Genomic DNA, 72,089 nt, shown 5'->3' on the forward strand with positions numbered 1-72,089 from the left:
AAAAAAAAAAGAGGCCTTCAAAGAAAAGAACACGGTCCCTACAGTCAAACATGGTGGAGGTTCCCTGATGTTTTGGGGTTGCTTTGCTGCCTCTGGCACTGGACTGCTTGACCGTGTGCATGGCATTATGAAGTCTGAAGACTACCAACAAATTTTGCAGCATAATGTAGGGCCCAGTGTGAGAAAGCTGGGTCTCCCTCAGAGGTCATGGCTCTTCCAGCAGGACAATGACCCAAAACACACTTCAAAAAGCACTAGAAAATGGTTTTAGAGAAAGCACTGGAGACTTCTAAAGTGGTCAGCAATGAGTCCAGACCTGAATCCCATAGAACACCTGTGGAGAGATCTCTTGGTGTCAGTTTGGAGAAGGCCCCCTTCACATCTCAGGGACCTGGAGCAGTTTGCTAAAGAAGAATGGTCTAAGATTCCAGCAGAGCCTTGTAAGAAACTCATTGCTGGTTACCGGAAGCGGTTGTGCGCAGTTATTGTGTATAAAGGTTGTCCTACCAAGTATTAGGCTGAGGGGGCCAATACTTTTGTCCGGCCCATTTTTGGAGTTTTGTGTAAAATGATCAATGATCTTACTTTTTTTCATTCTCTTTTGTGTTTTTTCATTGCAAGCAAAATAAATGACGATATTAATACCAAAGAGTTTGTGCTTGCAATCATTTTCTGGAAGAACACGAGTATTATCTGACAGAATTGCAGGGGTGCCAATACTTTTGGCCAACACTGTATATATATAGGATGTACTATAAAGAAGGGAATGAAGGTGTGTATATTGTTTTATAAGTTCTTAACCATTGTAACATACAACTAAGGAAACATTAACTGTATAAGAAAGGCATCTGTGATTATATCTATCTCTGTGTATACAGTGATCTAGTCATGTGGGCGGTCCTATCAGTGATGGCAGCTATCTTTATATGTACAGTCATCTAGTCACGGGAAGGTCCTATCAATCATTGGCAGCCCATCATATGTAGACTGTACATAGAGGGATAGCTGTCAGTCACTGATAGGACCGCCCCCATGACTAGTTGGCTGTTTCTAAGCATATATAAAACAACTATATAAATGGATCAATGACAAGTTATCCTGAATCTTTTCCCATATACTTATATATCCATCTGCTCGGCTCTTCCTGCTCTGTAACATACTATCTGCATACTAAAATACATTTTCCATGTGACAGGCTCCCTTTAAATTACAGGACAGAGTTGTATAAAGCAATAGTAGACTTGTAACGTACACTAGGATATTGGTAATATGATGGCCTCATACATGAGTTGTCTTGGGAGCGATCATGTATATGTGTATATTAATGTGTTTTATATCTTTAATAAACCTGTGGAAAAGCTGTACACGCGACTCTAGAGACGTGTAATCCATAAGCATCTGGAATGAGCGCTGAGGTCATGGCAAGAGTGAGGCGCACCAGGGTCCTCCGTGTGTAAACTGCAGCCATGGTGATTCTGTGCGACCCTCCTGGATAAAACAGCAGCACCATGGCTGTAACACTAGACGGAGGCAGAAATCAAAGTAATATATCTGTAAGTACAGTCAGATAGTAATGGAAACCACCAGCAAGTAGCCCAGCTGCAGCGGTCAGATGGTCCAGGTTCGGTCCAGGTTCTCCTACATAGAATTAAGATTGTGAATCCTATTTGTATGTGGCCAGATTAGCAATGGAACTGGTTTATAATGGATTTGTTTTTGCAAAAATTTCGAGTTCTACCAAACCCGGAAATTTTGGGGTTCATCATACACAAGGCCGATCTTCCTGTCTCTCTCAGTTTCTTCTGTGATGTCATGGTGTTCGGTGTCCGTTGTGGCCCAATCACAGTCCTCAGTGGTGACCCCGAGCGTGTGATGTCACCAGGAAAGCGATGGATGCCATAAGGAGGCTGAAAACATGTGAGGAGTATTAATGTTTTTTATTTTTTACATGTTCCCTGGGCATCCACTTGTTATAATCTGGGCTGAGAAGACACACCATAGTATAATAATAAATGATGGTTCGTGGTAAGAGTGGCCAAGATCTTATATTAGGGCCCATGCTTTACGGTAAGTGCAGCTTCAATTGACCCAAATATGGTGTTGTACAGTAGAATATGCTGGAATCAGTTGGACACTATTGAGATGGAGGTTCATCTTCATCATACTAGCTACTTGTAGATGTACATATGTTTCAGCTTGTACGTTCCTATTGTGTAGTTTGAGGCTGTGTAGACATATATGTTCAGGCCCTCTGCTGGGGGCCTCATCATGACAGGAAAAATGTAATTGCCACATTGACAGAAACCCTTACAAACCCCATTATAAGGAGTGTTAGTGACCACTTAGACTTATTGTGGGTTTGTGGTTATCCACAGATGTACAGATTACATTAGTGTGAACATAGCCATAGAGAGGACAGTCACCACTAGATATATAGAATATTCCCGCAAGTCGCCCTCCTCCTTATAGACAGAATACAGAAGTCTGGCCATGGTCTCTACGGTAATATTTTCACAGCTGAAAACACTGGTCTCCCCCCTTGTCCTCAGCTGGGTCCCTATGTTTAATTTGGACAATAAGTCACATTCTTGCAGAGAATGAACCAAACCACTGACAGGGCATTTCCTGTGCTACATGTCAAAGGCCATACATTTCAGTCACTTAAGATTTTGGGAAGAGTCCTCACCATGAGTTACCATAAATGTTCTGTTTGTCCGGTTTGTTTACTCCTAAAACTTTTTAGCGCAGCTGCTCCGTAGATTGTGCCGTGTGTGATAAAAGCTGTGAGATCAGACTATGGAGGATGCTATAGATACACATGTATCCCCCATCAGTGGAAGACTGGGACTAAAAACTAAAAAACAAACATTGTGTATAGGACTGTCAGGGCTCCTATGAATCTATCTATAAAACAGTGTAGAACACTGTCAGGGCTCCTAGGAACCTATCTATAAAACATAGTGTAGAATACTGTCAGGGCTCCTAGGAACCTATCTATAAACATAGTGTAGAATACTGTCAGGGCTCCTAAGATCCAATCTAAAAAAACATAATGTGGAATACTGTCAGGGCTCCCAAGAACCTATCTATAAAACATAGTGTAGAATACTGTCAGGGCTCCTAGGAACCTATCTATAAAACATAGTGTATAACACTCTCAGGGCTCCTATGAACCTATCTATAAAACATAGTGTAGAATACTGTCAGGGCTCCTATGAACCTATCTATAAAACATAAAATATGACCCTGTCAGAGATCCTAGGAACCTACCTATAAAACATAGTGTAGAACACTGTCAGGGCTCGTAGGAACCTATCTATAAAACAGTGTAGAATCCTCTTAGGGCTCCTAGGAACCTATCTATTCAATTCCAAGCTCTCTAAAGCAAACATAGTCAAAGTTATGTCAAAGTGAAAGTGACATTATTATAGTCTGGGGTCTCTTCACACCCCAATGCCCCAAAGTATAATAGGTCCCAAGGAGGTGTAGAAAAAATCCATACTCACCTTCTCTAACCTTTTTTGGGCACATGATGTCACCAGGAGTCTGCCATTAGGAGTCCTGAAGGTCTGAAGTGACCTCAGAGTATATTTCAGTGGCCATTTTAGTTTTCCCAAAACAAATCCCAAATTTCATAAAAAATGGAACAATTTTGAATATTCAGATCAGTTTTCGCATCTCTAGTCAGAACAAAGTTATTAGGGCTCAGTAACCGTTTTAAATCTCACTATTGGGTAACCAAGGTCCTGGAGCCTGAGGAATCTTACGAGATCTCTATGCCTTATATAAGACCTATACTCAGGGGCGTAACTACCGGGGAAGGAGCGGGCACAGAACCCAGCGGCAGCCGCTAGCGCTGCAGATTTTTCGTTTTGTTTTTAATAGGCCATGACCTGCTGGAGTAACTCCAGCAAATAACGGGCCCTATTTAGCATGAGCAGGAGTCGGGATCGGTAAGATTCTGGCTCCTGCTCATGGCCGCCAGCACTTCTCCTTCTGTGAGCAGGAGCCGGGATCAGTAAGTGAACCCGCAAACCTCACAAACATTATCATTATACTCGGGGGATCTTTTCAGACCCTGGAGTATAATGCCCAGGGGAAGTGAGGGAACATAAAAAACACTGTTACTTACCTCTCCTGGCTCCGGAAGGCTTCAAGCCTACTTATGTGACATCCCAGACGTCTTGTGAGCCAAACTTGTGTCCTTATGCGTCGCGACACAAGCCTCGGCTCAAGTGATGTCTCTTCCATCATTGAAGATGGCCGACATCAGTGGGGAAGGGAAGGGGGCTTGGTGTTGGAGCCCAGGAGAGGTAAGTAACAGTATTTTTTTTGTTTGTATCCTCAACTGCACTGCAATAGTCGCGACGGAATGTGTACATGCAGAGTTCATTTAACTGTGTCAACTAGCCTTAAAGGGTATATGGATGCATTTATTAACCCATTAGTAGCACTAACAGACATTAAAAAAAAACAAAAAAAAAACAACATTTTTTGCCCGGAATATCCCTTTAACACTAGTGTTTCCTACGCCAGTCTGTATCTGGTGGTCTAGGGCAATGAAGGGGTCAATAATAAATTTACGTTGCTTTTGATCTCAAGGGGAAGGACTGGGCAAGGGCAGAGTTTTCCACCATTAAAACCACCCCTGTAAAATAGTGGAGATATGCTTTAGTACGTTACTTAGATGCAACTTGCCAACTTTTGTTGTTATCTCCCAGGAGAACAGCAAATGGAAACATTCAGGTGAGGCCACGTGCCCCTATGGGTGAGCTCATGCCCAAGTTCATAGTGCAGTACACCCCCTTTTGTGTAGTTGGTAAGATAAGTGGTGGTCACAGCCCCTTTTTTGGGATGTGATCGACATAGCATGTGCAAAATGTATATCCACCTCCAAAAAGCTGCTTTGTGCTGCTACCATTATTGTCACTTGGTGACCCAGCAAAATAAACCATCTCAGCAGGGACTTTGTATGTGTAAGGAGTGAAGTCATCGGAGGAAGCGTGGGAGTCTGGGTTGTCAGAGGAATGGTGCCTGCCAGACTTTCTTATGTTTGATTTGTACTTGACAGTCGACAGGGTGCGGATGGTAGTCCTCTTCAGACCTGAGGCCCCATCAAGGAGAGCAGGACAGTATAGTGATAGATGGAAGTTCCTTAGTCCAACAGTAAGCCCCATCCAGTCCCCAACATTGGGGGTCTCTCACAGTCACTCACTGTAAAAGGAAAAGGCTTCATCCAAGAATCTGAGAAGAATGGAAATCGCGTCTTTCACAGTATTATGTTCTTCATGATAACCATAAGTCGTTTTATACAAGGTGACACAGGTAATGCCTGAGCCCAAGTATCAGGGGCGTAAATTTAGGGAGTTGCACTGAGGCCAAGAGCCTTAGGAAACCAGTACTATAAACGACACATTACAATTTGGGGGACCTAGTACAGATTTTGCCCAGAATTTTCATATTGTTCTTCCATAGTGACATCTCAATGGAGTTCTGTGACATAACAATGGGGCATTTTGACATCACAATAGAGATATGTGACATCCCAAAGTGGCATTACGACATCACAATGGGATGCTGGGACTTCACAATAGGGAAAAGGAGCAATGTGACATCACAATGGAGAAGTGTAAAATCATGAGAGTTGTGTGACTTCCAATGGGACATGGTTACAAAACAAACGGTTATTGATACATCACAATGAGGTTGTGTAACATTACAATGGGGCATTGCTATATCACACAGAAGTTCTGTGACATCACAACAGGTCATTCTGACATTACAATGGCATTGTAATATCACTTAAAGAGAACCTTTCATGGATTTGGGCACATGCGGTGTTGTATACCGCTGGAAAGCCGACAATGCGCTGAACTCAGTGCACTGTCAGCTTTCCCAATCTGTGTCCCGGGTGAAGAGCTATCGGTCCTGGTACCATAGCTCTTCATTGTCAGAAGGGCGTTTCTGACACTTTGTCAGGAACGTCCTTCTGCACAGCAGCGCCTATAGTGCTGTACTGTGTGCTCACAAAGTACAGTCCTATAGGCGCTGCTGTGCAGAAGGACGTTCCTGACAGACTGTCAGGAACGCCCTTCTGACTGTAAAGAGCTATGGTACCAGTACCGATAGCTCTTCACCCGAGGCACAGATCGGGAAAGCTGACAGTGCACTGAATTCAGCGCACTGCCACCTTTCCAGCAGTATATAGCACCGCATGTGCCCAAATCCATGAAAGGTCCTCTTTAAGAATTCACAGTGATACTTTGTGACATCACAACAATGCGTTGTGGCATCCCAAAGAGGTTCGTAACATCACAATGATAAATTGTGATATTGTAATGGAGCATTGTGACAACACAAATTAGAATTGTGACATCACAATTGTGCATTGAAACATCACAACAGTGCGCTAGGTCACCAGAATGGGGCTCTGTAACATCATGCTGGGACCACAAAAGGCATGACATGACTATGGGGCTTTGCCTGTGGCATCAAAGTTGGGCATTGTGACATCATAGTGGGGCTTTGTGACATCACAAATGAGATTTATGGTATTATAATGTGACATCACAGTGAGACTCTGTGACATAACAACAGGCCATTGTGCCAGTATAATTTGATAGGTTGCAGAGACTACTGTTGTGCCCGGCTCAGGAGCCTGGTACAGATTTTTCTGCTTATGGAGTTGTATCGGAAAGCTCCAGGATTTCAACTGAGTAAGGTAAAGTTTACATTAATTTAGTAGGAACGGTCCACTATCACTTCTCATAACTCATAGTCTATACTTATGGGAGGAACTCAGATCTCACACGCACTGGCCTGTGCCCACACTGTAGCACCATACAAGATGGGTCCCACTTTGAGCTATCTCACAACCTGCTGGATGTTGCCCCATGGAGGCTGCCAAGCTGTCCCTGGTGGGGCTTTGACCTCTCCAGACACATCAGCCTACATTTGCCTACTGCAAGGAGTTAACCTCCTCTATAAGCAACTTTAGGTAGGATTCCATAAATAGTCATATGTAGAGTTCTTGCTTAAGACATCTTGGCTTCCCTTTAGAAATGGCGTACATGCCATCTGAATATGTTGTGTTTCCTTTGTTGGCTTTTTTGTGCGGGTTAAACATTGTTAGTGCCTAGGAGCTGTACCATTGGAAGTATTCCTTAAGATGCTCCATACTATCTGTGGCATGACATTTGGGTTACGCAAGGGTGTTTAAGGAGTAGTCTGTGATCATTTCCAGGGAGTTGGTACACAGTTGGTCAGTTTGCATCATTCTGTACATCTACATCAAGATGTCGAGGGCTTAATCCGTAATGTGAGTGAGTCTCCAGGGTTTAAGTTACGGATGTGCCATATCCTGGGTGTTCTTATTGCTGTCTTTTAGCTGCAGTGAAGAATAGTAAAGTCTCAGTTTAGTTTCATCACAATCACGAGTACACTACACTGCATGACACTCCCAGTTGTGCGTGCGTGATTTACACTCCTATGGGTCTACACACCAAACTAAATGGTGTTTGCAACTTCTGTTGTTATGACAAAGCCCTAGCGGGCGAAACGCGCGTCGGGTGTGGAGTGGTCTGGGACATTTGGCCTTGCGGCCTACACGGTCTGTATGCTAATACTATTGCAGTAATGTATCTTTTGCATCACTCATGGGCCTATATGTTTACTATATCTCTGTAGGAGGGTTACAATTGTAGCATGTCATTTCTGCTATTATAGCAACATATTTAGTCTTGTTATGCTACATTTGCTATATATCCACTGCTCTATATATATTTTTGGGCCTATGATCCTGCTAAATATATCCATTCATCTTTTATGGGCATACTTTCCACCTTTCCCATTCTCACTCCTATTTATTGGGTAACTCAGTTGCCCCCTCCATTTTTTCTATATATTTTGTATGTTATATGTTGTATTGTTATATGTGGATTTTATGTAATAAAACCTTTTTCTATTTTTGCTTAAACTTGCTTACCTGGTGGTTTTTTGTAATTTTTAACTTCTGTTGTTATCCCAATAACCTGTCAGCAATGAGGAAAGGAGCAAACAACCAATGCCTGGTCCACCCCCTACAGGGCACAAACACCGCGTGTGTCCAAAACCATATGCAGAATACAATACAACAAATATTACAGTAGCCCCAGTTTCATCTGCATTGCCCTAGGTGACAGCCTCAATACCCTATGTATTTTAATGCACCTTTCCCTTTAAACTGGCCTTATTGGAAGGTGGGGAGGTCCTCTCCGGTCTAACACATGGGACAGCAGTTTGTTTCCAGCTTCCATATGAGTGATTTAACTACCCCAGCTAACAAAGTCTCCATTCACTTGACTTACTGAGCAGCTTTAGGAGCCTGTGGGGTTTTCTGCAAATCCTTCCAAGTTTTCCCGTACGGATGAGATGACCGGTGTGAAGTCAGACCGAACATCTGGGCAACATTGACTAATTATCCGGCACTCTCGTAGAGACGTTGGTAATTAGCCAAATCTGCAAAACTGCTTTTCCATCACATTTCACATCTGCCGTTGATTCTCCCAAAACTATGTACATATGAAAGAAAGATTTGTGATGTAACAATGACTAAAAAAATCATCCATGGTCATTGGAGCCACCATCAATAATGGCTGCCAACGTCAATATGTCCATGACTCACTGTCGCTTCTGCAATCATTTGTGGTTTCTTAAGGAAATGAAGAAAACAATATATAGTCTGATCCTTCATTAAGTAACACAAAGTGGAGAAATCTGCAGGAAGATGTCATCCAGGCAATACTGGGGTGGCCTGGCCTGGTTCCCACACTCTCCCTTGGGCCTTCATAACAACATAAGAACTTCCTGTATTGTAAAGTCAGAGGTCACCGTCATGTGTTAAGCTTGGCAGACGCCATCTGGAACACTTCAGCTTAATACCAGTTGTGTATTTAACCCTTTAGTATTTCCCTACAGTAAATGAAAACCATCTTGGGGCTAGAGGGTGTTTGTCTTACATCAGGCCTATAGGTTACAGGATTAGATAAAAATACTCCTAATAGTTGACCTGGTGGTTTTTATGACCTTCTCCGATGAAATGTGACAGCTAGTTTCAAACTTAAGTGACACACAAGTTAATTTTTGGTTAATTGGTAAAATTATGGCTTTGGACACTAACAAATTGTGGGATCAAACACATTCGTATGCAAGTAATGATTGGAGTTTTCCACTGGAATTTTGCTACAAATCCCAGCACCATTTCCTAGTTTATATTTTTCACACCAGTCGATGTATATTTGGACCACTTTCCCTACAGAAGGGCTGGTTAGCTAAAATATGAGGATAGGATATAGCCAAAGGTCCATAATGCTGTCACTTGGAATTGAGGGTGGATTAGTTGGGTGTTTTCTCATCACAGATAAGCTGTTTCATATTGACTCCCTACAAACAGCTGATTTTGTTTTCAGAAGCCATACCTAGTCAAAACTTGTAGTATTGTAGGGCAATCTTTGAGATAAATGGATGTCCATGTAATGTTTGTGGTCCAACAAAAACCATCGTAACCAAGGCCCGGCAGCCTGTGGAACCTGATAAGATCCCTCTGTGTGAAGAGGACAAATAGACAAGGTTTTCTTCTTTGTTCCTTGATGGTCAAAAGTTTGGTGGCTTTGTTTACAATTAGTAGTTTGGGTGCCTAATTCCTGGTCTTCATTAAGGTCCTTAGTCTTTGGTGTTTAGGGCTTTTATGGCTGTGCTATAATCACTGGTGTTCAGTAGATTAATTATCCACTCCTAGCATCAGTGGTCCAGTCTGTGGTCGCCAATGTTTTGGTATCCCAATCCTTGTTCCCCAATGGATTAGTGACCCTGGTATATAGTAGTTTTAATGGCCTAGTCCCAGAAATCCAGAAGTATAATGCTTAGTTCTTTGCATTCTGGAATGCCCCTGTCCCTGCACAGTTGGTCATATGATCAATAAAGGTTAACCAATTATTTTTAAAACAAAGAAAAAAGTGAAGAACTACAACAACAAGAGATCATAAGATGAGATCTTCCATCACAGGACCTCATGGGTCAGGTTGTGGATGGCCATTTTGTTCATGGCTGGTTGTGTCAGAAACCTTCATCCTAATATGGCTCCCCTAATCCATTGGTGGACCATTAGAATCCTGCATCCTGTTAATTTAGAGACATTGAATCCCTCTATAGGTTGACCCATTTTCTATCACAGGACCTCATAGGCCAGGATGACCAGGAGTTGTTTCAAAGATCCAAATCCCATTGTGGTTGTTCAACTCCATTGGTCAAACAAGCTAATCTTGCCGCTGTTAACTTGTTCTGGGGTTTGATATGAGCAAACCTACAAAAAGGTCACATTGCACTACCATGATCCCACCAGAGGAGATAAAACAAGAAGAACTTACCATCTAGTTATACCAAACATGTTAATGTCCCCTTTAATTATATTCTAAATTGTATTGGATCTCATGGGTCCTGTTATGGCAGCCGCCCACTAGAATGTCAGAACTGGACCCATTGGAAAATTCTTCAGCCCACTGACTGGAGAATATGATGCTTTAGGACATGCCAGACCTCCAAAAAACCCGCTTTTAGCAGAATTATAAAATTCTCCTCTCTTGGACCCTGTAGGACCATCTGTACTTTTTGGCATTCTTGTGACTCAGCTTGCATACCCCCAGAGTAATTCCGCTACTACCTTTATAAGAGGCAGTGAGTGTAATAAAACGCCAGAGCCAACATATATATTAGGGAGGAATGTAACTGACAGGATAGGTTAGACGCACTTGGGCTGAAATACGGCTAGTCGTTCCTTTGTGCGCCTTCCAATTTTGGCCTGGGAACAATAGGGAATGGTAACAGATGTAGTAAATGTAGAAAATACTTGTGTGTGTAATCACGCTTTTGTGCATGAAGAGACGGACAATGTGTCTCTCTGTAAAACAAACACACACAAAGAAAGTGTCCTTTGGGGGTGGGGATGAGGAGGTTGAAATAAAGTCCATATGCTGTTTTACTGTGCAATTTGTCTAATGAGACCAGTTCTGGGGCCAAGAAAGGTTCACGCTCACATCCACCAATTACCTCCCGTTATCATGGAACGGGTGAGGGGGGGGGGGGGGACTTAACCAAGACAACTTATGCTGAGTTAACCATTTTCCATCCAGGAGAACTGGCCCAAAGCCAAGAACATCTGCAGTCAGAGCACAGTGACAGGAAAGTCAGAAAATAGGGGCAGCTGGAAACTTCTGGAACAAATCCATAGAGCTTTAGCTGTCAAATTGTCATAAAATAGTAGAGGAAGAGAAATTGTATCATTACTAGTTTATATATCTATCATCATCTTATAGATTCTGCAGCACGTTGCCAGAAATGGGCCTAGGTCAAGGTGCTCTGTAGAGCTTACAATCCCGTTTTCCGACCTTAAACACACTATGAAGACTTCCCAGAGTGCTAGAGAAAGTTATACCAACACTATGGAAGATCTTGGATATGTCTGAACCTCAACTCCAAGATGGAGCTTCATACGGTACACGATATGTTGTCTATATATATCCACCATGTCATTGCTCTTCTAGAGAAATTCATTGAGTTAACCAACATAATCTCTTATGTTGGGTGTAAATGTGGAAGTTCAGAAACTGAGAAAATGGTAGATCCAAGCTTCATTGTCTACATGTAGGGGACATGTCTGGTCACCCAAGTGTTCAAGTTGGTTAATCAAGGTTATTACTGGAGTCAACATATAGGTAGATAATATACAATCCCAAAAAATTAGAATTGGGTTAGTCTCCTGCCGGGGATAATCTCTCACACTGCGAAACACAACACAATGCCAGTACCTGGTCCTGGCAAAGTGAAAGAGAAAAATTGTGGTCACCCATAAAATGTGGTCTGCCAAAATATTGGGATCACTGTGTGTACAACTTTACGGTATCTCTTGGCAATAACATAGCTTAAAAGGGTTTTCCGGTCAAAAGATATTGATGACCCGTCCTTCACTTGCCAGTCTGTCATGGCTAACGCACTCTCTGGTATTTCATGTTGTGGTCAAAGATGTAAACATGGATCTTCTAAATGCAAACCTAACCCACCTGTCTTGACAGTTACTGGAAGGGGCATGGACACGTGGAGGTGCTTAAACATCCTTGGAGTCCATACATTCTAGCTTCTGGTTGCTGCTTCGAACATGGATCCAGTGTGTCTGACCCCTGCCGATCTGATATTGATGACCTATGCTAAGGAGGGAGGTAGTCAATATTACTTGCTGGTTTATTGGTGTTGTTATAATGAAGCATTACTTGAACCCTGGTGCTGCTCCAGCACCACCTGGGTGCCATGAGGGTGTCACATTAACGAAATGGAGACCTCTACATCCAGTCACCAATGTCTATGTCATGCTCCACCATTCACTAGTTTTGCATAGTTTTAGGTGTAAATCTTACAAATCTGGTATCTGCCCTCTATAGACCATGGTAAGTACCAACCCATCAACAATCAAAAGCTAAATCCTTCCTCCTCCGAAAGTGAAGCTGCGCCAGAATTATATTTCTTCACATGTGTTTCTTATTTGTACTTCCAAGAACACAGTGCCCTAGATTCGTCAAAGGGAAAACAAATGGACGATTTTGGATCGGGATCTTCACATCTGACAGTGCATCATTTAGCTCATATCTTGCATGACTTGTGCGCACATTTTTTGGTCATTCATTGTTTGTGTGAATGGAGTCAGAGTTTCCATTTTGCTTCGGGTTGTTGAGAACTTTGGTTTACTCTTTGTTCTGATTTTTGAGGACGTCAGAAGGTAGAGAACTTTCCATTTCTAGATCACTCTCCAGTACAGGAGACGAGCTACTCTACATGTCCATAGTGTTGGGTGGTTCCTTTCCTCCTTGCGGAGACACAAGCTGACGTAAATTATCCTTTAGGCAATACTCCCTGGAAAAAGGTATGCAAACTAATTCACCTACCAAAGGAGGAAGGAAACCGTCTCTCTAATGCTACTAATCTACCCAGTGAGTCAATGTCTGACCCATTAAACATGGTTTGGGATATCAATCGACTGACTTCCCCCTGAAATGAAGAGTTTGCCATCTGTAGTTGTTTCGAGTCTCTGAAACAAGATATTTATTACCATATCCCAACTCCAAACCCCAATATTCTGCTACTGCCCCCTCCCATGCTGCCCTGGTTGTTCTCTAATATTGATCTTGCTGTGCTGATATACAGATTGCACTTTTTTTTAAAATATATTTTTTCATATTATTTTTGCACTTAATGTGACATTAGGATGTGGATACAATTACATGTTTTGGGGACACCATAGACCATGGACTCATTGAAGCCACTGACAATAATGGTACCGTCTGAGAAGTCATGGTCATGGGCCTGCCAGAATAATGGGTTCTGAGATCCCACCACCCATCTATATAGAGTCTATACATTTTTCCCTTTGATTTCACTATACATTCTGTAGTTCACTTTGAATTTACAGGAAACTTGGAAAATATTTGTTAAAGAACCCAAAAAAGTGATAAATCCAACAAGAAAGTTCCCCACTTTATTTCATACTTAACAACCTTTATACCCAGACTTCAAGAAATCTTAGGAGACAGACATGGGTCCTTTTATTGAAGCCCTACCATTTTGGGGGTGGCACTCTTCCTTTTGGTTGCATGTGACAATCACTTTAGCGACATGAACTGTGCCATCTCTGCCTACTTTTCACAATAAGACTGGCACATGCAATGCCACACCACATAATATGACTGAGGTCTTGACTGATGTGGGGTTGCCCACTCTTTCGGGACTCCAGGTGAATCCTGGGCATTACAGCAAGTATGGTTGAGTGTCAGATGTAAGTGGTGTGGTCCAATTCTAGCCCTTGAGGATGCAATTGTAGCTGTATATCATTACCAGATCATAGATTTCATGGGCCCTTTTATGGGCCAGTCTAACCCTGCTGGAGAGTTTCACCAAACTAAACTATACTGCATTAAATAAAATCATCTCTGCTACACCTGTAATACACAAAAGGAGCTGAGCAACCTATGGATGTAATGTGGTTGAGAAGACCACAAAGCGTCTTTAGAAATCAACATCCAACTGTTTGATCCTCCTGGAAAACCTCATTACTCATCGCCCACTGGTCGGGGGATTTGTCATCCAAACTGAGGTCATGGAAATCTGTAGAGCGGTCCATCAGTGGAGCAGGAGGGTGAGGGCTGTCTGTCTTGGTAGCTCCACCCGGAATATATCTCAGGGCTTCCTGCCACCAGCCTTGTCTCTTTTGCACATCGACCTAATTGGCTGCGGTTTTAGATGGTTTCAATGATTTCCTGCTGGGTGGATTCACCTGCTATAAAAAAGAACACATTATTCCATACAGAGATCACACAATATAGTAACTACTACCTAATGCAACCCAGGCGCTGGGACAGAGTTATAATATCACTGCAGAAAGATCGGAAGGAAAATTCGTAGAGACTGATCCACATGTTCTTGTGTATATATACATATGGGAGGACTGGGGAGATGTGTCGTTCTTCTCTAGGAAGCACACATTCTAGGTAACTGAGTGCAGAGTCAGAAGAGATCTGTGAAATTGTCTCAGGGGTCTCCTTTGGACCTCTCTTCTGGGGCCATTTTACTCCAGAATGTGCTCCACACTCTTCCATCAAGCCTACCTCTCACACATTGGGATATTTATCAATACTATTGACTTTTCACTCTCTTAAACCACAAATTTCGTTCATAGTTTTAGACGTATTTGTGATTCTGTCGTTCGAATCTTGATAAATATGGAGTGTTTCTAGACGCTTCTAAATTCTGACTCAAATACTTTATGACTAAAAGTGTCGAGCTTCACCATGAGACAAATATTTGGCAGAAATGTGGATGGAAAAGTGTCAGAATTCTATTGATAAATATGCCCCATTGTCTACTAGCAATCGAGTTCCTAAGCCATCTCTGCTGTTAGTTTTGGCGTCCAGTAAGGTAACCTACTGAGATGGGTGGTCTTAGACTACCTGCTCCAGTCCAGGACCAGACCACCCCTCTGAAAGTACAAAGACTATTTAATATATTAGTTGCCAAAAGTAACAGCACAGATTTTTCAGGAACCGTAAGGATAGACAAAAAGTTCCAACTGTTCTGGAATCAGTGGATGGACATCTAGTGAAGGTTACAAAGAGTTGGAGTTTTGGGAAATGGTGAAATGTCCTCTTTAATCACAAGTAGTACATATGGTATGAGCTCCTTCAGTACCCCCCAAAATGCTTACACACCATACACCAGATCTCTAGGAGCAGATGTGGGGGGGCAGTTACACTGAATGCACATGGAGGGGGGACATTAAACTAGGGGGCAGATGGAGGAGGATATTAAACCATGAGGGGTAGCTGGAAGGGGACATGTCTGCCTCTAGTTGCCCCCAGTTTAATGTCCCCCTCCAACTATCCTCATTGTTTAATGTCCCCCTCCAGCTGCTCCAGTTTAATGTCCCCTCTAGTTTCTGCTAGTTTATACTGGGGCACCAGGAGAGGGACTTAATACTGTGGGACATTTAGAGGGGAACATTATAATGTGGGGGTGAATAATGTTAGGGTGACTGTAGGAGGATTATACTGTGTGGGGGCCCATGGAAAGATGATTGAGAATGAGCAGAGTCAGCATAGAAGTGGATGGAGCTAAATTTGCACACATGGCCCTCTAGAACCGTTACAATTTCTCATATGGCCCCGTGGGAAAATGAATCCCCCCCCCCCCCGATATATATGGTAATGCTGTATTGGGGTTAGCATGCACATTCTGATTATGCGGCTGCCCTTGAGGTTGCGGCATCCTGCACCAGGACAAAGTGCCACTCTTACCAATGCTACCGCCCTGGAAGTGTTGGCATTCTGGGCAGACAAAACACTTGTTCTGGTAGCCTCCTACAAGATTTGGGAGCATTGAGAAGTATGCTGAAGACTTACAAACATCCCACATACCTTCTAATACTGTTATATCATTTAGTCTCATTCTTATTGCTATCTTCTATGGCATCTTAGACCACAGATTATCACTATGCAGTAGATGTAACCAGGAAAACAATGAAACATCTAGAACGTTAGTGGGAAAAGTTGAAATTTTGGTTGCAGACGACAGACATATAATTGCTCAATAAAAAGGAAAGAAGAGAAACATTTACAGCTCCCCAGTCAGGTTGCATGAGGAACATTGAGCAGACGAGGAGATGGTTCATACATTGGGTTAGACAGGAAATATGTGAGTTTTCTGGATGTATCTGTCATTGTTTCTTTTTATTGTCAGAATTAATGAAGGGCCTGGTCATCCTGAGACTTCTACGTAGTTTGGAGCATGAAATCCTGTAAACTCGCTTATATTAGTAGCAACCGCCTCTGCTCACAAATATTTTGGATGCAGAGAAGAACATGGAATGGCCAGGGAATGCTAATCTCCAGGAGATCATTAACCTCTATGGAGAACAGCTGCCAGGAACATCCGAAGGGCCTGCTACCCTGGTGGAGAAATAGTGTAGAGCAGGGGTAGGGAACGTACGGCTCTCCAGCTGTTGCAAAACTACAACTCCCAACATGCATACTTGCTCTGCTGTTCTTGGAACTCCAATGGAAGTGAATGGAGCATGATGGGAGTTGTAGTTTCACAGCAGCTGGAGAGCCGAAGGTTCCCTACCCCTGGTGTAGAGCAATAGGCTCGGCAGAGGAGTCGCCAGGGTGTAGGTGAATATCCATCATCACCTTGTTGCTCATACTGGTCAACCTTCTACAGATCAGTCTAAGCAATGGTGGTCACCAGTGTCCACTGGTGTTCCTTGCACCCACCAGAGCAAAGATGACCTATCCTCTGTATTTGTAGAACATGTGCATATCCACTTTTTATTGTAAAATGTTACCATATTCACACTGGCCACAAGAGGACACACAATATTACTACAATATAGGTTTTGTGCCACACAGATTATGGGATCATCCCACCATCACTACAGGGCAGGTATAACAAGAAGACTGTTTGGTTGTGTTGCTGCAGACTATATCAGCAATGATTAAAGGACATAAGAGTCCAATCGCTGGGGACCTGATCACCTAGCACCCCAATGATCAGGAGGGCAGACCTCCTAAAGCCTCCTTGTGTTGGTGCTCCCAGAGATTACAGTCCTGGCAGCACCGCAGAAGTGAATGGGTCACACAAGCACACCGAAGTACCATTCACAAAGTGATCACTGGGTGATCTGGTCCTGAGAGATTGGTCACTTCTCTTCTGTCTATGGAGTGTTCATAATGGCACAACTCCTAGGTATGGATAATAGCACCATATGTATCAGATAATCAACATAGTACTGCTATGTCCTTTCCACTACCACCTCAGGATTAATGCTGGGAAGACCAAGGAGATGGTGGTGGACTTTAGTAAGCGGAGAAGTGCCCCAAATACGACGGACATTGAGATAGTGCATAAGAACCTGGGTGTGCTCCTCAATAATAAGCTGGACTGGGCCGATCACCTGGATCCGCTGCACAGAAAGGGTCACAACAGGCTCTACCTGCTCAGGAGGCCTTTGGAGTCCAGGGAGAATTCTTAGGGCCTTTTTCAACTCTGTGGTAGCATCAGTCATATTCTTCAGTGTGGCCTGCTGGGGGAGTAGCATACCAACCAGAGACAGAAATAGGCTTAACAGGCTGATTAGAAGGGCCAGCTCTGTCCTGGGGAGTCCCTTGGACCCAATACAGGTGGTGGGTGACAGAAGGATACTGAGCCTTCCCATCCAAGCACTGGGTAGTACTGTCAGAGACCGACTGCTTCACCCCAAGTGAGAGAAGAAGCGTTATCGGAGATCCGTCCTTCCAACTGCGGTCAGGCTGTATAATCAACATCAGGCTAAGTGAAGATCACTCCGCACAGAGAACTGAATGGTCCTTCTTTTTTCTTTTAGTTGCTATGACTCCAAGTATCTTTTCTCTCTGCTATGAGCTTGTGTGTGTTCTCTCTTGTAATATATTACTGTATTATCCATGCTGCTGTAACACACTGAATTTCCCCATGGTGGGACTATTATAATTATCTTATCTTATCCAGCAAGAAGCATCAACTTTATATTCCCTAAAGGTACAATATAGTTGGTCCTTGGTGGACCCTTCAACCTCCTGACCCCATAGCTACTACCTCTATAGTGACACTACGTGTATATGTGACGCTAGTACTGTGTAACCCGTCCTGTCACCAGTCTGTTACAGAGGGCTGTCAGCTAATGATAAATAGCTGGTTATTAATAAAATTATTACAGGGCTTTGTACTGGCGCCTGGGAACGTTCCTAGAGAGATTCTTTACTCAATGAACTACATCAGATAATTGGCTGTGAACGTTTAATACTTGAAATAGGAAAACTACAGACTTGGGAGTCATTGCCATATACTATATTAGAGCCCCGAGAGATGGACACAATAAACTTATGGACAATGTGTTAACACAGTAAAACTAACCAATTTATCAAAGGTTTTGCCTTTTTACAGAAGCAGCGTCACAACTTATTGGTCATGTCTGGTATTGGAGATAGACCCATTATATAAAGCTCTCATTCACAGCTTGAAATTATGGAACAGTAGACAGTAAACTCTCCTAGTAGTGTCAGAAGTTTACGCTAATGTTTAGTCCCATTAGCTAAGGGTCACGGAGGGGAATTTTACTATGTGATGGGTCACTGAGGGGGTATTTTATTGTATGGAAGCCATTGAGAGGGCATTTTACTATGTGATGGGTCACTGAGGGGGTATTTATTGTATGGGAGCCATTGAGGGGGCATTTTACTATGTGATGTGTCACTGAGGGGGTATATATTGTATGGGGTAAGGGAACATTATTCTGTGTGAGGGCCACTAAGGCCATTATAATATGTTAGGGTCACAAAGGGATTAATATATTGTGTGGGGCCACTTAGGGGATCTTATACTGGGGAATGCCACTTAAAGGACATTATAATGAGTTGCTCCACTAAGGGATTATTAAACTGACTAACACTACCTAGGGGACATTATATTGAGTAGGGCCACTAGGCGGTCATTATACTGAGTGGAGCCTCTTAGGGGTCATTATACTGAGTGGAACCACTAAGAGAAGACTATACTGAGTTGGACTGCTTAGGGGACATTATACTGTATGGGGCTATTTAAGGAACATTATATATAGTGTGGGGTCACCTATGGGATACTATACTGTGTGAGGCACTTATAGGACATTATACCATTTGGGGTCACCTAGGTGTTATTATACTGTGTGGGGAGCTTTAGGCTGTGTGGGGCACTTGGAGATATTATACTGTGTGGGGTCACCACTGCCCATTGAATTGCACTACTGTTTTACTGTATTGGCGCACAAAGGGGGTAAAAAGGACATGGGCAGGGTTAGAGGAATGTCTTGACACTTATATTTGTATCCTCTGAAAGTTGGGGGTTATGTCTAAGTGGAGGTGATGGGAGGCACCGTTGTGTTACAATGTACCTACCCTACACCAATGTGAAAAGGACACGGGCTGGACCCAAAATCCATCTGAAATAAATTTTTAATAATACCTTCATACATTGTCAGGCGTGAGCACCAGCACTCACCCCTTTTTAATACATTTCCACATCTTGGTATCAATGGTAGTGTAACAATATAGGAACAGTATGGTTGCCCGCACTCATGCTCGATATAGCTCAGTCCTTTCTCAACCCTTCTTTATACATATATGGTTATGCTGGGATGGAAGCTTCTCTGCGTTAATGGTGTTCATGTCTTTAGTACTCCTCATCCTCATATTCGTCATGTTGAGGTCGTAGGATGACACTGAAATAGGTTTTGATGCAGGAGAATGCAGTCGGTGGGATGAGGCGGCGATTGATATAGTTGTTTTCCAGATGCACGGAGACCAGGTTGGAATCTTCTGATATTCTAGTGTCACATATTGAATTTAGGGGCACATACCTGTGGATTGTTAAAGAAAAAAAAAAAGATTAATCCTGCTGGTCACAAGTGGCACTGCAGCACATACAGCATTGTATCCTTGGAGTACCGAAACTAATATCACGATAGGGCTCATGCACACATATGTATTATTGGTCTTTGTGGCAATAGGACACCAACAGGATTGTATAAGGGTAGACTGTGTATACACGTGGCTTAGATTTTCTACAAAAAATTTTGACATTGTTTTAAGGGAGAATACAGCATCTCATGAAAACTAGGTCATGTTACATGGCATGTTAAATGGTTGGACATTGACTTATAGAGTAGATACCTAACAGGTGGCCCTGTAGCTTTCTTCCTCACAGCTTAGAGCTAATTTGCATACTCTTTTTCCCAGGAAGCATTGCTGGGACCTATAAGTCTCCCTAAGAAAGATGGATGTCCTACATGGAGAAAGAGTACCTCACTAGATCATGGAGACAATGGCATGCAGAGCACCCGTAGGTCTGAAATATAGACCATCTTGACTTTTATGAAAGGTTCTCTCCTTTCCTAAAATGGTGCCTCAAAAGTAGTGATGGGGATGGGGATGTGTCCTGAAAGGTGGAACAGGAATGGCATGCTTGGATGGTAGCAAGACCAAGTGGTGATCACCTATAGGTCCACCACTGAAAGACCTTGAAAATGATGAAGGACAGAAATGTGTCAATTGCGACATTGCACCCCATCCTGATAGGGGAAGCACTTTCATGTAGACCCTTTAACATGCAGCTATTCAGGCTGCATTGCATGTTCCTTATGGCTTCACTCTATGTTTGTAAGGATTGGAGTCAGGGTCAGGCAGTGCAAAGTGACACAGCTGGTAAAGCAACACTGTGCAACTAATGACAAAAGGGGTCGTAGGCCCTGCGGCTATGACTATGCTGTAGTATCTGAGATGAGGCAGACCAATGCACTTCCTAATTGAAGTGTGCCTACCACGACTCCTTACGCTTCTATCCCGGCGGCTAGGATAAGGGAAGAGGAGGCCCTGAAAGTCCTAGGGACTGGAGTCACGGGGTCACACCTAAACAGAAAGCACAGTGTAAATGCAATGCAAAATAAAAGACTAAACAGCATGGAACCAGGGAGGACCACAAGTCCCAGCAAGACACAGAAGAGAAGGCGAGGTCAGACGAGCAAGAGGTCGAGCCAGGAGATATAATAAAGGTACCAAATCAAAAGACAAGGGATATTCAAAAATACAAGCCGGGTCTAAAAACCAAGAAACATATGGAATACAAACAGACAGGGAATCAGACTGAGCAGGGGAACCAGGAAACACAAAGTGAATGGCTGGCAAGGATCCATGCCTGGGTGGGGTTTAAATAGCAGCAGAGAACACACCTGATGGCTAATGACATGGAGACTGAGAGCAAGGAAAAGATTAACTCTTAATGACCTAAGCACACCCAATAGAACTCCTAACACGTCTCCCAGGGAGACGCCGCGCAGCAAGGAGACCGCGGCGACTCCGTATCCTGACAATGTTATTTTGCCCTGGGCTGTTTTCAGCTAGTTGAGTTGTTTGCTTTCAATGTTGTTTGATAGGATGCAGATCTTCCACTGGATACAACTATATCGACAGCGGACACTATGGTACAACCCAGAAGAACACAACGTAAAAACTCTGTGTACTGTCTAAAATCACTCAGGCAACCAAGAACAAAATATTTAGTAAAATTGCATGACGTCATATATAAGCAGAAAACTAAAGACATCTGAAGGCGAATAAACACCGGATTTCCTAAAAATCCTAATATTTTGAATATGTCACTATTAAAAGGGTTTTCCATGAACCCACATTCATGGTCTAGCCTTACAATAGGCCATCAATGTGTGGTCGGTGGGGACTCTCAATCAGTAGAGTAAAGAAGAAATACTCTTTAATCATGTAAGACCACAAGATCTGAGGCTACTTCTCTAGAGCTTCTTCCAGATGGTATTTGGTAACTCTTCCTGCTAAAGATATTATTCTTATTAGGTCCAAAAATGTTCCATAAACCATGTGTTTAGTACATTGCACTCATGGCCATTGCCTTCTGTAAATCATCTTTCACTGCACCCGCTTGGCCTCCATAGCTAGTAAAGGTCACAGTTGGAAGTGTAGTAGCTTCTCTCCTTTTCGACAAAGTACTAAACCAATAGTGCAAGCCTATATAAAGAGTCAATAGTGTCCTACACACATATATGTACAGAAAGTAGTGATCATGGAACAGACATTTCTCTGGACTTCCCATCATGTATCCCATTGAGGGACACTAGGGTACATAACTCCCCAGCCTGCAATGACTGATGACAGGGAATATATTGCATTCAGTATAAATAGCTTGTCAGTTTAGTACCTTTGATGGTTTGATCTTACCCATGGGTCTAGTTTTATCCCTTTCCACTTCTGCTCAATGGATTGAACGGAGCCCTGTGGGATGTTCATGGTTCCACAAACTTCTCAAACACTTCTCCATTTCTAAAACTCTCTAAATATAAGATCTTTGACTACTTTGTTGTCAGAGTATTTTTACCTAGAGTTTATATCATGTTGTAGAATCTCATGGAGAAGGGGGTATTGTAAAACATCTTCATAAGACCACCTTGTTGAGAAGACTACTCTTTTACCTAGATCAGATTTAGGAAAAGTCCAATCGGTGGGTACTCATGTCATAGCGTATCAAATTGTATCAAAATACTGCCAACAAGTGGAGTCTATGAACGTCACTGGTTATGAGCATTGTTGGCCATTTTGACCATTCAGAAGTTGACTTGATGTTCCAAACATCTGCGTTCTAAACATGGGGAGAATTCTGTTCTGAAGAACAGAAGAATGAGAAGCATGTGACCTGAAAAAGAAAAAGTTGAAAAACAGATATATCTCACCGTATTTTATTAAAGCTGAGACGGAGAACCTGCAAGGCTTTCAGATTCAGGAGGCCACGTGGAATGCTTAGAAAGTAGTTGTTATCCAACAAGAGTTCATTAAGTGATTTGTAGAGGCCAAAAAACGACACAGCGTGAACACCGTCGTCTCTTAGATTATTGTGTGACAGATGAAGAAATTCCAGCCCAGGTTTCATGTGAGCAAATACGTAGCCGGGAATAAGCTCAATCTGGTTGTGATGTAGGATGAGTTGTTTTATTCCTCGGGGCAAAAACGATGGAACATGTACCAAACGGTTAAAAGACAAGTCAAGAGATTCCACATTCCTGCCGAGAGAAAAATGGAAATTTGGGTACTGGCAATGGGGCTTCCCATGACCCAGTTGTGAGCACCAATTCTTTATGTTAACCAGATTTCTTGTGAAGGACTTCCATTTTTACTGGAACCTCTCCAAAAGACTACCTCTTTGAGACGGCCACCCCACTCTTTAATGGAGATCAGAGTAGTCCCCTCAAAGACATTTCACTGTACAGTGCATATCGATCATCATGTTCGAGAGGACCACAACCAGAGCTTACCTAATGGCAACACTATCTTTGTGATATATGGCACATATAATGTTCTTTTCATGTTTCCATTACAATTTCCATCATATTTGATGGGAAAAATTGGGCAGCATGGTGTGCCATTACAAAGATACACATCGGGAGATGCTGGTCTCTGCCATTTGATGGATACTGAGTGCCCGTATAGTGGAAATGTAAATAGGGTCTACCACATGGTTGACAGTATCCCATTTAATAGTTATTAAGACAAACTTACTGACCAGACAAAGGTTAAAAGTAGCTGAAGTAACCTATAATTCTCCATATCTGGATATGTTATCACCACAATTGTGAGTAACAAAAATGGCATAGTGGCTAGTAGCAGTGGATCAAGTGTGGTCAAGGTGGGTTTTGGCATGAAAGACGTCCATTATTTGTGTGTCACCCAGAAACCTTAATTCACTATTATGGAGTAAATCCAAGTTACTCATACTCACATGAGGTGGATCCAAGCCCGAGGGGCAATGCGGTCTTCCTGAAGCCTGTTGTTACTCAGTACGATGACACTCAGGTTAAGGGTTTTGTTGAGTATCCCTTCCGATACAACTTCAATGCGGTTATTGTCTAAGTGCAGTTCCTGTGCCAGACAAAATGGTAAATCTGAATAGTTGATCTGTGAGCAGACATCTGTCACGTATTAACAGGCCTGTGTTTTCTGGGAGCTGCTGCTCGGGTTTAATAACTACATCTCTTTTGATTAAAGTCAGACACAGAGAAAAAGTACAAATGAGATACACAAATCCACTTAGGATCAACCCCGCTGTGTAGATGGGAGCGACACATCTGGGTGGTTCTGCCGTCTGTGTTTCTCTTAGAATGAGGATATCCAGATTCATTGGCAAGGCTTTTGGTGGCCTTCATTTAACACGTGCGGCCTTTACTCTGTCACCCCCTGCATGTAGGAAGACCACCTCCACCTACATTCTTTCAGTGTGTTTTCCAGGAATACAAAGTTGCAGTAATAGAGACAATTCATTCAAAACACCCCAAATAAGGAAAATCAGTCTTACCATAAAGGCCTGTACAGTACAGACCAAAAGTTTGGACTCACCTTCTCATTCAAAGAGTTTTCTGTATTTTAATGACTATGAAAATTTTAGATTCACACTGAAGGCATCAAAACTATGAATTAGCACATGTGGAATTATATACTTAACAAAAAAGTGTGAAACAACTGAAAATATGTCATATATTCTAGGTTCTTCAAAGTAGCCACCTTTTGCTTTGATTCCTGATTTACACACACTTGGTATTCTCCAGATGAGCTTCAAGAGGTAGCCACCAGAAATGGTTTTCACTTCACAGGTGTGCCCTGTCTGGTTTAATAAGTGGGATTTCTTGCCTTATAAATGGGGTTGGGACCATCAGTTGCGTTGTGCAGAAGTCAGGTGGATACAGAGCTGATAGTCCTACTGAATAGACTGTTAGAATTTGTATTATGGCAAGAAAAAATCAGCTAAGTACAGAAAAACGAGTGGCCATCATTACTTTAAGAAATGGAGGTCAGTCAGTCGGAAAAATTGGGAAAATTTTGAAAGCATCCACAAGTGCAGTTGCAAAAACCATCAAGCGCTACAAAGAAACTGGCTCACATGAGGACCGCCCCAGGAAAGGAAGACCAAGAGTCAACTTTGCTGCGGAGGTTAAGTTCATCCGAGTCACCAGCCTCAGAAATCGCAGGTTAATAGGAGCTCAGATTAGAGACCAGGTCAATGCCACACAGAGATCTAGCAGCAGACACATCTCTACAACTGTTACGAGGAGACTTTGTGCAGCAGGCCCATGATAAAATAGCTGCTAGAAAACCACTGCTAAGGACAGGCAACAAGCGGAAGAGACTTGTTTGGGCTAAAGAACACAAGGAATGGACATTAGACCAGTGGAAATCTGTGCTTTGGTCTGTTGAGTCCAAATTTGAGATCTTTGGTTCCAACCACCGTGTCTTTGTGTGACACAGAAAAGGTGAACGGATGGACTCTACATGCCTGGTTCCCACCGTGAAGCATGGAGGAGGAGGTGTGATGGTGTGGGGGTGCCAAGCTGGTGACACTGTTGGGGATTTATTCAAAATTGAAGGCATACTGAACCAGCATGGCTACCACAGCATCTTGCAGCGGCATGCTATTCCATCCAGTTTACATTTAGTTGGACCATCATTTATTTTTCAACAGGACAGTGACCCCAAACACACCTCTAGGCTATCTAAGGGCTATTTGACCAAGAAGGAGAGTGATGGGGTGCTACGCCAGATGACCTGGCCTCCACAGTCACCAGACCTGAACCCAATCGAGATGGTTTGGGGTGAGCTGGACCACAGAGTGAAGGCAAAAGGGCCAACAAGTGCTAAGCATCTCTGGGAACTCCTTTAAGACTGTTGGAAGACCATTTCAGGTGACTACCTCTTGAAGCTCATCAAGAGAATGCCAAGAGTGTGCAAAGCAGTTATCAAAGCAAAAGGTGGCTACTTTGAAGAACCTAGAATATAAGACGTATTTCCAGTTGTTTCACACTTTTTTGTTAAGTATATAATTCCACATGTGTTACTTCATAGTTTTGATGCCTTCAATGTGAATCTACAATTTTCATAGTCATGAAAAAACTCTTTGAATGAGAAGGTGTGTTCAAACTTTTGGTCTGTACTGTATATGCTATGGACATGGACATGGGGACCTGACCATGGTTGGCCACATCTCTAATTCTAATAGGTGATAGGAATCTGAGCACTGATCAAGGAAAGATTGCAATAACCAAGCACCACTTGGTGTCCAAGGGTATGATGTGCTGGCATCAACTGGATGTGAGGGTATCATCCAGTACTAAGAGACCCCATATCATTTTTACCATTGTGTGCCTCCTCCATGTTTTTGAACTCTGATGTTATCACTGCTTAATTAGTTAGAGATATAACTATAATAAGATAGAAGAAGCTATCACATCACGTGTTTGGTGTCTGAGGTCTGCCACATGAGAAGACAACAGTATTGTAAATGGCACATAGGAGGTGATGACTAGAGATGAGCAAACTAGTTCATAACAAGATGGGTTTGTTACAAATTTTTAAAAAATGTTAGGTTTAGCCTGGTCTACTTTCTGGCCTGGTGTACTTTCCCAATGTCCTATCTTCACCTGAAGACTCTTGCAGCTTCTTTTGGTGTCTTCTCTGACGTCATGACCCAAGCATCATGATGGTGGCATACCCTATGTGACTGGTAAGACCCAATCAAGTACTCAGTGATGTCCCAAGGGCATATAACATCAAATAAGACTTCAGAAGAGGCCACAGGAGCCCATTGGTAAAAATCAGACACACAAGTTCGGTCCAAACTGAAACTTGTGGGTTAACCTTATATTTTTGTGAAGCAAATCATACGAGGTACGTCTATGACTCTGTTACAGAATTTGCATTAGAGTCCAGGAGCTTCAGGTTACACCACCACTGTGATATCAGCATATGATATAGGGATCTATGTATATATATGCTGTCCATAGGGAAGTGACCCATGTAATTGAACATTGCCCAGGCCCGCATTTTTCCTCCAAGGTTACAACATAGTGTTGCAAGAATACAATAAAAAATCCTGACTGCAATGTTGGCTTTGGGGTGAGACATCATGAGAGACATAGACTCTGCTATTTTGACTCAAAAAAGGATGCTTGTTTTCCTACTGTCCAAAGAAAACATTAGAACGCTTTCCTCTGTGAAAGAAATAACCCTTTGCTCTGATTTTTTGGATGTGGAATACAATTCTTGTGGTTTGTAGACTCCGGCATGACTGTTTGCATTTATGCACACTCATGTACTGTACGTCCACACATAGCTACAGGAAAGGACGCGCCAGTTGGCATAGAAGATAATTACCAGCCGGGATCATGTGCTGATTACTTTGGCCGAGGCTGAAGACTAAGTGTTGGCCACAAAAAGTCCCTGTATAAAGAGTTCAGAATGCTGTAAGGCTATATGGATTAACAACCCTACAATCTCCAGGAGCCATGTTTTGGAGATCCTTAGATAGATGGTATAGGCAAGTTCTTCAACCATTGAAGCTCAGTTGGTTTTGATTATTTTATCATTAGCTCATGTGATCTAGGTTTGAGGAACATGACAGTGTTGTCTATTCAATTTACCCCCATGGTTGAATTGACTATGGTGAGCATATCATGGAGATGACCTCAGATTCAGGTTATTTTTGACCCATGAAAATATTATTGTCCGCCAACTGTAAGTCAAGTTTTATTTTGAGGTATGGTTTTTCCCATGGATGAACCCCAGATTGACTAAGAACATCTGTATGTCTGACCTTGATATCTACTGAAGGTCTAGGTGACCAGTTTGGAGAAGCCACTGATACAATAAAGCTCTTTACAGTGAGAAGTGACCTGGAATGGTACTGCCTTTTAAAGGGATTGTCCTGGGAGTCTTATTTTACTTCTACCAGAATTTTTTTGAAGCTGGTCACTTGATCAGAACTAGCACCTGGCCCCAGGCTGATCTGCCTCCTTCCTCCATTCCCATTTTTATAGGTAGTTACCTTTTCTATGGGGTTTGGCTTTACTACAGTTTGCCAACCCCTATAAGGCAGGTATGCGTGAAAACGGGAGGGGATGGATGAGGTGGAGTGACCAGGGGATGGGGTTCTGGTTTCGATTAAGTAACTCGGGGTTGGAAACAGACCAAACACCCAGGTACAGCATTGGATAAACCCTGGAGGAAGTAGTAAAATAAGACTCCCTAGAAAACCCCTTTAAGATAATGGATTCTAAATACAGTGAATACCAATGATGGACAATCCCACTATCATCCCACCATTACAGTCACTGTCACTCACTGAAATCACTCCAGAGACATGTGGTGGGATCCTCACGCTTTTCTTAGTACAGAATAAGAAATCATAAGCTAAAAGTGTATAGAGGATAAAGACGTTGTGTGAGTCACGGAACAAGATCCTACACAGAGCCATTATGTCTATGGAAGTCATAATGATTATGTTTATTAGCCGCATGTGACTGACAGTCCCCACATTTACCCAGACTATGAACACGTAGTCAGTGCAGGTATCATTTAGAAAAGGTCATGTCATTTAAGAGGTGGTGGGCGGCAGATACAATGGCCTAAGCTTTTATGTGTACTGGGCCTAGGGTTCAAGCTGCAACGTGAAAAGGAGCCGGTGCGAGGAAATGGGCGCAAGGTGGGAGACGATCAGCATTAAATAACATGCACCCTTTACTGACCGGCAACATTTATATCAGTTTTACAATGTAATCTACACTTGCATAGCGATAGATTAGATTAGATTAGATAGATAGATAGATAGATAGATAGATAGATAGATAGATGATAGATAGAAAAAGATGTACAATGGCAAATGTTAACTTCATCTTTAACCCTTTACGTACCAGTAAATATCACGGTATGTAAGATGTTACATGTCCAGTTACCATCTGCTACAACACCTGCATTAGTAGATATCGCACATAACAATACATCTCCAACTATCTGTCACGTATCCTGATAATCTGACAGGTAATGAAGATCTCAATATGCAATGAAGACATTGGATTGGTCCAGGCTGTGTCTTCCAAAGTCCATGGCAGGACCTCGCTACATCTATGCCAGTGTCTTAAAGGCTTGTCTGGATTTGAACATCTCAAAAGGGTTCAATAGTTCTATTTATTAAAACCAGAGATGTGAAAACCAGTGAAATATGTCAGATTTTTCTAATCTGTATTTTTTTTATGATTTTTAAACTTTATTCTCTGTACATGATTATGGAGGCGACCATATTGACTGAGTTTCTCCTCTGCTATGTTAAAGAGGACCTTTCAACACTTGGGGAACATGCGGTTTTATATATAGCGCTAGAAAGCCGACAGTGCGCTGAATTCAGCGCACTATCGGCTTTCATGTTGTGTGCCCCGGGTGAAGAGCTATCAGTGTCAGTACCGCAGCTCTGCACTGTCAGAAGGGCATTTCTGACAGTCAGGAATGCCCTTCCTCACAGTAGGGCCAGTGGTGTAACTAGGAATGGCGGGGCCCCGTGGTGAACTTTTGACATGCCCCCCCGACCGATGCCAAAGATCTATGGACGAGCACTATCAGGAGGGAGGGGGCGTTCCTCACTGCTTTCACAGTACAGCGCTATAGGCACTACTGTGAGGAAGGGTGTTCCTGACTGACTGTCAGAAATGCCTTTCTGACAGTGAAGAGCTACGGTATTGGCACCGATAGCTCTTCACCCGGGGCACAGAACATGAAAGCCGATTCAGCGCACTGTCAAATTTCTAGCGGTATATAAAACCACATGTGCCCCAAGTGGTGAAAGGTCCTTTTTAACAGCATTTAGTGATATGTTTTACAGCAGTTCAGTAGCTGCAGCAATAGTCTGGAGCCGTCTCCCTGAGGTCCCTATCAGTACGTCTTTTGGAATATGGGATGGAAATGGAAATGGTGAGCCCCACCTAGAGTTCACAATGTACATTTTTCCCTATCAGTATGTCTTTGGAATATGGGATGGAAATCCATGCAAACAAAGGGAGAACATACAAACTCCTTGCAGATGGTTTTTTGCCCTTGGCGGGATTTGAACACCAGGACTCCAGCACTGCAAGGCTGCAGTGCTAACCACTGAGCCACCGTGCGGCCCTTTTTTGTAACAAATCTTATTAACGAGATCCGTTTCCTTCTACAATGTTCTACTTCCTTATGTTTGTTTACATAGAGTCCATATTGATATCCAACTCCCCTATGGAGAGGGGAGGAGGCGGCTGGTAATTGATTTATTCTTTGCAGTGGTACAATCTTATCCTGAACCAAAGACAGTGTTAGAAGGCAGCGTGTGGCAGCTTCAGTTATCAGTGTCTTTTCCAGCAGCCTCCTTCACCTCCCCTCTCCATAGACTAATATGTAGAAAGTAACTTGGCTCAATACAGAACAGTCATGAACAGTCATGTGTATGGAGATAAAGAAATGAATAGATCAGTTTGCTAGACATGAAAAACTCAAATCGCACACTGACAATGTACACAATCATGTGCATGAGGCCTGACCATTGGGGGTCTCATCACTGGCTCCCAATAATCATAAGAATCAGCGTCCCAAGTGCCCCTATCTGAATGGAACTGGTTGAAGTGTTTGCATCCATTCAGTTGTATGAGTCTGCTGAGATAGTCGGATGCTTTACTTGGCCTCTCTGCAGCGGTCTGCATGTGTGTGACCACTGCAAAATTAAAATTGTGGCATGTAGGAAACCCATTCTTATGATTAGTGGAGATCTCATCGGTGTGGCCCCGACCAACAGGACACTTTTGTTCTATGTCTTGCATAGTAGATAATGTTCTGTAATTTCTGACGCACACTTACTTTATGGATCTATGCAGGGTCTACACCTTCACGTCTATGTAACCAGGTGACAAATGTCCTCTGTACCCAACAGGACTGGTCGTATAGCCATATTACTATAACAGAAGATATCTGTCCAGATAAAGTCCTAGCTCATAGACTCAAACAGGCAAATCCCAGTTTCACACTTTTATTTCACGTCCTGGAAACAGAAGAGTCAACACGCAACTTTCCAGGCTTGAACTACTCTTAAGAAAGTCCAAGCCCAACCATTGGTATGATCCGAGGGAAAAGAAGAAGTGGAGGCCAAAAAAGGAAATAGCCACGTAATTTACCCCATTCTGGCCTGATCCCTCCACAAACACAGCACAGCAGCCAGGTGGAGCGTTTGCTCAGGCTGAGGTTAGGGGGAGCAACGAGGAGACAACTTGCACTTTCCATATGATATTTCTTCAACGTCTCTAGGCAAACAGCAATTCTGTGAAACAGCCCCCTGTGGTAGGAAATGAAGGAAATCTGACAACCCAAGAATAACTGCACATGTCAGGCCCGAGAAGCTGTACAGCATACCGTACTGCAAACCCCAAAAGACAGAAGGTTTCATGAAGATTTACTACAATGTCTGCACAGTTACGATTTTTAATCCAAAATCTAATAATCCCTTTCCAGAGCACCTGGGACTGACCACTTTAGAGCAGTGTTATACAAGCCGTGCCCCCTTTTTGAGTCAAGACGTGCCAGAATTTTAGGGATTGTAAGTAGCCAGCCCCTTTCCATAACTGGGTTTCAGTATTTCTGGTAGTCTAAGATTTACATGAAGTACACAGAAAGAAAAATATTTACCATTATAGTATATAACCCATAAAAGTACCTGAATGCTGGCTGGGAGCCCCGATGGGACAGCACGGAAGTGATTGCGGCTGAGACGTAAATATATCAGCTTCTTTAATGGCCTGAAGGTCAGAGGGGAAACGTTTCCATCATGAAACCCATTACCCTCCATTTCAAGGTTAAGCAAATTTCCCAGTCCTAGAGGAAGAACAAAAATATTATTTCTTCTCAATAGCAGTTCAAAAACATTGAAGATTTCCCTTCTGGACGGTCAACAGATTTATTTGTATGATGCAGTACTGGATATGCCCTACAAAAAGTACCTCAAAGAATGGGTTATTAGAAGAGAACAATGGGGTTAGAAGAACTATTGGAGTTTCTAAATCCTTCATGACCCATAAATAGCCCGGGCACTACGGCATGTAGTCTTGACTTAGATTGCACTTTATATCTGTATGGCATACTTAACAACTTTTTAGTTGGTAAAATCGGAACTTATAAAGTCCAGCCCTTGGACTGCACAAGAACATGCCCCCAGCCCAACTGGACCAATTTTCCAGATCAACCGTAGTTCTCTCATACCTGGTCCCACTTAGCGCACAGGAAATGACTGCTTAGTCTATCACTAGCTACAACATGACCCAGAAGTTGAGAGCAGTAGATGACCTGGGAAATGTCAGAATGGCTAATGGTATATTGGTATAAAATTTGCAATCCTTTTTTCTAAAAATTCAAGGAACAACCCCTTGGTAGATATCAAAAAGACAGGCCAACAAAGTCCAGATGAGTTCCAATGTTTTGCCCCTATCAGTCAGAAAGAAGTGGGGGTCGCTGCATTGTGCCACTTTCTCTTGTGTAGCTTCACTTTCTTTGGATTCCATATGGTTTATAGTCAATGGCCAACCATACAGTAACTTGGAAAAAGCTGAGTGGAGCAGATAAAAGACAAAGTGACATGACAACTTTCTAACACCCATGGACACTTCCTTCTAGTGATCACTGGAGGTCACAGTGGTTAGACCTCTGATGATCAGACATGTCAATGTCTATCTCAAAATTATTGCTTTAAGTCATGTAGCTAGGAGCATGAAATGTCTTGTGTCCTTTTCTAGAAATCATGGAGTCAGGCAATAAAGAAAAATCTACTATTATGTTTCAGTAAATATCCACCATTGTGGCCCCTTCATCATGAAGTGTAGACACCATGTTCAGCCTTTGTATTAGACAATCCCACACAAGTCGTCTCTGGGCCCGCCTCAGAAGGGGCGCCAGATGACATGAAGCATATGTTAGAACAATACGAGGATGTGCCGTGCTCTGCAATGTATGTTGTAATGTATTCTGTTTACAAAGCGTATTTCATCATAAAGGATCTGCACAGTGTAAAAGCAACAATAAACTCTATCCTGGAGCATCTTCAAGAAAGTCTGCAACTTGAGAAGCACACCATGTCACATCAACACGTGATATACTGCCATGATATCTAACAAATGTGCTGCAACCCTCAAAGCAACATTGCACAATCACGGCAGCGACTTGGGACGATAATGACTCCAAAAAGCTTCAAAAACAACAAATGATGAAATAAATGTGAGAATTCATTTTCACTCGTGACTGTAAATGGAGAAAACACGACAATATTTCTGCTACAAATGTAATGAATTGTTTACTCCATCCAAGACTTCGAGGTTATTGGTTACTACAGTTAGCCAAGATTCACACAAACGTGGTAAAAATTGTTGTATAAAATATACATTTTCTAGGCTGTTTTGCTGGGGGGGCTGCCATTTTCACAGATCCCACCTACTTTTGAGCGTATGGAAGGAGGCGCAGACAGGGAGATGTGGAGTTCTGTAATGGTTCTGGCAGAGTGAAGCGGACATTATGAATCTGAACCCTGTTACATTTTGGCCAGTTGATTAAAAAAGTAACTATGGAGTATCACATGGCGGTGCATCAAGTAGAGGTGTCTTGTACGAAGATGAAAATGGGAATCCTAAAATTTTTGTTTAATGTTTTGGTGGAGCAAAGTCATCCCTGTAAGGTGACAAATCCTATGACAAAATATTGCAATGGAAAATGCAATTATCCATGTGGACTAGAATGGGGTATAATCCTCAAGCATATACCCAACATGATGTGTGTCACAATCAAGATGAAGCTGGCTATGCCTCCAGCCAAAGACCCTCAAAAACTTGGAATCAAGGATAGGCTGGTCCACCTGAGGACCAGAAGATCTTATGATGAGCCTGGCGGTGACTCAGAATAAGGCTCAGGTGCATCAGTGCCAATGAGATCCAGCTAAAGACAACTTAACCTATTAACTGCCAAAATAAATTGTCAATAATACGGGAACTGCACGGTGAAAATGGCCTCGTGTGCGCAAGGCAATGCATGCATGTGATCAGTTTAGGTTTTCTATCACGTGTGACATCCAGCTGGAGCATGTGAATGTCCTGTTTCTATTCCTCAATGACAGATGGTGTTCGTAGGCGGCTTAAAGTACCCGTTTCCTAATTGGGGATCATGGCAGTTAAAGTGTTAATATAATGTTGACAAGGAACCCTTGCTATGTCTTCAAGTCTTTTTTTTTTTAAGACACAAAAAGAGACTACTGTTGGTCATGTACCACACTCTGCACTTTCCATGAGCTCGATAGTCTTTTGAATAGACCATTTGACATGACCACCACTCATGATAACGCTCAAGTTACTTGTATTATTCTCACCGCGGAAGCTGTGTTGGTTTAGTTCCAGGAGTTTATTGTCATTGACTTTGAGTTCCTGAAGAGATGTTGGGAGTTGTGGCAGTGCGGTCAGGTGGTTACCATCCAGATTAAGTCGCTTCAATTTGGTTAAATTCTGCAATACAAGACTTGTCAATTATTTCTTCAATTCTAGTCTAGAATTGTCACAAAAACCATCAAAAGCCATAAATGAAGAATCAATGACTATCTCTATTGGTGAGACAATGACAAGTAATTTTAATCATCAGTAGATAAGTTTCAGACATTTAAGAAGTTTTCAACTTAAATTTATTATTACCATGGTCCCACAAAACCGTACATTTATGATCACTGGGACCCACAGAATTACTAGAATGGAGGTCCCAAGTTCCCCTGTTCTACCATATAACATGAAGATGAATAGCTAGAACAAAATTCCAGACAAGCAGTAGTGCTGCATCCTCCATAGTCTATGGCCCTGTGGTGGGACGAAATGTAGGATCCCTGTTCTAAGGATGGTGGGGGTTGAATATGTTGGTTCTTCAATGGTTATACATGGATCACCTATGCTGTGAATAAGTGTTACATGAAGTGGTGTCAATAGGATGGTATTTAAGTCATGCTCATCAAGAGAGGTAACTCCGCCTCAACCTGACCACCCTATCACTTTAGACTTTTCCTGGCAATGGAGGACACCTACTTTATGTTTTTCCTGAAGTGAACCTGCCCCTAATCTAGTGGAGAGTACACAGAGTATAGTATAAAGGACATAATCTTAAGGGTGCTGATGGGTGGACGTTGACCAATCGAACATCAATAGCCTGTCCTTAGGGTAGACCATGGAGGATCTTGCCTTTGCTTGTGCCATTATATTAGAGGCTATGGATGCATCATTTCCAGTTCATCTTTTAAAGTCTATAGTAAGGGGCTTGATTGTTGCTTTGCTATAGTAAAGATTGAGAACAAGGTAGGGGAGGCAGAAAATTAGACATCCACATTGCTTACCTTGAAGACATCGTGTGATAGGCCAGAGTCATCCAGTCTGTTCTTGCTTAGATCCAACCACTCTAAATTTGGGAGACCTGCAAAAGCCCTAGCAGGAAGTTTGGAGATCTCATTCTCTGGAAGAAAAAGATAAAAATGAAAGGAATTTAGTTTTACATGTTCAATGCCATAGACTGCCTTCAGGACTGGCCTTACGGGGTTGATTTAAGCATCTGAATCACCTCCTGATTCCTTCTCTGGTGGCAAACCTATGTAATTGGATAGAAGGCCGCTGTTCTACCTAGTCTGTCAATGTTAGACATATTGATAGCAGTATCAGTATCGACATGTATCTATGAGATATCCTAATGACATCACTACACCCATAGATCTATATATACAATACTTTCATGGATATATATCACTGATTACTCTGAATAAGTTTCTATATAGTTACATTTGTGGATCACTTACTTTTAAGACTATTGGCACCATCACAATATGTGATATTATCTGTGGGACCACCATAGCGTTTGAGATCTACCATGGGACCATCACAGTATCTGAGATCTTCTATGGGACCACCACATTATTTGAGATTTTTTATGGGGCCACAACAGTATCTGAAAACTTCTATGGGACCACCACAGTGTTTGAGATCTTCTATGGCATGATCACAGTATCTGAGTTCTTCTATGGGATTGCTACAGAATATGAGATCTTCTGTAGGACCATAACAGTGTTTGAAATCTTCTATGGGGCCATCACAATATGTGAGATCTTTCATGAGACCACCACAGGGTTTGAGATCCTCCATGGCATCATCACAGTATCTGAGTTCTTCTCTGGGATCACCACAGAATCTGAGATCTTCTATGGGACCACCACAGTATTTGAAATCTTCTATAGGACCACCACAGTATCAGAGATATTCTGTGAGGCCACCACATTACCTCAACTGATATTTTTTCTGGAATTTAACACTTTATTTGGAGCAATCCTTTTTTTCCTCTAGACCCAGAAGGTATTGATGTCCTTTACATTGGAAGAAGTGATCACAAAAGCATCAATGAGTAAGAGATTTAGAGAAACATTATTATGGGTTTCCTTCACTTATTGCTCACTTATAAGTATTGGCATGGTCATTATTGCTTACATACAAGTAATTTTCCAAAGAATTAAGGAGGTCAAATAAGAAATCCAGGGCTCACAATGGGACGTGATGCAAAGGTATAAATTGACATATTTGCAATAGATACTTTTGCCATCCTAGAGGGTCCCTGCACATGGCATTGACATGTTTATAAGCCATTAGGCTAATATTATAGGAAGTCAGTATGTTTTTGAGCAAAGAAAACACACAAGTATGAGAAGAACATACTAACAACCCATGTCAGTGTTGGCCATTGGTTGGATAGAAAGTCCCAGGACCCAAGGGTGTAACTTGAGTAGGTGCAGAGGGTGCAGTCGCACTGAGGCTCAGGAGCCTTAGGGGACCCATAAGCACTGGCTTCAGTATTGAGATTTCAGCTTCCATCTGGCCCATAAGCCAAGGAGACCCACAAGGAGACCTAACCACACTAAGGTGGGTTAAACTCCTTAGCACAAATAACCATCACTATCAAGAATTTGCTCTAGGGATGAGGTAGGGGGCCCTGAACAAAAGATTGTATCGGAGCCCATAAGACTTTGCTTACACCATTGGTTGCCCACAAGACTTTGCTTACGCCATTGGTTGCGAGGCAACGGTGTTGTCTCAGTGGTGCAACTATAGTGCAAAGGAAAAAATTGTATCAGGGCCCTGTTGCCTTAGGAGGCCTCATTGCCCCATAGGAAGACACTCGTCGGATATTGGACCCTTTTACAGACTTTACATCGGGGAACTGTAGCTTTATAATATGTCTCTGCTAAGTTTGTATCCAACAGGAAAATTTCTCCGCACATCATTTTCTTTCAGTTCAGAGCTTTCTCCATGGAAACAGGATGGGCCATATAAAGATTTACTGAAATGTACTGAAAGGGCACAATTTCCTTTGACCCTGAGGAAGATACAGGAGAACATACTTTTGGATGTACATGAAAGTAAACTTTGAAGATGAAGCGATAGGACCGTCCCCTGAACTTAAACAGTAGAAGTCACATGAGAATTACTAGGACAAATAAAGCCTTCTTGGCTTCTCTAATAAAAGACTTTAAAGCCATCAAAACAATTCACAAAATGCAAAATACGCAGGTTTTACATATTAAGAGGCTTCCTGAAAGAGGAGAAAATTCCTTTCTGTGGTATAAAGATCTCATAAAAGGAAACGTCATATAAAAAGTTACATTGCTGACCTTAGTTGTGGTGCCGCAGCGTCAAAAATGTGAACATTAAAAAAATGTAATAAAGTACAAAAATATAAAAAAATAACCTGGACTTACTGGTCTTACAGTCCTATAAAATGGAACTACTCCATAAGTATCTGGGCTGCAGATGGCATCCATATGGGTGAGGGAAACACAAAAAGCAACAACTGTTTTCAATCTAATTCTTGTTGATTCTGAGATAGTAGAAGAAGGGACGGAATAATTTAATGTTTCCATGCGTGCCACTCCATTTATGAATAATTCAACAATGTCTATAACTCCATAGTGTCTGTACAAATGTCCATAAATTGTTTTATGTTTTATACATAATGACCCATATTGTTCAGCTTGGGGGCACGTGTATTAAAGGGTTCTCAAGGTCTAGCATAAAGGATAGGCCATCAAATTTGATCGGTGGAGGTCTAACCCTTGCAGGTAAGGGTCTTGTCCCATTTTTATAGGCCAATCCCAAGGATTAAATAGACAAGCCAATATGCCCATGGAAACAATGGACATGGTGCTCTCCAGAGATTCATTGCCCTGTCATTGTGCTGTTCAGAAGAACTCCCAGAGGTTGGACCTTCATGGATGAAACATCGGTGAGCTACACTAAGAGAACGTTGTCAATATTAAGCTAGCATTGGCCAAAAAATTGACAATTTCAACCATTTTGGCCAATAATCATTTGCAAAAATACCGTAAGCGTTTATTTATGATGGCAGACTCTTGTCTACCAAAAGAAGATGGGCAAACAAATTAGTGTTTGGTATGACTGGCCAAGATCTTCGCATACTGGCTGCAATTTTTTTTTTAACTAAACTACCCTTCAGGATTGCTCATACAAATGATCCCATCACCTATGGGGCAGCCACACCAAGACTATGAAATGTTTACTGTGTATGTCCAGCAGAACACATTAAAGATCCGCAAGCATAGCAATTTCCTAGTATAATGTTACCAATACCATTGGTCGTTTTGGTGTTTCCCACCCGTGACTCCTTCTCAGAAGGCCCTATTATTTTCAACCATTGTTTAAGTATTGATATACTATTGTTCTCTTGGATTGGACAGCTAAAGTGTTTCTACAAAAAGTTGGAAGCCTGTTTTTGCAAAAATTTTGGACTGCTTCTAGCCAATCATTTCAGGTGACCTGAGTCTATCTGAAAGGTAGTATTAAAAAAAAAAAAAATTACCGGTCTCCAGATTTTCTTCTCTTTATTTGTACACGTTCGTGAAAGGCAGTCTGATCTAGTTGGCCATTATTGCGTTCAACTTCTGCTTTACGAAGAACATAGTGAAATTTGTGCACACCATATGCAGCCAAGAGAGGACTTCCACGTCACCCATCCTCTTATCTTTCCAAATCTCACCTCCCTTCCACCCTCCTTTTTTCTGAAGTACCTAAAATTAGAAACTTAAGTACTCCGGAGCATGGGATATGCGGGGCTGGTATCTTGCTGTCGAAACACATTTCCCACAAGTTACACATAAGAAAACTCGGCGCCACCCCATACATATGATAGTATTTTTCTACTATTAACGCTTTTGTGGCCACGTTTAGATGGGAGGTGGAGAAGATGAGAAGATACAAAAAGTTCCTTCCTACTATAAGGAGGCTTCAGCATTCAACACAAAGATCTTAAGGGAATTTCTATCAATTAATGAAACCAAAGTTCTTTTACAACATGGAGGGGTCAGATTTTTTGAATTTCCGCATGTCCGATCCTTTTGTTCTCAATAGATATAAACTACCACTGGAGGTGTCTAGCCATGACTAACTTCACCCTTCCACCTCTACCCTAAGCCGAGCTGAGAGTGCATGTGTATAGGAGTCCAGAGGAATAGTCACCCACCTTAAAAGTCTGCATAGGTGAGAAAGGGGTATGTAAAAGTACTAAAGGGGAGAACTTAAAAAAAGCAGTAACACTGTAATTCGAGCCCTGGTAATATTTGGGAACTATACGGTAGTATTACTTGAGTAGTACATGACAGTATTTGGATACAATAATATCACGTTTTCTGCTTCTTTTGTATTCCATTGCAATTTTTGGGAATTTTTTTTTTAGAGAAACTGAATTCGTAAGTTACCATTAGTTATTGTAAAGCTGTTCTCCAGGTTCAGAAAAACATGGCGGCTTTCCTTGGCAAATAGCACCACACTTTTGTGTAGGTTGTATTTGGTATTGCAGGTGAGCTTCATTCACTTCAATGGAGCTGAAATGTAATACCAAAAAGCAGCTATATGTTTCATGATTTGCTAATCCTGGACAGATCCTTTAAAGGGGTTATCCATCTTTGATATATTAATGATCTATCCTTAGAATAGGCCATCATTATTAGATTTGGGAGGAGAGGTCCCGGGTGTCGCTGCTCAATGTATAGTGGCAGGTTTAGGTACTGCAGTGCAGTCCCTTATAGTTCAATGAGACCTCACTACAATATCTAATCCCGCCACTACACATTGTATGGAGAGTGAACATCTAAACATTACTGGGACCCGCGCTGTCCCAGAATAGCTGATATCCAAGGGTATAGGCTGTTGAACCCTCCATTATTGATGTTCTATCCTAAGGATAGACCCTTAATATTCCAAAGATGGACAACCCCTTTAAAGAATGTAGATACTTTAGCAACAATTGTTTTTGCTTCGCTGCATCGAAAATACACAATGAGATAAACCGCATTGAGTATTCTACCATTTTGTGTATACAGCTCCTATACATAACTAGGTGTCTCCATGGTAACAGACTTCAAACAAACCCTGTGTAGTCTGATCCTACAACCAAGTGTTACTCTATCCTATCTTCCCTCTTTCCACCTGTAAGGCCAGCAGGATGGGACAGTAGGTGCGGGATAAAAGCAGATCGGGGATTGTTTGTAGACTGTAACCAATGAGACACAGTTATTTTATTAAAACATGTAACATATCAGTTGTCAAAGTTCATATCTATCCTACTAATATTATAAATGTGAAAGTTTCTATGTTTGGATGTTTGTTACTCAATCATGCAAAAAAGGCTGAACTGATTTGGATGAAATTTGGCACATAGATAGTTTGTAACCTCAATTAACACATATGCTACTTTTTATACCGGTAAATGACATGGCTTCACGACTGTTATGAATTTATGTTAATATACTATATTACACTGCTGTGGCAGCAGCTCATCTCAGCTAATTGGAGTTTGCTGATAAAGCCCGGTCTGTTATCTCTCTATGTAAACACACAGATAACACTGAGTCCATTGTGTACAAGGATTTGCATAGTATCTGATCTGCTCCAATGCTGAGAACCCCTTTAATCCAAATTGGCAGTTTGCCAATATTAAACATGCCAGGAAAAGATAATTTGTCGGAAAATTCTAAAACAATGAGAGCTATGAAGGTAGCCAGAAGTCAAAAGAGTTCTCCTCAAGCAGGCATAAAGTGGCTCTTAGAGCAGCCGAAACGCCAGAGCAGATGGATCATCAACACCAACAACACACTCATTATATGGCACCCCAGCCAGCTGCTGAGATGCCAGAACAATCACAGGCACAGCAGCAGGACAGCTTGAGAGCTGCTGAAATGCTGGAGCAGGCAAACCATCGACGGCAGCAATTTGCTGAATATAGGTGGATCATCAACGCCAACAAGACGCAGATGATATCATAACCGATGATTGTACTATATTAGAGGTGCAATGACCCAAATCTACTTTGACGTAGTGGAGGGTAATGGGGGATTCTATATCCTCTCCTTGCTTATGTCATTTGTAATACTGAATAATATATCTTAGCTACAGGAGAAAGTTGACTTCATCCGAAAGCCAGATGTACATCTGGAATAGACCATGTGGTCAGTACAAATATCTCCTTTTTGATGTTTTTGTGACGGCGGCAGATATGCCAGCTCGGCTCCAGTACAGCTATGACTGATGCTTTACACCTTGTGTAGGTACTTATATACTGTGTCATGTGATGTATGGTTAGTTTATTGCTTAGCGGATTACATCGTATTTATCTGGCTCGTATTTATTGTATTTTTCTGCATGTGGTCAGATTACTAAATGAGGCCAGATGTGAGATTTCATGGCAAGCTTCTCCTTCATGTCTACCTTGTGACTGTACGGAGACATAAATATTACCAGCACCGCCTTAAAATGACAGGAAGAGTGTAGACAGCGCGGCTTCATTATTGTACGTGGAGAAATGTACTAGCTCAAGCATCGATTTCAACCAATCTGGGTAATAACAACTCCACCCAAATGTGTGTTCCAATACCACAAGTGATGCTGCCAAGCTGTGCCAAGCACTCCAGTTGTTTCTCTCATTTCATGTCGTAATACTACAGTCCATTGTGACACTTAAATTATAAGTACTGTATATATATATATATATATATATATATATATATATATATATACACTCACCGGCCACTTTATTAGGTACACCTGTCCAACTGCTCGTTAACACTTAATTTCTAATCAGCCAATCACATGGCGGCAACTTAGTGCATTTAGGCATGTAGACATGGTCAAGACAATCTCCTGCAGTTCAAACCGAGCATCAGTATGGGGAAGAAAGGTGATTTGAGTGCCTTTGAACGTGGCATGGTTGTTGGTGCCAGAAGGGCTGGTCTGAGTATTTCAGAAACTGCTGATCTACTGGGATTTTCACGCACAACCATCTCTAGGGTTTACAGAGAATGGTCCGAAAAAGAAAAAACATCCAGTGAGCGGCAGTTCTGTGGGCGGAAATGCGTTGTTGATGCCAGAGGTCAGAGGAGAATGGCCAGACTGGTTCGAGCTGATAGAAAGGCAACAGTGACTCAAATAGCCACCCGTTACAACCAAGGTAGCCAGAAGAACATCTCTGAACGCACAGTATGTCGAACTTTGAGGCAGATGGGCTACAGCAGCAGAAGACCACACCGGGTGCCACTCCTTTCAGCTAAGAACAGGAAACTGAGGCTACAATTTGCACAAGCTCATCGAAATTGGACAATTGAAGATTGGAAAAACGTTGCCTGGTCTGATGAGTCTCGATTTCTGCTGCGACATTCGGATGGTAGGGTCAGAATTTGGCGTCAACAACATGAAAGCATGGATCCATCCTGCCTTGTATCAACGGTTCAGGCTGGTGGTGGTGGTGTCATGGTGTGGGGAATATTTTCTTGGCACTCTTTGGGCCCCTTGGTACCAATTGAGCATCGTTGCAACGCCAAAGCCTGCCTGAGTATTGTTGCTGACCATGTCCATCCCTTTATGACCACAATGTACCCAACATCTGATGGCTACTTTCAGCAGGATAATGCGCCATGTCATAAAGCTGGAATCATCTCAGACTGGTTTCTTGAACATGACAATGAGTTCACTGTACTCCAATGGCCTCCACAGTCACCAGATCTCAATCCAATAGAGCATCTCTGGGATGTGGTGGAACGGGAGATTCGCATCATGGATGTGCAGCCGACAAATCTGCGGCAACTGTGTGATGCCATCATGTCAATATGGACCAAAATCTCTGAGGAATGCTTCCAGCACCTTGTTGAATCTATGCCACGAAGAATTGAGGCAGTTCTGAAGGCAAAAGGGGGTCCAACCCGTTACTAGCATGGTGTACCTAATAAAGTGGCCGGTGAGTGTATATATATATATATATATATATATATATATATATATATATATATATATATATATATATATATGTTGCTATTTCAGAGTCCATCAAAAGCAGAACAGAATATTTGAATGGGGCATTGCATCCTTTTAGCTGTCATCATCCTAACCTACCTTGTTCAGGTAGTGGTGTAAATATAGAGGTCCCAAAAAAGTCCATAGATTCTCCTTATTAAACGTTGTCTCCACCCTGAATGATTGGGCAGAAATCTTGGATCTCTCTGCCTGATCATAGAGAGAACTAAGCAGCCACACGATTCTAACTATCCCCTATCAGCACTCATTGCTATAGTTGGTGCATAAAAAAGTGTGCTACCCATCAGTGATCCTTACATTAACCCCCTTACTAACCTAGAGTACCAAGGACCCTTATGTTAAAGGGGATGTTCAAGAATTTAAAATTAAGATAGGCCATAAATATTTGAACGGTGTAGGGAAGTCAATAGGCAGCCCCTGCTTGGATTAGCTGTATGGAGCTTCTTCCAGTGCCATACAATACACAACATGAGGTCAAAAGCAGTTGGCTCCGTGACTTATAGTGGCTGGACTCGGTACTGCAGCAAAATTCCCTTTGAAGAATGTGTGACCAGTGCTCCATTCACTTCAATGAGGCTGTCAGGACAGTAATTTCAGGCAGCATTTGCAGCCCCATAGAAGTCAATGGAGAGCTGGTCAAGCAAACGCACTAGCGCTCCATTCAGAAGGAGGCTTTAGAGGGACTTTTGGTCCTCCATCCTTCAAATCTCAGCAATTGGACACTTATCCCCTTACGTTCTGTGGATAGGGGATAAGTGTCCATAACCATACAACCCCTTTAAAGGAGTCTGCCACTTGGCACCCCACCAATCTTACAAGAATGGAGGTTTGTATTACATAGGAGCAAGCAGACTGTGCCTGAGGGAATATTTTCATGACACAGATGACACAGAAGAGACCCAACCTACTCTTTCAGAGGTTCCAATATTAGCAAGAAAGGAGACATCTGATTGGACACGTCCAACAGGACGAAATTTTGATCTGGATAATTACATAGACTGTTTCAGACACATGGTCAAATCAACTATACTGGATACAAATAAAAGACTGCTGCCTAACATCAGTGCCCAGGAAAGAAGGGCCATACAATCCCTGAGAAATAACAAAGACATCATCATTAAACCAGCGGACAAGGGTGGTGCAATTGTCATGATGAACACATCAGACTACATACAGGAAGCACACAGACAACTGACAGACACACACTACTACTCCAAATTGGATTCAGACCCCATAGTGGAATACTCCAAAAAACTGAAAAAGGTTATCTCCAGCCTATCTGATGGAGCTAAAGGCCTAAGCAGCCTCATACCAACAAGTCCAAGGACGGGGACCTTTTATATGCTTCCAAAACTGCACAAACCTGGGAACCCAGGGAGACCGATCATTTCATGTGTTGGCACCCTCACTGAACAGATCTCTGGATGGGTGGAGGGTACCCTTAAACCCTTAGTGAAGGATACAGCCAGCTATCTTCAGGACACCACAGACCTATTAAATAAACTATCTATACACTATAGGTCCCCTTCCAGATGGAACCATCCTGGCCACCATGGATGTAGAATCCTTGTACTCCAACATCCCACACCAGGACGGTGTAAACGACTGCCAGTGTTTCATGGAAAAGAGAGGTATCAACGCTAAATCGGTGGTAAAACTCACAAAATTTATCCTCACCCACAATTACTTCTCTTTTGGTGACTGCATCTATTTACAGCAGACTGGCACTGCAATGGGGAGTAAAATGGCACCACAGTACGCTAAGCTCTTCATGGCCAAGTTTGAGAGTGACTTCCTATCCTACCTGCACCAGTAGGCCTCTGGCCTACTACCGTTTCATTGACAATATCCTAATTATTTGGACTGGGTCTGAACAACAGTTGAAAACCTTCCATGAACAATTCAACCAGTTCCATCCCACCATCAACCTGATGCTCAATCACTCCTTCTCTGAAATAAACTTCCTGGACGCAGTCATCAAGATACAGGACAACAAAATTGAGATATCGCTGTATCGGAAGGCGATTGAATGACCAACCTACCTAAGATGGGATAGCTTTCATCCTAAACACATAAAGAACTCCATTGTCTACAGCCAGGCTATCAGATACCATCGCATATGTTCAGATAGATGTGCAGATAGAGACGAACACCTTGGAGGCCTCAAAAACACATTCTTGAGGCAGGGTTACCATTCAAGAACAATTGATAACCAAATCACCAGGACCACCAAAATACCATGATCGGATTTATTAAAATACAATACCAAACAGGAAAACAATCGGGTGCCCCTGGTTGTCACATACAACCCACACCTGGAGACACTGAGAGGAATCACACGCAAATTTCATCCACTACTGCAAAAAGACCACCGCCTAAAATCCATATTTCCAGACCCCCCCTCTCCTGTGCTACAGACAGTCACCAAACCTCAGGAATATGGTTGTCAGCAGCTCACTGTCACCTCCAACTAATACAGGAACATTCCCATGCAGACAGAAGAGGTGCAAAACATGCCCTCACATACTGACCACCGACAAGATAGAGATACCAAACTCTAACAGGAAATATCAAATCCAAGGTATGTTCACCTGTAACACACCTAATATAGTGTATTTAATAATGTGCACCAAATGTCCCACTGAAAATCTGTATGTTGGAGAGACCAGACAACAGCTTAGAATGCGAATGAATTCACATCCCCATACAATTAGAGAACGAAGAATGGACCTTCCCGTGTCAAAACATTTCTGTAATGAGGATCATAATATCACCGATGACATGAAAATTTTGGTTTTAAGAGGGAATTTTAAATCAAGGAAAGAGAAACGGATTTATGAGTATAAACTTATGACCCTGCTTCAAACACTGGAGAACGGGTTAAATCTGTGACATGGGTTTATGGCATCCTACAGACCTGACCTGAGACCCTGTGAACTGATAATTGAAAGAAATTTACCGAGCAACCCACTAGTCTGCAGTCAGTCTTTATATTGACGGCCGAAGACTTTGTCATCAAATGGGAGCTTCAACAGCAGCAGTCATGGCATCCAACACCTCCAAGGGCAAAACAAACGAAAGGGCAACGGACCAATGGATGAAGAAGAACTGCGCTTGCTCCTGAAGAGTAGTTCAAAACACGCACTTTTATTAAAATTCTTAAAATTCTTAAAGAATTTTAATAAAAGTGCGTGTTTTGAACTACTCTTCTGGAGCAAGCGCAGTTCTTCTTCATCCATTGGTCCGTTGCCCTTTCCTGTGAACTGATAAGAACCTGAGAACCTGGAATTGCTTACATTGTTTCTACCAATAACTAATAACCCTCTTCTCCCCCCCCCCCCTTCCTCCTAGAATTCTATCCCTGTTTCCTTTTGTATATAAATCTGCTCCTTCAGAAATGGTTTGTAAATTTACTTGAGAAAGGAGCCGAGAGTTCCGAAACGTTCTAATCTGTCATCATTATGAGTTAGCCATTAAAAGGGTATCAACTACTGAAGACTATCAAGTTTTTTGTTTTTCTATAGGAGCAAGCGGAGATATTGAAAACTTTGAGGAGTCAGTACCGAAAGTTTGTTGGAGAATTGCAGAACTTTTCATTCTATTTGCTAAAAGCTTTTCCCACTGAGACGCTAAATCTTCAGCAATTACCCCGCGTCTTCCAGTCCTCTATGAAATATTCAGAGCTCATTACACGGACGGATTTCTTCCAAAATTAATTTCAGGAATTCATTTATTGGGAGAGAACTTTGCGCCGCCCTCCAGCTCTGAGTGCGGCTATAAAGTGCACCGTACTGCAAGGTTATGCATGTGTCTTATTAGTTAATAATAGTCATTATTACATGTTTTATATGGCAGTATGGTTATAATTATTCCGCTTTATATGCTCTGCATGCACTTTATCTGAAAAAAGACGAATAGTGGGGGTGGATACAGTATTTCTGCTTGGTGCATTGTTGTATTCAGTTCTGTTAACCCCTTTATTGTGTGGTCAGGACTCAGGAGATTTATGGTTTTATACACTGAATGTCATTTATATGCAAAATCTCTCATTTGTGTAGGCCGTGCCCCCCTGGCCCGGGGCATTAAAATCGCAAGTAGTGCATTTGACTACTGCAACATCAATAGAGACTCCTAAGTAAGTACTGAACCAGACCCCCTATATTATATATAGACTGCTTAAACTAATACAGAGCTCCTGTAAAAGCACTGACCCCAGACTATAAACCTAAATAAATACAGATCCAGACCAGGGATCGCAAACCAGGGGCATAACTTGAGGGGGTCTCATCCAGCCAGAAAGCCTTAGGACACCCATACGGTGCCTCTTTCTAGTATGTTGAGAGGTGTTGGGGGTCGCCTGGTATCAGAAGTGTAACTTGAAGTTCCTGGGCCTAGAAGCAAGGGTTCAATTAGCCTGCAGCGCCTCCACGGGGTAAATAAAGAATTGCAAAGATCTCACTGATATTAATACACTGTCTATGTGAAGAAAATACACCCTGGGTCCTCTTCTGAGGGGGTCTAGAATGATGGTTGACCTTCTAACTTCTGTGGGTTGCAATTTCCCATTTTTCCCAAAATCCCTTAGTATCTGACTCCTACAAGATAATTATACAGCATAATGTCTATTCACCCCATCTACCTACTTGTAATGAAAATGGGGGCATTTGTCTTACCAGCCAAGTAGAGAGTCTTCAAACCTGGGTCGGTCATGAGGGGCAGGTAGGTCATCTTGGTGTTGCCACATGCGATGGTGGATTCGGACAGGAGACAGCCACTAGGTAGAGAAGGGATGTGATGTAGTGTTGGACGAATGAATGATGGCAGACTGGGCATAGTTGGGGTTGGCGTCAAAATCTCTCTAGTTTCATGTGTGGTTTTAGCTTCTACGAGTGGAGTCTTTGGTTTCTTGGTGCTCAGGATTTGTGGCGCCCCCTTTTTTATTGCTTTGTTTTTTACATTTTCTGAGGATATAAAAGAAAAATTACATGTGTCATAATTATTATATAACTATTAATAATAAATATTATTCTGACTTGCTGTAGGGGGCACTATAGAAATCATGTTATACATATATATCGATGTATGGGAACAAAAACCCTTTAGGTTATGTTCACACGAGTTATTTTCTGTTAATGGAAACCACAACATGGTGCAAGTTCTGTCATCCAGTAGATACACCTTGTGCCCTACAGGCGCCAGCCGCGCCAGTGACTTGTAATAGGCTCCATTGAATCCCATGTGGTGCCTGTCCTTGCTGTATTATTTCCATTAAAGGAAGTTGGTCACTAGAACCAAATATATCACCTCAGGGTTCACATAGACAAGTTAGGGTCACCTGAATAAAATGGTGTTTTCTGCTTGTGATTAGCTTTCTCTGCTGCCAAGATATCACTGTTTCTGTCAATAGGTTCTGTTGCACTTACTGCTGTTCATACTCTCAGCGCATGCGCAGTACTGCTATGATGCTTGGCAGATCCGAGACGCATGTACTGCACATGCACCAATAATAGGAGCAGTGGTGAGTGTGAAATAACTCAGGATCAGGTGAGATTAGGTATTTACTGCTGGCTCTGCCAATCAAAGGAAGGAGGGCGGGGTAAAGGGCAGTACAGATCGGTGGGAGGATCAACCGCAACATCCTCATTGCTACAAAGAGCTAATTTGCTCATTGACAAAAACAGCAATATCTCAGCACCGCATCACTTTTACACTGGGGGCACTGCTCTTGTTGCTTAAGTAGGATGTGTGATGTCATAGCGGTTCTGTTCAAGGGTTGAGTTTGCATGTTATTAGGTAAATGCTACTTATGTTATTCTACTATATGGTCATCCTCAATGTCTAAGTAATCTCTATCTATCGCAAAACTACAGCTCTTCCAGAACATGTTGGGAGTTGTAGTTTTGCAACATCGGCCAATACTGCCTTTGGCCATCACTACGACCAATGGCCACCACTCTTAGTTTTCATATCTAACCCTCTGCTCGCTGTTTCTTCTGAGGGGTCTTCAAGCCTTCAACATCTAAATTTTTCTCCCCATTTGCCTTGTTTTTCATCTTAAGAAGTGTTGCTCCTTTCTTCTGAACATTGGTTTCTTGTTTCTTATTATTTATTTCCTTTTTCACTGGAGATTTCCATCGGGGAACATCAACCATTCTGGTTTTTACTGGTGTTTTCTTTGATTTCGGTGGTTTTATGGCTGTAGTGTTAGGATTCATTGTTGTGTTCAGTCCCAGGGCTAGTCTGGATGTTATCCTTGCAGTATCCCCTTTGACCTTCGTCTGCTTTTTGACTTCCTTGTGTTTCTGGGCTGTTACTTTTCTGTGGTTGAGCGTAGCTGCTGACTCAAGTGGAACTGGTGTAGTTTCTGCAAGGTATAAGATCTAGATTACCGTGATGTGTGTCATATATTTTGGTACAATGACTGCTATAATATTATTCTTAGATTTAAGGAGACATACAATTAAAAATTGCACCCAATAGAGGTATAAATAGAACACTGTATAGGAAATTGTAAAGGACAGTGTTGGCCGGGCCCACCACCGTAACAGAAGTTCCTGTGGTAGGCCCATGCTCTAATATAATAATGGTCCAGCAGAAGACAACCAAAGGTGCGATGGCCTATTTCCTAGTGGTTGTTGGAGACTGGGCCTCCAGAACAATTTTTATCTGAAGGGCCCAAGGAACTTTATTTGAGCAGTGGGCTTGTGGAGCAACTCTGTCACCAAATTTATTTGGATTTGTTCCACTCCTTAAGACATTGCCTAAGTGGCCATCCTCGTATTCAACTTTTAAGCACCATATAGGGATATAGACTTCACTGCGGAGCGACCACCAGGTTGCTACCTCTTGGAGTGGTTCTGCTGTTGGTGACAGCTGGTTAGGTAGGCTATGGTGCAGAGAACCAAGTGATCAAGCAGAAGCACAGTCTGAAGGTCGGATGACTGTCATATAGTATGAGCAGGCAGAGCTCATGCAGAGAGAGCAGAGGTTCTGTGGTCAGGAACAAACCAGAGTCAGCAACAGGTAGTCAGAAGACAGTGACAACAGACAGATACAAAGTCAATGAAAAAGCCATGGTAAAATACAATAAATCAAGCAGTACAGAGAAATACTATCAGGCTCTGCTCAGGCACAGTATGTCCAGTTTCAGATCTTCCTGAAGACTATGGAGTGACATGGAGGGCACCACCAAGGGTACTAAAATATGTTAATATGTTATAGCACATATATAGCTACAAGCCAACCGAGACTGAATGAGTGGATGTACAGAAAATAGAATATCTCTATTAGAGTACATTTCTACTGATGGGTACATACCTGTCTTCACACAGACTGGGCAGCATTCACCAGAGGGTATTTGTAGTTTGCCGGTTTGACAAGTAAGATCTTCTTCACAGTCAAGAGGCTCGCACACTTTCCTTCCTTGGTCACATACACATATGGTACATTGCTGAGGAGACCAGGCTGCTCCATTGTACATGATCATTCCATTTACCAAGCATTGTCCTTTCCCTGGTAGACAATTGACCCATAAGAATTCACATAAACAAAAGACACGATTATATTTATATGTCATAGTATTTCATGGTATCTGCCACCAGGCTCAGTAGATGAAAGTTTCTTCTTTGTTCTAGTGAGTGGCCTTTACTTTCTGCAGCATCTGCACAATTCTTAAAGTAGAAGCATTTCCTCAACCAAGGCTCCACTTACTTGACCCAAAAATGGCAGAAATTCACAAAAATATTGTGAATCATGTCAAGTATCATTAGACAAACTGCCAAGGATTGCTTCTAGGATAGAATAATTTCATATATTGAGCCATATGGAGGTACCCTGTGACCGCACACATAATACAGAGTGGTAGAGATCTTTTGTACTTCGATACAAGGAAAGGTAGAGGTAGAAGGACTATTGCAGGTTGGACTCATCCCCTCTTAGATGGTTGGTCTCATCCCCTCTTAGATGGTTGGACTCATCCCCTCTTAGATGGTTGGACTCATCCCCTCTTAAATGGTTGGTCTCATCCCCTCTTAGATGGTTGGTCTCATCCCCTCTTAAATGGTTGGTCTCATCCCCTCTTAGATGGTTGGTCTCATCCCCTCTTAGATGGTTGGTCTCATCCCCTCTTAAATAGCAGGTGAGAACATCCACAGAGATCCTGCAACCATATCAGTAAATATGTGTATGGAGTGGATAATGTATTCTAAGCATGACATGATAGAGGCACCAGGACGTAAGGAGTCTGTATATTCTAGATGGAATAAGCCAAATCTAGTGGGTATGAGGGTCCCCATATTCTTCCTTGATGGCACACATGGAGGGAAAGAAGGATCAGACATGTTGAGTTTCAATATGCCCAATCCTCGTCTCCACTGCCTGAGCCAAGTCTTCATGTAAATGAGGGAGTCAGGAGGAATAGCTGTCAGCAGGACAAGTATCTTAAAGGGCTTATCCAGTTTATTTTTATTGATGTGGATAGATCATCAATAAGGGATGAATAGGGGTCCAACACATGGGACCCCGCTGATCACCTTTGTGAAGAGGCTACTACACAATTACCCCCTTGTCCCATAGAAGTGAATGGGAAGAGGCTGTAATTACATTGCATGGCCACTATAAATGTGATAAGAACAGTGAAGAGGTCACAACTGATCAGCAGAGGTCCTAAATGTCAGACCCCCATTGATCCAGAATATAGATAATCAATAACAATGAACTGAACAACCCTTTTAAGTGTATGGAGACCTTTACAGATGGTTAGGCATATGGCGGTGTCATGGCGCTTCCTGAGAGGTAGTAACAATATAGAAAATCAATTGGCGCCCATTTTGTCACATAATATTGATGGACTTGTACAATCATTCCTGAGATCGTCTGCTCCCCCCTCCTGTCATACATTACAGTGGGCAGCACAACCCCATTCATAAGGGGATATTGTGCTAAGAAATAATATCTTTTAGGTAGAGATGAGCGAACAAATGAATGGAAGCATTCATTTCTATGGGTGCATGCTGTTCGGATCGGCTGATCCGAACAGTGTTCGCTCATCTCTACTTTTACGTATTTTATTTTTTGCCGTAATTTTTTGGTATTTTTTGCATATGGCTAGCAGTAGACACAAACAGATTACTCTATAGTACATGACACTGACATATTCCTACTGTACATATAGGACATCACCTCGCCTCCCGTCATCTCTTTTCTCCCCTGAATTAATGACATTACTTTCGGCAATTCCCATAGCAATAAATATATCAAACATCGGCGTCGACATATACGCAGCAATGCTTCAGAAAAATGACAATTCTATTGACCCTCTAAAGATATTTGCATTTCACATTAGTCATGGGAATATTGATCTGTAGGATTATATATGTCGTAGCGGTTGCATTTATTGGATAGGATCCGCACAGTCGATATTAGGACGGGATCTTATATTATTCTGTATAATGGAGGATGGGCAGCCGTAGTGAAGGCAGTGGTTTTTCTGCCAACTCTTGGGCTTTGTCACGCCAAGCATCTGAAAACAATATTATAATAGGACGGAACAATTATTGCTGGATTACTGGGGTCGGTACTATTAACACTTTCCTTGGACACTACAAGGGTTGAGGAAATTGTACAAATATTGGAATTTTCCAAAAACTTATGGAAGAATTGAAATAAGGTTTAAGATCTGCTGAGCCATCTGTAGAGTCCATGTTATGAGAGAAGACCGCAAAAAAATAAAAAGATGTGTGCATGGCAGACGGGAACGTGGATAGGATACGAAAAAGGATCACACTTTTTTTTTTCTTTTATATGAAAACCACTTTTTTAAAGATTTTTTTTGTTATATTTTATGTGACAGCCATCTTGCCTGAGCTTCTCCTCTGCTCTGTTCACAGCATTTAGTGATCTGCTTTACAGCATAGTCATGGCCATAAGCAGCAATAGTCTGGAGTTGACTCATGGGAGAATTCATGCTGTTTGCAGCAAAGGAGAGGAGTAAATTGTGACATCATCTATTGTCAGTGGTGGAGGTCATGATGGGTCATTATTAGAGATGAGCGAGTATATTTGATCGAATACCTCCGCCGCACCAGGGAAGGTGGGAGGGGCAGTAAACATTCAATGCCCCGGAAGTGTTTTTGCACCGGCGGAGGTATTTGATTGAATATACTTGCTCATCTCTAGTCATTATCTATAGAGGTGTTATCTTCTATTGTAATCCTGTCTGTCATTTTTGTGATGTAAATGAGATGACTGCTGCAAGGAAACCGCCTACAGAATAGGTAAGTGTCATTGTTAGGTTTAGTGGCCAGAGTGAACATTGCAGGATATACTACTTTTTTAAAAATTATAGATAGTGATATTTCTGGTGACAATGCACATTTGCGACTATAGAACTATATTGCATTAATGGGAATTTCCAGAAAAAGTGTTAAATGGATAGCCTTGTCAAGACAGCCCCTACATATCCTAAGGTTGTCTCCATCTCTAAACCAACGAGATGGAAGATTCAGCATGTCCATGTATTATATGGCTGGACATCTATTGGATTGAAAAGGAGCAAAACTGGGCAGTTTAACTGAGAATGTCATTGATCTCATAGACCCAGAAAACCTCAGTCTACCCCCAAAACATTGTGGTAGCATTATTAAGACTGGCATATCATATTCCAGTCTTAATAAACCATCCAACTGGCCATTGTAATTCACACCAGTAAACTTGGACTTCCCCCAATCCCGCAGATTGTGGCAAGAAAGGCTTGGATCGAGGCTCATGTTTGGCACAAGGCCCTTTCTTAATGTCATCCCTCTATATCCGAAAACTTTGGATGAATTTGCCTCATTGTAATATTTAATCAATATTAATAAAAATAAATAGGAGATAAATAAATAAGATATACAATAAAATAAATATTTTCCGAGTGCTGAAGCTAGCATATAAGTATCCACAAACCCTTCTTTGTCCTCTGTCCTAGAGAAGGGAAATACAATACTACATAGAGATAGTCTACCGCCGGTGGTTGGCTTTGTTCTGTTTGTTGTTGCTTTGTTGCGATACCTTTTCAGAGCAACATAAGAACATAATGCAGGCGAGTCAGGAAAGGTGAACAATCTGGGCTACAACTAGCAAACACATTTGGAATTACTGCCCCTAGTGGCTGAATTTTACCATCGCTCATATGTTTGCTAATGAAGGGACTTGTCTACATAGTAATTACGCATTATAGTGAATTATTTTCACTGGTTTTGCAAAAGATACAAAAATGCTGCAGAGTTTGTGATGGTTTTTCCTGCAGATGGGCTCTATTTACATGACTCTCAAAAAAATCTGCACATTCCTATAGACCTATTCACATGTCCTGTTTTTGTCCATTTTCACTGAATAGATTTAGCCGCACCGATGCACTCACACCATGAAAAATAGCAATTTTTATGGTCAGTTTGGGTCACGGTCATGTGAACAATTTCTTACTACTGAATATTTTAGGACAGCGGAAAGACATAAGAGATAGACAGAAAGAAAGAAAGATAGATAGATAGATAGATAGATAGATAGATAGATAGATAGATAGATAGATAGATAGGAGGGAGATAGATAGATAGATAGATAGGAGGGAGATAGATAGATAGATAGATAGATAGATAGGAGGGAGATAGATAGATAGATAGATAGATAGATAGATAGATAGATAGATAGATAGGAGGGAGATAGATAGGAGATAGATAGATAGGAGGGAGATAGATAGGAGATAGATAGATAGATAGATAGATAGATAGATAGATAGATGGGAGATAGATAGATAGATAGATAGATAGATAGATAGGAGGGAGATAGATAGGAGATAGATAGATAGATAGATAGATAGATAGATAGATAGATGATAGATAGATAGATAGATAGATAGATAGATAGATAGATAGGAGGGAGATAGATAGATAGATAGATAGATAGATAGATAGATAGATAATAGATAGATAGATAGATAGATAGATAGATAGATAGATAGGAGGGAGATAGATAGGAGATAGATAGATAGGAGGGAGATAGATAGGAGATAGATAGATAGATAGATAGATAGATAGATAGATAGATAGATAGAGAGGAGGCTTAGATAGATAGAGAGGAGGCTGAGATAGATATGAGCTAGGATGCTGACAATTGCAAGGAAAACAATGGATTGACATATAGTAACATGATTTAGAATGGGTAAAAATAGAAAAAGTAGGTCTGCAACGCTCTGAGTCTACGAAAATGCGTTCTTTATTTACTCCATATAAAAGACAGATTTCACACAACAAACATTAGTGGCAGTAGGAAAAAACAGACATCGTGCAGATAAAAAACCGCTTACGCATTTCGGGGTAGAGGGCCCCCTTAGTCATAACTATGATATCTATCTATCTATCTATCTATCTATCTATCTATCTATCTATCTGTCTTTTATATGGAGTAAATAAAGAACGCATTTTCGTAGACTCAGAGCGTTGCAGACCTACTTTTTCTATTTTTACCTATTACTGGATGTCCTCGTTGGTCCGGAGGCTGGTCTAGCACCCCGAAGAACTAACTTGAAAGTGGTAAGCAGCAGTCACTTTATCTTCTATTTCTATATGATTTAGAATGCTACGTAGATATGAAAAGAAAAGAAAAAAAGAAAGAAGCTCACCTTACAAGAAGGTGTGGCTTATAACAAAAGGGGTGTGGCTAACAGGGAGATGGGCACGACTTAAGTTGCGCCGACATGACCAAAAAATGCATTTTTATTGGCTTAAGCTAAACCAAGAAATAGGTATTATAAAGTCAAAGATCATCATACTATGTGCAAATTATACTGCCCAATAAACCAGGGATAGATAGATAGATAGATAGATAGATAGATAGATAGATAATACACAACATCTTACCTGCAGTTAATGGACTGCTGGTTGTTGCTGCTACATCTCCTTTCCCTTGCCTGTGCAGAGGAACCTTCTTAGTTGGTGAAGATTTGTCTTCTACAAGATTGGAGTTGCTTGTCCTTGGGGCCTCTTGGTGAATGCCTATGCTATATTTCCCTCGAGACTTTTGGGCCCAGCCAGTGGACCCCAAAATACTGCAAACCATGAGAGTAAGAAGTAGATGCATGATGTCTAACTTGTCCTTCCAGCTGAAAGTTTGTATCTGCTCCTCTGACCTGCCAAGTGGCTGCAAAAAGTTCAACCCAAGTCTAAGCCAAGATGAAATTCCCAGGAGGGCTTAACTTAAACACAAGGTGGACTCCTTTCTCCTTCCCCTTCACAGAATTTATTTTCTGTCCAAACATTCACTTCCATCACTTGTGATCCTCTTCTAGGACGGGCTGCAAACACCTTCTAGATGGTCTCTGGATGCCTTGAGAGCATTGGTTAAGCGAGCCCATGGTTTTTTATCAAGCTTGGGAGAGATTGGATGTTTCTGAGTGTTTGGAATATAAAATTACCGTAGAGCATCTTGCAGCGAGGTCTGCGGCCTAGTCCCCATGAATAGGACCTCTGTTTGTTCACAAGCAACGCTCAGTAGGGTTGGGGGGAGCTGGAACCACGCTCAGGTTCATACACAGCAACCTTTCTCTGCTATTTCCTGTGTCGAGTTGCTATGTAGACAAGGTTTTGGAGACCCAGCATATGGAAACACGAAACATCTCAAGTTTACCGATACTGCTTCAAGGCTGAGAAATTTATGTCTCGTGGGTCAAATGAATTTAGACAAGTTTTCACATTTCTGTAAGTCCTGGTTAAATAAATCGGTGAATTAATGTATGCATTTATGGAGATTTATTCACTTTCTATCCCTATAAATTTCATTTTATTGACTCCAGGGGCTGTCAGCACTTGAAGTGTACATATATACAGGGTTTAGGGAGATAGAAGCAAATTCACATGGTCGACCCCACCGGGGATGGAATGTGCTGGACACAAGGACTGTTTGAGAACCCGGACTGACAGATGTAATAGCATTGATAAGATATTCTGAGATGATAGGTGATATATAATCTTAGTTTATAGCCCCTTCTTAGTGCTGCTAAGCTTAGGAGATTATCGCCATAAAGAGTCTTCAAGAGTATATAGGATAGTGGCAGACCAGGCAGCGGTTATCGGGCTCATAGAGAAGGGGGCTCAGGTTAGCCATCTACACAGTTCCCAGTGGATAAGAAAATAAAGTCTGATTCCTTTTAAAAGAGGTGTTCTTAAGTTATCCCCTATCCACATGGTTGGGTTACATTGCTGATATGAGGGGGCAACCACTGGGACCCCCTCTAATCATGAGAATGAGTGTCCCTTGTACACTGCTCAAATGAGCGGAGCAGCTTGCCCCGTATGCAGGACTCACATTTTCATTATTATCAATGTCTCATTTTTCGTATCCCTACAATCAACAATTTGCTCCCTATCCTGCAGATAAGGGATAACGCATAGCCAGATTACCCTTTAAAGGGAGTCTGTCACCAGTACCCAACACACCAACCCAGCCCCATAGATAGATACGATATGGTCACGGGAATCGATTGAGAGACTAATGTTGAAGAGGAGAACTTTATATAGTTGAATATTGGGATCCCTGGTATCTGGAGATCTCATTCTAGACTGTGTATTCAACTGGCCATATTTCTGGTCATATAACAGTTACAGCTGTGATCCCTGTACCTTTCAAAGCTGAGAATCTCAGCTCACATCTCACATGTCATAGATCCTGAGATACAACCATTTGATGTTCCCTCTTCTTCTCCATACTGTCTGAGGTGAGAGACTGAGGCTGAAGGGGGAACTATAAAAGGTTGTATCTTGGAATTTATGACCCCTACAATGGCCATCCCGGTACCATTTTACAGCTGGTGCTAGTGCATGCAGCTTCTACTACTGACTGTGTCTTCAACTGGCTGTATTTCAGGTCATTTAGTAGTTACAGCTGTGATCCTTGTACTATTATAAACTTATAAGAGTCTCAGCTTTCGTCTCTAGATCCGCAGATACAACCATTTAATGCCCCCCCCCTTTCCATTGTGAATAAGGTGAGAGACTAAAGGGAGGAAAATGGTTGTATCTCAGGATTTAGTCCTACCATCCTGGTACCATCTTAATGCTGAAGCTTGTTTATGCAGCTCCCACTACCAAATTTTTCTTCAACTGGCTGTATCTCTGGCTGTATAGTAGATAGAATAGCAATCCCTGTACCACTTTAAAGCTGAATACTTCAATTCACAGCTAAACGATAGGACTACAGTAGGAGAGAGGCAAGCATTACACATTGAACATCACGACCATACATCATGACCTTGGAAAGTGACAAAAAGCAGGAGGTGTAAGAGACATGTAGACTGCTACAATGGTAAAAACCAGAAAAAGGGTACTTTTTAAGTGAAAAAAGTTTAGTTACTCTATAAGTCTGGGACTACCCCTGAAACATTATTTTCATCATGCCACCATCGTGTATGAGCCCTCTGCAGTGGTTTTGTTAACAAGACGCTTACAGTATGTTTTATATGTAATACCCAGCCTATTTCCATCCATGGGTCTAAATTGTATACCTAAATATGCTACAAAACGTTGGGTTCTGCTCATAAAACATCTGTTCTGTGACTAACATTGAAATGATCTATTTTCAGAGAAACCAGGAAACCATGTTTATAGCAACCGGTAGTTTGCAACAACAGAGTCTTATAAATGTTCCTGTTTAACGTTGGTCATAAGTCCTCGAAGCAGCATCTGCTCCCGATACACCAAGCCCATGATGGTGGGGAATGGCCAGCACAGCCTAGGGGCTAGTAAATAAGTTGTAGAAAGGTTCCCAGCTGTGACTGGCCTCCACATGTCCACTGTTTTCTCCGTTCTGTCTTGTTGATCAGGCACCTGCTAGGGCTTGTGGCTCTCCAACTGCTCAGAAACTACAACTCCCAGCATGGCTGAAGAACTATAGGACTGAGACTAATGTGCTAGACTCCACAAATACTAATTTTTACCATTTTGTCCTAAAATTTGGCTTTAAATGTATAAGGAATATATGCCGGACTCCTTACGTACGGAGGTGTCCTGCTATAGAAATGTCAGGGATAGGACCTTGGTGGTTACCAGTCCGGTAACTGTGAGTGACTATAGCTGGGAAAATCCAAAGGCTTAGCACTAGCACTGAAGAACTCACACCATACAACAAGTGTTGGTACAAGCCCCTCTCTTAGTCATAGCAGTGCACATAGAGAATATTTGTTGCGCAGGATTTTATATCCGGTTTCCGGAAGTAAACAGTAAGCGCTATCATGGGCTTCCAATTGGTCAGTCGAGGTATCGGCTTCTGCTTCTTCCTGTTACGTCAGCACCAGGGTATTACTTCTGGGATCAGGCACTGGGCAATGCGGAAGTGTCTGATCTCATTCAACAGGTACTCTCGTGTTCTTATGGGAAAACCTGCGGTGTCTCTTGTTCCACGTGGTCATGCTTACATCCAAGCATAGCAACCAGGTGTAGGTGCCATCTTGTTATAGCGTTCAGCATGACATCATTGTTAAAGGTTACAATACACAGGAATCCTACTAGTATTATAAATGTGAAAGTTTGTATGTTTGTGTGTTTGTTATTCTTTCACGCAAAAACGGCTGAACTGATTTGGATGAAATTTGGCACATAGATAGTTTGTAACCTCGATTAACACACAGGCTACGTTTTATCCCAGTAAATGACATGGCTTCACTACTGTTATGAATTTATGTTCACATACTATATTAAACTGCTCTTGCTAGCAGCATTATCACAGTTAATTGGAAGTTGATGATAAAGCCCGGTCTGTTATCTCTCTATGTAAATACACAGATAACACTGAGTCCATTGTGTGCAAGCATTTGCAAATTATCTGATCTGCTGCAGTAATGAGACACTGACATAGGAAAACCTATTTAATCTAAATTGGCAGTTTGGCAATTTTAAACATGCTGGGGGGAAAAAAATCTAATTTGTCGCAAAATTCTGAAACCAAGAGAGCTATGAAGGTAGCCAGAAGTCACAGACTTTCTCCTCAAGCAGAGCTCAAGAGGAATCAACAAGCTAGTCATCAAGCGGCTCTTAGAGCAGCCAAAACGCCGGAGCAGGTGGATCATCGACTCCAACAACACACTCATTATATGGTGTCTCAGCGAGTTGCTGAGATGCCGGAACAATCACAGGCACAGTGCAAGGAATGAGTTCAGCGGCAGGACAGCTTGCCAGCTGCTGAAATGCAAGAGTAGGAGGATCAGTGATGTCACAGTACAGGGATAATATAGATAGCAATGTCATAGTAAAGGGATAATTTACAAGATAACATTGCACAAGGATGTTAATACAAAATACAAGTCCCCTCCTCGATTTTCCATAAATATCGCTGCTTACATATGTCTTAGCGCAAATGACCCCCTTAGAATGGGCACTATTGCAGTTGTTATGCCTTCTCCCTACAGTCACAACCTTGATTGCAAGGCTTGTTACACCGATACACTGAAACAATCCATATACAAATACAAATGTGAATACAAATGTTCCATTCCCTGATGGTAAGCAGAGCTCTTGAAGATGATGAGATATTAACACAGTTTGCGGTTTACAGTGAAATCCCTTGTGTCAGTCCGGTTTCTGTCAGACTCCTTCCAGCTGTCAGTTCACAGATACTCCTTGTATCCTTTAGACAGTTTGTTATCCTCGCGCCATTGAGTCCCATTCAGCTGACAGTCAGAGTCAGGACTGTCGTCATCTAATGAGCTGTCACTTAATACGCCTGTCTCATAAACAAAATCCACAACACTCTGCCTACAGTTACACCAAGTTCTGCATTTTGGGTGGTTGTGTATTCTCTCAGTAACTTATTTACCTTCATCCTTTCCAGACATCTCAGAACATATGGACTTTTTGACCTTTTGGAACAAATTCCCTTCACCTTGAGCCAATTCCTCGGCCCCCTCTCCATAACCCCACTGCTGTAGGATTTCGGTCCCATTAGTAAATATATTTTAGGTTTCCTTCTAATTTCTGGTTTTACTATGAGGGTAAGAATGTATCCAGTGCTTGCCCTCAAAAATACTAGGATCCAAAAGGAAACCAGATGGACCCCAGTATTTTCAAGTGGGATCCATCAAGATCCCTGGGCATTCAAGAAAAATAAATCAAGTTTGGCACCATTATGCAATGGAAGGAATCTGGTCATACCTATAGCACTACTATGCCTGACAGTGACCCATTGTTGGACTGGTTCACCAGATTACCATCTTGTGGGCCCAGGTTCTTACATAATAATGGTCTAACAGAAGATACCTAAATTGGAAGATTACTATTAGAGATGGATGAAACGATTTGTTCTGAGCTGGGTTTGACCCAAATATTCCAAATTGTTCAGTTTTAACGAAACCGAACCATTGGTGATATGTCTTGAATGAACTACAATGGCCGCCAAGACATGCATTGCGGTTAAATTGATGAAGAGACCTCAGAGTATAATAGGCGGGGGAGCAGGGGAGGTGAATCCGTCCACCTGGAGGACATCAATCTTGGACATCAATTTGGGCCAGTTATGTCACCTAAGAGGCCAGAAGACACCCAGGAACCCACTTTGAGCATCACAAGGGAGCCCAAAATTGAGGCAAGGCAAGTCAAATGGTTCATTTTATTTCTGCACCTCTCCTACGCCTACGATTAATATACTCTGTGGTCTGAAGTGATGCTAAAGGGGTGACCTCATAAATATTTGCAAAACAAACTCTATCAATCAATCTGATATTAATTATCTAATCTAAGAATAGGTCACCAATTAGCCTCAAATTTCATTGTTAACTGTGTAATGCCTCATTACGACTGAAGGTGGCACTGCATGGGAATTAAACATTGGCTGCCATATTCCCCCATAGATTACAGCCGATCGCAGTTGGTAGAAAACCCTTAGAGGACAACCCTATTGAGGTCAATATTTTCTGCATCCTTAGGGGGTTAACCAAGGTGCCCCAAGCAGAAAATAAAAGGGATCAGCATTAAATACCCTTTAATCACAGCAATATCACGTGTAGGGACACCACACACTGAATTTCCAATGATTGTTTCCAGTGTTTGGATTAAGAAACATCTAGAAAAAAAAGGCTCCGGGTTTTGCAATCACTAAAGGCTGACAGTGCGAAAACATCTCCTGGATGATTAAGATGTGAACTGGTGCCAAGAAACCATGAGAGAGCTGATGAAGTCAGGTACTGCCATATTAATGAGTTATAGTTACTCGTATATTGTGCAACGTCTTCTCCTGCTACTGAGGAGAATCATCAGTCACTGCGACGAATGCAGAGTGGAGCGCAAAAGGTCAGGAATACAGAGGAGCCTCTCTTAAAGGGGACTTCTGGATTTTTGTACAGAAATCTTAAGGAAACACTTAAAGTAAAACTGAAACATTGTGTTATGTCCACTATAGTACCTCAGGGGTGGAGCATGACAGTGTAGTAATGACAGTATGCCTGAGTTATGCTCCACCCCCACGGGATCTGCTAAGGAGGCTTTGCCATCCTTATAACCGTGCAAACTTGTTATTGCTTCTATAAATATTAGATATTTCTGATCATATAGATCCCTGACAAAATATCTGAAGCCCAAACTAGAGTTTTTTCTGGACTTCTTTAAATGGGTTGTACCAAAATTATATTCATAAAGGGAGAAACTGAAGACCAGTGGTGGTCTGACAACTGGGACAACTGTCAATCATATACACAGTGGTCCCCTTGTAACCCCCATCTGAATTGGGTAGTTTCACACAGGCTACGAAAGCTCTATTAATTTCTATGGGACTTCCAATGAAAAGCCAAGTACAGCACTTGTTGTGCCACACAGTATGCCATCCCCCAAGTTTCAGACAGTATAGTACCCCCAAGTTCCAAATAGTGTAGTCACCCAGATACCACACTGTATGGTTCTCCCCAGGTTCCACACTATATGGTGACCTCCCAGGTCCCACACGGTATAGTGCTCCCCTCCCCAAGTCCCACACAGTATAGTGCCCCAGGTCCCACACAATATCGCACCCCCATCCCCCAAGTGGAATACACTACAGCGGTAAGTATGAGTCTCCGTGCTCGCTGCTCCCTGCACTGACTGCTTCTTCACTGGTACTGGCATGTACATCAGAGCAAAACCAGCGCACCAGTGTACTTACCAATCACTCCTGAGCCACATCGGGCCCAACTGCCTCACTGCACTCAATGGAAGGATTCATTGGTTCCCAAGTCACTGCTCTCCTGTATCATAATTCAGGAAAATGGTGCTGGCCTTGTGTGCGCCCCTAAAGAGTCTATTGATTTCGATAAAACTGTGATTCTTCACTTCCCCGTGTGGCGGCACTGCAGGGAAATCAAGCACTTATTGCCATGCTCCCACAAGGATGAGCCCTGATCACTAGAGATACCGAGCATCTTATCATCAGGGAACCGTTTAACAAACGAGCTTTGTTGGCAAAGTGGGCAACTCTCGAAGGAATGTGTGTCCCTCCATGATAATTTGGTGTTCATGATTTTTTTTTTTTTTACAGGTTTGTCCACACAATGAAGCCCGCACCCCTCTCTTTTTCCAGGAGAGCCTCTTTGCTCGTCTTTCCTGTCTAGTCTCTGCGTCCTTTTCCACCTTTATAACCGGATCCCAGCTGTAGTATAATCCATATGTATGTCGTCCTAGACTAAGCAGCAGGATATGACTCAGAACCTGTAGTGATGGCTCGCTCCCTAACAGTTTGTAATTGATTGTGTCGCCCCCTTCCCTGTCCCCCTGTGCACATTCTGTCCATCCCTTGGGTACCCCGGTTTTGTAGAGGTTACTCAGAGATATATCATCTGCATATGGTAAAGATTGTCCTTGGAGCCATATCTGAAGGTGTCATTTTCTATAGAGGAAGGATCTTCCACTCATTGCTATATTATCCATACCTCAGTAGTCTATTGGCCACTGTCTTGGTTTGTGTGCCTTGGTGGAACAGGTTTAATACTACACATACACTTTCCAAGCCTTTTTCTGTTGCCTTAGTGCAAAGAAGTCACTTTACAAATAATTTTAAAGAAATTGTCCAAGTCTTTTTTTAAAACATCTAAACATGGGCAATAAAATAGAAAATATAGTGCCATGTAGTGATGTGCCATATGTGGATGAGTTGGATACATCTGGTTCTACCCGTTCTTCTGATCCAGTTGTTAATAATACAGCTGGATCGCAGAATAGGAAAGACAAGGCTCAGTACTGATTATGGTAGAGTAGGAAGCTATAGCCTGTAGCTTCCTGCCCTACCACTGTCTGACATGAAGGCTGTTGGCCACTCTATTAGTACAGGACTTACCTGTCCACCCTCTGGGCCCTAATGCTCTTTCCTGCTCCAGACACACATGATGTGGCAGCAGTTCGCACAGAGTAGGGGAAGTATGGGATGGGGAGTAGCAAGGTAAGTACTGAGCTTATAGTGATGGGGGACACTGTATGGGGGGCACTGATAACATCCATTTTACTGTATGGGGCAGTGATGGGGTCAATATATTCTATGGGGACAATGATAATTTATATTAGGGAATGGGGATTACTCTGGGTGACACTGTGGGTGGGCTCCAAAGGGGAATTTTGAGGAGACTGCCAGAGCTAGAGAATTGGTGCCTGGGAGAACCATCACCAAGCTTCAGCTCTAGCCTAGTGGTATCCAAGCTTGCACCTCCACTCCACTGTGGAAGATTATTGTCTGACTATTCAACTTCCTTAGCAAAACCGAGACACAAATAAGACGTCATTGTTGTCACCAGTTGTGGGAACTCGTCAACAATAGCCCCACTGGAAGCAAAGAACCTGGGAGAGGTAAGTACATGCATACATGCAAATCCAGGTGACATTGTCACAAAGCACATTACAGTGGTAGTTTTTAGATACAGCAGTTGTTAGATACAGCAGTAGTCATTACAGCAGTTTCCTGGTAGATTCATAGAATGTAGACCGCAGCAGTTCTCTCAGTGTCAGAGTTGCCGTCTCGCAGCAGTTGTTCTGCACTCCCAGGGATTGTGCTCCTCGCTCACAGGTCCTGTTACTCTAGTCACATGCTAAGGCTTCTTTTGGATAATCCGTGGCCAATTTTTGGGCTTCCCACAAACTGGTCTTTAGACAGAACCCCAAATAGAGCAGAAAATTCCTGGTAAGAGAAATCTCTCCTGCCCCCGCATCAGGCCGCAGGTTGTATTTCAAGCACTGCAAAAGGCATCATTTGCTGCAGCAGGTTTGCACCCCATTTTGCCATTCTCAATCCAGACAGGGATCAATACATAGCAATAAATGAAGGCATATAATAATCAGGACGGGACCGGCAAGGATTCCAATCATCATAGATAATATAAATACCCTGTTTCCCCGAAAATACGACCCCCCCCTTCACCTTCTGGATCACATACAACCAGCAGTCATGCCGGCGCTCCGCTAAGGAAGCATCAGCATGACTGCCGATTGTTCCCCGCTCCAGCCGCATAAGACATCCCCCGAAAATAAGAAAGGTCATATATTTCGTTAGATAATTAATTATAAGAGACTGTCTTATTTTCGGGGAAACAGGGTAGCTACATAAATAACTGGTGTAAGGCGCGGTGTCTCCCGGTATAGAGACCAGGTGGTAAATTCAGCACACACATGCACCAGTAGTGTGGTGACCATGGTGTTGCCGGTATCAGGATACAGCACTGAGCCATGCTGCCAGTCCAGTACAATGTAGCCCGATTAGTTGAAGAGGTCACATGCTAGTCACTTCCCAAACACCAGGATGCCCCTCCAGAGTATCAGTACTGAATCAAAGACGAAAAAAGAGGTGAAAAGGTCGTTTTTTTATAACATTTGTGACAATTTATATTATTTTTTTGGAACTTGTATAACCTTAGTAAATTCAACCATTGGACTGCCCTAGACCGCTGGGGATTTTCAAGCTTACCTTATTCAGTGTGCTAGATGACATGGGGTATTGTCATAAACCTTCTCACTGCCAAAAACCACCAGCTTATACACATATTAACTTCTTCAAGCCCTCCACAACATTATTGTCCCCCCTACAGTTAACAGTACCCCCCACAAGGTAACAGTGTTCCCCGTGTCACCTCACAAGGGAATAGTGCCCCACTTGTGCTCCCCATATACACAATAGTACCCCCATCTAGGTAATTGTGCCTTGCCCACATTTGTAATAGTGGAACCAGAACTTAGCCCCCAGATCGCTCAACCTCCTCGTTCCTCTCCTGTGTTCACCACTAGCTTCCTTTTCTAGGGAGGGTTGGCAGAGCGTATAGCAATGGTGGTGGACAATGGAGTCGTAATAATTCAGAGGCTGGTTTCGATCATGTGATTCAGAGTCAGAAACAGTCTGGAACCCCAAGTATTCCCTTCTAAAAGCCCTAGCGGAACTAAGTGTTCACAGGCTCCCTGGAGAACCCCTTTAACACTGTCTGCCTGAATGCTATGCGGCTCTGTATATCTAGCTGCTATATATATATCCTTACTAATTTATTATAAATGTGAAATGTTTGTGTGTTTGGATGTTTGTTCCTCAATCACAGCCAAATGGCTGAACAGATTTTTCGGAAATTTCACACAGAGCTACATATTGGCAGGAAGGAAACATAGGCTACTCTAAAAGTGGGTCACTCACCCCAAATCGCCACCGCGACCGTCCAAAGTTGAGTCCGTGACGTCAGCGCCAGGATTTCCATGCACCTCCTATTGGTGCATGGCGGTGTGTGGGCGGGCTATGGAGCCAGCGCAACGGCCCCATACGTTGGCAGCAAAGTGGGCGTGGCGCGGGACCATGGACACTCTGTTGAACATGGCAGCTGCCCGCATTTTCCAAGCGCCGCTGCCATGCCGGCCAACTTCCAATTGCTTCAGGCCGGCGTAGCTCCACACCCAGAAGCGGACAGCCGCATATCCTCGCATAGTGTTTGGCTGGGAAACCAGACGTCTCGGCCATGACCGCACACGCCGGCTGATCGTGCGGCCACAACACACACACTTCCAGAGCATCACTATGGTGAGTGTGGCGGGTACAGGGGGTCGTTTGGATTGGGGGGGGAGTGGTTTGGGGCTTCTGGGGGTGGTGGTTAGGCAGGGGGGCCAGGGGGGGGTTAGTGGTTTGGGGGGGTTCTGGGGGTGGGGGTCAGGCAGGGGGTCCGGGGGTGGTGCTTTAAGAGAGGGGGCATTGGGGGGGGCGGGGGTGGTGGGAGGGAATAGGTAGTGAGGCCACAAGGGGAACTTTGTATGTGTAGCACTGGCGGGGGACGTTGTTGCGTTCCACCGCCGGGTCCCGGATGCTGTGCGTGGATTGACGTGGCGGGCTTGGGTGCGGCACGGCGAGGAAACTAGCTCGGCGATGCCGCACATGCGCGGGGAGGGCGGACGGGTGCGCGTGGGAGGATTGGCCCGTGTAAGAGGTGATTGGCGCAGGGAGTGAGGGCAGCGCAGATGAAGTCGCGGATAATGCTAATATATATATATATATATACAGTATAGTATGTCAGGGTGCTTTACATTAGAATTTACTTGATGCGGTTCTGTATTGTTTGCTTAGAGGGAACCGCATCCTAGGGATATCGCTTGCTGGTTTGGTGTCCAGTTTCTCCTAAATGGCTGACATTGGTAGCAGAGCCGACCCCTGAGGACTGAGCATCCTACATAGTAAGTCTGTCCTTATACTTACTACTATATCTCTTCTGAGCCCCTGCTGGGACATATCACCGCTCTAATCTCTGTACTGCATACTTCTCATTTCACAGGTCCTTTAAGTTTCCTTATAGTATACTATACAAATACTAAACCCATCATCCAACTCCAGCCTGTAAAAAAAAAAAAAAAAATTTCTCCAAAGGAAAATCGGAGAGTAAATCTTTAATAATTTTCTTTTTTTCGGCTGGCCAGACCCATGCCAGCTTTTTATTTCCCCTCCTCTTTTCCTGTTTTTGTTAACCTGGGAATGCTCAATAATAAAAACCATCTTACATTTTGTTTGCCTTCAGACTCATATTGCAAAGTCTGCGGTCTGGATTAAATTAAGGACTCATTTTTCTCTGCAATAGTTTATGTAATTTTCTTCCCCCTTTGTATGCCTCTCTCCTGCCTGTCTCCTGGTACCGGGGCCGAGGTTGGGATGGCAAGACTTTCAAAAGTTTGCTGTATGATCTTGATATCATATAGAGATGAGACTCGCTCCTAAATCTTCCCACATTGTCCTATTAGCAGCCTTGGATCAGTCTCTGTGAGATGTCGGAGGATCCCAAACATTGTCTTGTTTAGCTATTATGTCAGTGGGTAGGACCATAGGGAATGCATTTGCCTCTAGGTCGTGGACCATTGGTATTCTGCTACAATAAAAAATCCAAGAAAAAATTCACCAGTATTATAAAAAGTCCAATTTGAGATTTAGCATTGGAGCCAGTAGAATCATACTACACTGCTGTTATGCACAGAATACCAGTACAACCGTTATCAGGTGCGCAACCAGTGTGGCGGCATAAGGCACAGGCTTAGATTAGTTTTCTGAGACATAGGAGGAACCCAAACCTTGGGCTCCTCTTTAACTTCTAAGACAATGAGCAAAACAAATAGGATCACAATTGCATTTGGTCACTTTAGAGGAAAATTGGTCTTTCTGCCACTTTATAAGATGCCAGAATTATAATAGGTCCTATTAGGGTATGGTATCTTCACATGGCAGAATTTGGCACTGATTTTGAGTCATGTCGAAACCTGGCAATGATATTGAGGCATGTCAAAATTTGGAGCTGATTTTCAGGCAGATTCCACTACAAAATTGTTACTCATTTCCGCTCTAAATCTGCCTTTTGCCCACAGCATAATTAGCCCCATTCATCTGAGCCTAACCGGCGGGTGAATAACATGGCATACAATCGGAAAGCAAAGAATTAGAGAGGATCTTGAGGTGAAGGTAGGCCTCAAATTCCTCTTCCATTTCTACTGTGTGAACAGCCCAAGATTTCGCATTGTGGTCAATAGCTTCATACTACACCTTTGGATAGACCAGTATGGTGGCACAGGACACGTCACTTATTCCTACCAAATAGAGACAAATTGCCCTGATCTTAAACGTCTGATTCACTATTGCAACTGGGCAGCTTTGGTGCAGGGTCAGCAGGGAGGGACAGGAGGCAAAGCAAGAGCTGGGGCTATTATGTCCTGGACCTTCCTGATCTCTGGGCCTCAATAGCAACTGCATGGTCTGCCTCCATTGGGAATACACCAATGTCCCGATGCCATTTTCAATATCTCAACCTATTGAAAGACAGAGTATGTCAATATGTTTTTATGCCCAATTTTTTTCTTCTCCCAATATTACCTGTCAGGAGAAAGTTCAGAAGCCCTAGTAGGGTTTGGCTGGCTTTCCTCTTATGACTTAAAATTCCACTGAAAGCTGGTTTTCTAAATCTGCTCTATATAGGTTCTGAGGATGATGAGAACCTAAAAGAAGAGAATAATGTAGGCCTTAAGTGTCATCCATCTTGACCTGTTCACCTAGACCCAAGACATAGAAGAAGATCGCTCTACCAAACTCAATGACATATCTCAACAGGTTCTTGGTGTTCCCAATATCATAGATAACATGAGGACTCTCGGCCGTACAGGGTTAAGCACACTGACAGAATCTGTAAGAGAGAACATACTTAGCACATTATACCACAAACACGTGATCTCAGCGGGAGAACTCTAAATCAGAAAGAGTAATCTGAGCATCTTCTGAAAGTTCTAGCCCATCAGGGTGGCAGCCAGAAAGTTCTGGATTAAACATATATATCACCCGGTTGGAGCCGTAGACGTGTCCCAAGTGACTTCCACATGAATTCAGAAATTAAATAATCAAAATAAAGTAGATTTTTGGCAGGGGAAGACATTATTGGGAGGAACTATTGTGCATTATAGTTCGCCGTGTCAACCTGGCTGGGAGTTATTTGTTCTGCCATGGTTAACACTTGGCAGGGTGGTGATGTCCTCCATTAAAGTCACTAGAACTGTGAAAAGTGGGGAGCAACTCAAATAAGAATATCTATAGTAAAGAGTCATCCTTAAAGTGGTTGAACACATTGAACAAGCCCTTTTTGTTAGAAGGGATCCTCAACAAGGAGCTGATTTCAGAGTCGGAATCTACTGCAATCTATTTACGATACCAGCAGCAAGTGTTAGATTCCCCAACAGCGCCTCCGCAGGACAATGAAGCAGTACACAATTTCCAACTAACCTAATGGGCTATCTGTGTAATGTATTGACATAGTGGGTTCTCTATGGCAAAAGCAGCTCTTCTCTATGGCTTAAAAATGAGGGGGCGGACTACCCCTACTATGAACTTAGAATTCCCTAATATGGTAGATCAAAATGGATATACACAGTCCAATCACATTAATGTGACCACCTGTCAAAATCCAGAATAACCACCTTTGGCAGAGCGGACCGCTGCGAGACGTGCTGGAAGAGAGGGGATGTTGTGATGATGTTCACTAGGATGTTGAGCCATGCCGACTCCAGTGCCATGGCCAGCTGCGCTAGGTTACGCAGTTGAGCATCCATGGCGTGAACAACCTGAGAGAGGTGGTCCCACAGATTCTCAATTGGGTTAAAGTCCAGGGAATTTGCTGGCCAAGGGAGTACGGTAAACTCATTCTGGTGCTCCTCAAACCATGCACGTATACTGTGAGCTTTATGACATGTCACATTGTCCTGCTGGTAGATGCCATCATCCTGAGGAAAAACAATTCGCATGTAGGTGTGAACATGGTCCGCAAGGATAGATGCATACTTGTGTTGGTCCATCGTGCCTTCCACAATGATGAATGCACCCATCTGCTAAAGGGTTACTCATTCTATGAATGGTTTGCCAAAGCTGGACAACCCCTTTAAGGATAACTTTTCACCACTTCCACAAACCCCAACTCATTTCATCATTCAATAGGCACTACCCTTTTCTCTAGCCCCCATTCCTGAACAATCATTTCTGTTAGTTTCAGCACAACTATGTTCTCTATTGTCAGGTGGGTGGTCTTGGGATGCCCACCGGATCACAAAATTGTGCTGAGACTAACAGAAATGATTGCTCAGGAACGGAGGGGACTACAGTAAAAATTCCAACTGCGCCATAACCAATGAAGCAGCACCTATTGAGAGATACAAAGAGTTGGTGGAGGAGGTAAAAGGTCTTCTTTAATGGACAAGAAATCTGGTTTAAGAAGAACACCTACAGGTATCAGTAGTGACTTAAAGATCTTTGGATGACTTCTACTACTCAGGTATTGGATTACAATCTATTTTCTTACTGAAAGCCATGTTTTTATAAGTGTTCGATTTTATAGGTGGTCGGACTTCTCACAGAAATTTTTTTTCTTGGCATTCACCACCTGGGAAAATAAAATGTGTGGTTCTCATGCTTTCTGATTCGGCTCCTTTAATCCTCACACTCTAAAGCTCAGGATATATTTCTATAGCGTTTTCTTGGACATCCATAAAGCTGTAAACCCACTGAGGTTTGACTCTTCGTTTACTTTTATGTAAATCCAAAATTCACAAACTTGGGTAAAACGTGATAATCCCATCATAAAATATACAGTAAGCTTGGAATATATAAATATCTAGCGTAGAGTACCAATGCCAGATGCGCACCCCGCCTGCATCCAATTGAGCGCTACCTGATCCAGTCA

At 42.5% G+C, this 72,089-nt stretch overlaps 1 protein-coding gene across 1 annotated transcript; it reads right to left on the minus strand.

Moving 5' to 3' along the window:
- Positions 1 to 19,568: 19,568 nt before the first annotated feature.
- Positions 19,569 to 56,692, minus strand: LOC142185161 (extracellular matrix protein 2-like). The gene is made up of 10 exons (XM_075260433.1): positions 56,296 to 56,692; positions 50,717 to 50,911; positions 49,374 to 49,763; positions 48,073 to 48,360; positions 35,380 to 35,495; positions 34,378 to 34,510; positions 31,690 to 31,847; positions 23,920 to 24,059; positions 22,877 to 23,203; positions 19,569 to 19,981 (listed from the first exon to the last, which is right to left on the minus strand). Exons 1-10 carry the CDS (start codon positions 56,513 to 56,515, stop codon positions 19,795 to 19,797), a joined length of 2,154 nt encoding a protein of 717 aa, XP_075116534.1. The 5' UTR covers positions 56,516 to 56,692; the 3' UTR covers positions 19,569 to 19,794.
- Positions 56,693 to 72,089: the final 15,397 nt, after the last annotated feature.

Source organism: Leptodactylus fuscus, chromosome 11 (assembly GCF_031893055.1).
Source record: "Leptodactylus fuscus isolate aLepFus1 chromosome 11, aLepFus1.hap2, whole genome shotgun sequence".
In the NCBI taxonomy this organism is placed as follows: Eukaryota; Metazoa; Chordata; class Amphibia; order Anura; family Leptodactylidae; genus Leptodactylus; species Leptodactylus fuscus.

Coding starts and splice junctions, on each gene's coding strand:
- LOC142185161 (XM_075260433.1), bottom strand. CDS start 56,515: ATGCATCTACTTCTTACTCTCATGGTTTGCAGTATTTTGGGGTCCACT. Junction 49,764..50,716: donor CCCAGTCTGTGTGAAGACAG/GTATGTACCCAT, acceptor TATACCTTGCAG/AAACTACACCAGTTCCACTT. Junction 19,982..22,876: donor CTCAGCTTTAATAAAATACG/GTGAGATATATC, acceptor AACAATCCACAG/GTATGTGCCCCTAAATTCAA.